At 55.6% G+C, this 68,839-nt stretch overlaps 2 protein-coding genes across 2 annotated transcripts; both read right to left on the reverse strand.

Moving 5' to 3' along the window:
* Positions 1–12,789: 12,789 nt before the first annotated feature.
* LOC143170231 (SUN domain-containing protein 5-like) lies at positions 12,790–19,682 on the reverse strand. Its single transcript, XM_076358329.1, has 11 exons — positions 19,554–19,682; positions 18,717–18,784; positions 18,045–18,106; positions 17,803–17,843; positions 17,455–17,548; positions 16,779–16,863; positions 16,098–16,210; positions 15,329–15,496; positions 14,879–14,968; positions 13,968–14,075; positions 12,790–12,846 (listed from the first exon to the last, which is right to left on the reverse strand). Exons 2-11 carry the CDS (start codon positions 18,775–18,777, stop codon positions 12,790–12,792), a joined length of 879 nt encoding a protein of 292 aa, XP_076214444.1. The 5' UTR covers positions 18,778–18,784; positions 19,554–19,682.
* An 8,662-nt stretch (positions 19,683–28,344) lies between these two features.
* Positions 28,345–50,793, reverse strand: LOC143170210 (maestro heat-like repeat-containing protein family member 2B). The gene is made up of 33 exons (XM_076358304.1): positions 50,769–50,793; positions 50,079–50,221; positions 49,634–49,756; positions 48,982–49,147; positions 48,481–48,579; positions 47,772–47,923; positions 47,237–47,380; positions 46,579–46,671; positions 46,152–46,221; positions 45,923–46,036; positions 45,365–45,438; positions 44,775–44,894; positions 43,678–43,785; positions 43,320–43,479; positions 42,891–42,931; positions 42,459–42,600; positions 41,722–41,774; positions 41,192–41,299; positions 40,824–40,943; positions 40,513–40,635; positions 39,522–39,683; positions 39,179–39,301; positions 38,798–38,865; positions 38,316–38,451; positions 38,115–38,210; positions 37,193–37,316; positions 36,115–36,224; positions 33,850–33,995; positions 33,454–33,601; positions 32,965–33,158; positions 32,207–32,344; positions 31,933–32,044; positions 28,345–28,464 (listed from the first exon to the last, which is right to left on the reverse strand). The coding sequence occupies exons 1-33, from the start codon at positions 50,791–50,793 to the stop codon at positions 28,345–28,347; spliced, it is 3,855 nt and encodes a 1,284-aa protein (XP_076214419.1).
* Between the last annotated feature and the right edge of the window lie 18,046 nt (positions 50,794–68,839).

Consider the following 68,839-nt stretch of genomic DNA (forward strand, 5'->3'; position numbering starts at 1 on the left):
CTATATAAAGTCCCAGGAAGGCCACCGAGTGCGATTGCAAGCAAAGCTAGCGCATTGCTCAGAAAGGTTAATAAAACGTAAAACACTCCTTACAGGCTCAGCAACGTTGGCCCACTAGTAGAGAAGACTGCAGTAGTTTTCTTGTAAGGTACACTAGGACTAAATCACATCCGTGAGACTCTGGGGACGGATTGTACCTGCAAAGCCGTCTTCAGTCTGTATAGGAAGAAGTTTGAGCTTGAACTTGAGAGAACAGGATAGTGTTCCCATGAAATCTTATGTTGCCTAGAGGGATGTTGAGTATAAAAGTTGTTCTTGGGTGGGAGCAAGCGTGAGTATGTGCTTACGTACCCACATAGATGGCGGCGAGAAGCAAAAAGCACCTCACAGAGTGAGTTTTACGAGGAGAAGTAGTTGAGGTGAGGTAGCTGGAAGCCTAGACAGGCTTTTGAACACACAAAGCCTGCAGGATTGTCATGCAGTTATCCCAGTCCCGTCTTCAATGTAGTCTTTGTAGTCTAGAAATAAGGGTGAAGCAAATGTCCTCCACGCAGTATTCCCCTTATTTTGCTCATCCCCCTTACTCCTTTGGGACCAGCCACCAGAGTTTTTCCTTCTAGCCTAAAGTTTACAGGGGCATTTAGCTGCCGTCAGTCTGGCCTGCTCTCAAAAGACAGCGCTGTAAAAGCTTTGTGCCATTGCACAGCATAGGCATAGAGAAGCTAATATTTGAATATTGGCATGCACAGGTTTTGCTGAGTGTAGTTTCCTGGGGATTTCACTTTTGGTATGTAAGTGCTGAGGCATTTGAGATTGGATTATTCTGGCCGGCAGCTTTACTACAGGCTCCTCCTCCTAGATGTTCTTTCATCAGAGTGCACCAAGGGCCCAGCTAGCCTTCATCTCTTTCTTCCTGCCTGCGCAACTGGACAGAATTTAGCCATGTCTGCTGCATATTCTGCAGCTTATTAATTTGAATTGACAATAATTAAATTAAAGAAATGGTAACCGTTAATTAATGTTTCTGTTGTAGTTGCTGTAGTGTAAAGGGTTAAGAAGAAGTTACTCTCCTGATGCTCTTGTTGAAGAGAAAAGTAAGTTAGTTGAATGAGAGGCCTCTTCCGTCCTAAGGTGTGTCAATTTGTGAATCAGATCAGGCCCTCTGGCATCATCTCCTGTGATTCTGGGTGCCCCGGAGTAATGAACACCCAGGCGTTTCCGCCTCCCAGTCTTGGAAGACTGCCTTATTGCCACACCTCGTAATGACAGGCAAGAACGAGGTCGTCCTCTTCCTCTGTCAGAAGCTGGTATGTGTGATAGCAACTTACTCCTGTTACTGCCAGGACGAGAAAGTAGCCAAGAGCCTCTTCAGGCAGGAAGCACCCAAACAAACAAAGGCTCGTTGTTGCTTTGCTTCTCGAAAGCTCAGCTAGTTTTGCCTGCGTGCTTGAGGAGCGTTTGATTCACGAGTATGTATTTCTGGAACTTGGAAGTCCACCCACATGCTCAGCCAGCACTGGGCCCCGATGAGAACTGCAAGCTCAGAGGCCTGGCGCGATGAGTTGTCCTGCAATCTGTGTGTCGGGCTGTAGCGTAAATCTTAGTTAATGACCAGCTGTGGGAGTCCTTGAAGCCAAACTCAAACGACCAATTTCATCCCTTAAAGGAACCGATTGTGTCAGGTTTCATCTAGGCAAGTCTTGGGCTCCATCGCCAGTCCTCAGGATGTCAGTTTCTGCTAGCAAACGGACTGAAAGTATTCATTTTACCTGTTTCTTCCTGAGATCAGAGGCATGTAAGGAGACTGCTGTCTAGCGTCATCCGTTCTTGCACGCATGAGCTCCTTGGTGTCAGAACTGCCCCCCCAGGAAGGAGCGTCCGTAACTGTAACTGTTCTGTAACGTCTGTAACTGTGGCGGTTGTCATGTCAATTATGTTTTTTCCTCCCATTTTGAACTGTGAGGTAAATGTACTGATGCTACTCCTACGAATCCTAGTCCTTTTCAACTTTAAAAATAATTTTTAGAAGAATTACTTTTTGGTTAGGAAAGCTGATGAGGTTTTCTTCCTCGGGTTGGAAGAGCCTGGCACGTTGTTTCTTGTGGGAGGATGTCGGGACTGAAGGCAAATGCAGTCAAGGAAACACAACACTATTAATACACGTGACTGATGGGAGAGTGTCACCTGGCTGAGTGTTTCTTGTAATGCGTTACTAGTGTTTTTTCACAAAGTTCACACCGACAGGTTGTATTTGCTCCCTTATACATCTGTTCAGTGTGGTGTGACTTTTGAAGCTTTACAGGAAGACGTTGTCAGGACTCCTGCTCCTTTGAAATGTCAGTGCTTTGTTCTTAAGTCTTATCGTTGTTCTCAGGTTTGAGTAAATGGGAGAGAGTATTAAAGATGAGATTGAAACATGAGAATGTCCATCTTGTGCCTTACACATTTGCACTGTGTATCGAGAACTCAACTCATTTCAGCAAAACGTATCTTGTGGTAAGTCACTATGGTTACGTTTGGATGATTTCTGGAAACATCTGTGATCTGTATCTTGCTTTTCACTTTCCCTTCATCTACTGTATCTTTGAATTAGAGGGAGCAAAACTGCGTGCAGTATGGCTGTACGGTGGATTTGAAATAGAGCAGAACAATGCGTTCTCTTTTGTCCTGTATTGCTTTTCTACAGTGTCCTGAATCTCTCTTTGCCTTTTCAGCCATTGCTGATTCTTCAGCTAGTATTTTTATGAAGCAATGCCCAGTGGCTCCCAACCTTCATTCTTTCATGTCAGTAGCTAGGCTGGAGCCAGCACATGCATATGGAATGCATGTTTTTCTTCCTTGTGCTCGACTACGTTTGTTGACATTGAACTTCACGCTCTTTGTTTCTGTTTTCCTAAAGAAAGAATGCATTTGTTTTTCTAAATACTGATTGTAACACTGGTAGTAATGGTAGTAACGTCTTTCGTATAATTGGCAAATGTTCTCACCTCACTAGTGTCTCATTTTCCAGGTTTTCTGTGAATTCCCTGAACAGCCTCAGGCCCCAGCTGAGACCCCTGTGGGACTCTACATTTAACCTCCTCTGTTGTGAAAACTGAGTGTTTGTTCTTACTATTTCCTGTTCCGATTATTGGTCCCTGAGAAAAGTTGCTGTTTTTTCTTACGACTGCTTAGTCTGGTCTCCTTTATAAAAGGGACCACGATTCATTTCTTAGTCTCACCCATTTGCTTGCGTGTAGCGTCCCCTATCAAACATACCATGTTTGGATGTAAAAACTTCTAAACGTGGAGAATTCACTCACTGTCCTGTACGCCTTGCTCCAGTATTTAATTGCCCTCCCCAGATAGTTGTACAGCGTTGCTATTCTAAAATTATGCACAGCATAACGTCCTGTTACTTTCAGGCACTGATGTTTCGAGTTTCTGTTGGCAGGGATTTTTCTCCAGGAAAATACGTATTGATCCCATGCGTCAGAGGTTAGCTGGCCAATATTCTCTGCTGGAGGCTATGCTCCAGATGTCCTTGCATCTTCCACCTGGTGCCCAAAACACAGAGTGATGCTCACAGTTCTTCGGTTCCTTCTCTTCTGAAGACTCCTTCGTCTCCTTCAAGAAAAGCAATTGTCCCCGTCCCATCGACATGTGGTATTCATAGCCAGGAATTCTAGTTCTGAAAGAGCTGTATTTGCTGTTTTTCAATTTCAGCATAGCATATGCAAGTCCAGCATTGTTTCTAAGTAGTTTATCTTGTTCTCAGAAGGTGAGGTGCAATGCAAAAGTGTACTTTTAAGTTGGTTAAAGAAAGTCCAGTCTAAATATTCACCAAATTTTATAATACCTCTGTTACAGGTAAAGACGTAAACAAGGGCAGTTACGAGCTTGTAAGTTGTGTGTGTGTTTCTGTTTTGTTGTTTTGGATTTCTTTTTGTAAATTTATATTCAAAATAGTCTGGAGAAGCAGAATGTATCTATATAGGCAATGCTACAGTTCTCCTGTTTCTAGGTGTCAGTCAGGCAATGTAAAGTGGCACTGAATTCTCACCTAGAACCCTCCAAATTGCGAGAAATCTTCCTGTCAATCCCAGTGGACTTTGAATGAGGTCCTGCCTCAGGACCCGACAGCCCTGCCGGCTTCAGTTAGATGTATTTTCTGCAAGTCTGAGCTGAGCTGTCCAATGGTTTCTTCACTGTGAGAGTCTGTATGAGGTCGATATTTCTGAATAATTAAGTAGTTTCCTAGGTACTGTATATGTCATAAACAACAAAGTTAAGCTTATTTGGAAAGTTTTTGTTTAATGAGAGCTCAGGGTGGGTTTGTTTTCAGTATGGGTAAGTGTCTGAAGAGGGAGTGAATTAGTGAAGATGTCACGTCCAAATTCCCCAAAAGAATTTCTTCTATGTCTGCTAGCATTACATTCCTGCTAATTACATTCCTAGGCCCTCCTCTGAAGATGGAGCAAATAGGATGTCCTGGAAAGCAGTACTTTTTGTTTAAAACTGTTGAGCATAATTCTCTGGATGGCCTCTCAGTGCCTCTCTTCTGTTTGAAGAAGGAAGCTACTCTCTTACTCCTGAATCATTTTTTGGTTTTCGTTGTATAAACGTGAACAATTTTGCGAAATAGGAATGTAATTGACTCTGAATTTTGTTCTAAAACAGAAAGGTCAAAATCAAATTTAGTCAATACCGAGTTTGCAATGTCCTGAAGGTCAAGAGAAGAAATGAAATGTCAGAAAGTACTGCAGTGGAAGAGACAGGGAAGGGGAGAAGAGTGGAAGTCGGAGCAGCGACCTCATGCCCACGGTCGGGTATGGACAGGTCAGTTGACTACAACGTAGTCTTCCAGGGCCCCTATCAATATTTTTAATGTCTCTTGTACCTTCCTGATATTTCATTCCTGTGTAATCCTTTGCCCCATTTGTCTTCTTCCTTCTCTTCCTTAGGTGACAGAATCTAAGCAGCATTGCCCATATTTGGAGAAAAGTTGTCATAAGCTTTCAGGTTCCCATGCCATTAACTAGAGGTCTTCCTGTTTAACTCCTTTGTGTTCACATTATCTGTGGAATCGCAGCGGGATGAGAACTCGGCAACTAGACAAAGCAGTGCACAGGCTTGCACACCTGAGCCAGGGATGACAAGGGAAGAACTGGGAACAGTTTTCTAGCTGACTCCCAGCCTGTTCCTCTGCGTTGGCTGATGAATGCTGCCTCTCGGCTTGAGGCTGACGGCAAAACCCATTTGAGCTTGCTGTTTTCAAAGTGCTTTAAAATCTCACGGAATTGCACGTGGTGTGCGCGCACATGAGTATTACCACACATCTTTCCCATCGGTTTGTTTGGTAACTAAACTTCTCATGGTGATTCCAAAGTAGATCTCTGTGTCTGGATTTCACAGAATCATTGAGGTTGGACGGGGCTGTGGCCGGTGCACCTGCCCTGACAAAGACTGGGGGCATTAAGACCATCATATACACCTCGGGTGAGGAGTAGGAAGGTTAAGGCCCTCAGCCAATTCAAATTGTCCACAGATCAGATTCGACTAGGGTATAAATGGAGCCCCGCCGGAGGGCAAGTTGAGCCGGTCCTCCTCGGAGCAGCAGGTCTGCAGTCAGGGACTCTCCCCTTGGGTCGGGACGCCACCCAAGGAAACTCCTCGAGGTTGAGAGCCCTCATCTTATAGCTGAGTGATTGTGCACATTTTGGATCCGCATTTCTAAAGCCGGCTGTGCAGTATTAATCCCTCCTACGCCATCCTGAACCTGTGGTTTACTGATGTTGTCGGAGTGTTGACGCCTCATTTCTAGTTAGTTTTCTGCTAAACAATTTTGGTTAAAATACAGTTTAGTTTTGAATCTATCACCTGCCTAATTTGATTTCGTGAGCCTCCGCGACATTAAATTGGCGTAGTTGGCAGGATGGTGTCAATAGAGGAATTACTATGGAGGCACGGATGTAGCCCTTCTCCCCCAGGTATAAAAAGGGTGAAGGAGAAGTGGTTCGACGCAGCAGCGGTCGCAGTGAGTAGAACAATGCCACAGGATTAATCGAAATGGTAAAGGTAAAGGGACCATGTGTGCCATTCTGGGTGCCTGACTAATTCAAAGCGCAAGATCACTACAATTATTCCGGAATACTAGAAAAGAGCAATTTAAAGAAGCAGTTAGAAATCGATTGTTTAAAAGGAGAACTGGAAAGAGAAAGAGAGCGGATGTTTCTGTTAGAACAAAAAATTGAGATCATGCTAGCACAAGCGAGCTTGTCCAAATCCGAAAACTAATTGCGGGAGCAGATCCCGAGGATTGGGATGGGGACATGTGGGGAGACCCTGATGAAAATAGTTCTGAGGAAACGGAGGAGTTGGAGGGAAAAGAAGTGCGGCCTCTTATGAAAACAGAGAAGCATACAGGTCCGCAGGGCGGGAACCCCCGAACCACTGTCCCTACCACCCCCCGGACGGGACGTGAGCTCAGTGAATTACAAGCCAGGTTCTCGTGTAGACGGGAGAAACGGAAACCGAGTATTTGTGGTGTGTCTCTTTAACGGGGGGGGATGTGATACTGTTGAGCGAGGACGAGGCTAGGGGATTCTGGGGACCCGGAGTGTTTGTGAGTGACGGGCCGGCAGGCGACCAGTCGATCACGTCCCGAGTGGCTTATTGGGCTGGGGGTGTGGACTCCAAAGAGCGAGGGGAGCCTGTTACCTACCAGTCCTTTTACCATCCGAGTAAAAGGACTGTCGGAGTTAGCGGGAGGAGTACAAAAGGCTGCTTGTATCCAGGCAATGTATGAGAGGGGGCAGCAAGGGGTGCCGACGGCTGCACCGGTGCACCCCAGCCACGTTAGACCTCTCATTAGAGGGCTACCAGACGCCCTAAAAATACACATTCAGTCCCTCAGAGAAAGGATCCAGAGGGCCATAGAACACAATTGGCAAAACCCTCAGAACGCGCCCGCGCACGTGCTGACTTGGGCGGAGACGTTACACGACATATAGTCCCTCACGGGCATGAGAGGGGGTGGACTGATCCAGGCAGTGGCGTGGACGGGCGGGAATAGGAGGGTTCGACAAGCCAGCCGAAACCCCCACCCTGGACGGCCTCCCCACGGGGAGCCCGCACCTTCCCGAGATAGACCGGCTCGAGCCCACGATCTGGGAAGGAACGACCTTTGGCGAAAAGCGTTGGTGCTGGGAGTACCCCGGGCGATGCTGCACGGGCAGCCCACCAACCACAGCCAGAAACTGGTGGAATTGCTTGAGGGGAAAACCAAAGATCAAAGGAAAACCACCCTCCCTCACAATAGCACAGACACAATTAACCCTTTTGCGTCCCTGCAAGGGGAACTGAACAAGTTAAAAAACTAGAAGCCGCGGTTTGGGGTTCGGGCCGCCCACTCCGCATGGTGAATTCCTGCCAATGGTCTGCTGACGAGGAACCTTATATACGTACCCCCGTGGGTCTGAAGCGAACAAGTTTAGAGTTCTTAATTGATACAGGGGCCCAAATTAGTGTTCTAAATAAGCAACAAGCCGATGAGTTAGGAATTAAACCATCGAGAAAGACGATAAACAGAATAGGGGTGGCGGGTGCAGCAGAAAAATGTCCCATAGCTCGGACTCAACTTTGGCTACCTGGAGAAAAGCGAATGATGGCCGTGGAGGTGGCTCCAAGCCCTTATGAGGGAAATATATTGGGATTTGATGTATTAGTGGGCAAGCGGTGGTATTTACCTAATGGCAAGGTGTGGAGTTCTGGAGGTAGAGGAGCAGAGGCCGTCCATGTTAGGACCCTGCAGCTTGCTCCCACACGACCGCAATCTAAAGTAACCTATGTTTCTCAATATCCGCTACCAACCGCAGCTAAACGGGGCATGTCAGAGGTAATTAGCGACCTCGAGAAGAGACAGATCATAAGTCGCACACGCTCCCCCTATAATTCTCCAGACTGGCCAGTTCGTAAAGCCAGATGGGCGGTGGTGCCTAACGATTGACTGGCGAAGGTGAAACAATAATACCCCGCTGCTAACGGCTGCCGTCCCAAGTCTAACCTCCATAGTAACAGCAATACAGGCAGCTGCCCACCCGTGGATGGCCACCCTGGATGTCAAGGGTATGTTTTTCATGATCCCACTAGGAGAAGAGGATAAGCCTCAGTTTGCCTTTACTTGGGAAGGGACGCGATACACCTTTAATCGACTCCCACAAGGATACAAACACTCCCCCGCTATTGCCCACAATGCCTTGGCCAAACTCCCCGACACAGTGAAGGTGCTGTCAGGCGTCCACATATGTCAGTACGTAGACGACATCCTAGTTGGTGGAGATAATAAAGAACAGGTAGAGCAACTGGCCGAAGCCATGTAGAACGAGTTGACATTCCACCTTCCAAATGTCGAGTTCCCGGACACGAAATTAAATTCCTAGGAGCTTGGTGGATAGCTGGAGCAGTTGCGATGCCCCATGCCACTCTACCGGCTATTGAGAAAGGGCAAACTCCAGGCAATAAGACAGAATTACAGCCACTGTTGGGTACAGTGGGCTATTGGAGAGAACATACACCGGGGTTTTTCGGTGAATGCTCGCCCTTTATATGACTTGCTCCGAAAGAATAAGGAATGGGATTGGACTCCACGACATACAGAGGCCCTTAATGTCCTGAAGGATGAACTTAAGACCTGTCGGAGGCTAGGCCCACTACACTCACAAGACCCGTTGAGGGCAGAATGGGGGTCTGCAGAACATGCCTCCTATTGCGGTATATTCCAAAAGGGACCGAGGGGGCCGGCTAGACCTTTATTATTCTCTTCTACCTCATTCAAGGAAGCTGAACAACGGTACTCAGAGTGGGAGAAGGGACTCTTCTCACTTACCAGGGCAGTTAAGGAGGCGGAGAGGTTACGTACTTCGCAAGACATTATAGTACGAGGCCCTTTTCCTCTGCTAAATTCTATCCTCAAGGGATCACACGATACGGAAGTGGTATGCCTATCTGGAGGGAGTTAGTCAGTTACTGTCATTAAGAGAGGGCCCGGTCAAAGCCTCCTAGCTCCAACAAGCTGTGAATCTGGATCCGGTTTTGCTGGGCCAACCCTATAAACCTTCCGCGATCAAAGAGGCACCCGAACTGACCACAGGCTCAGGTATACAGGGAGTGTGGTTCACAGATGCACCTGCCCACTGAGTGGGATCCAGGTGGCAATATAGAGCAGGGGCATTGGAAATTGGTACCGGGAAAGCGATTACAGAGGAGCGGGAAGGTAGCGCACAGGTAGGGGAGTTGCGCGCCCTCCTGCTGGCAGCAGAGAATGGTGCTGCCAAAATTTACACTGATTCCTACGCAACCTATAAGGGTGCCACAGAGTGGATATGCCAATGGGAATCCAATCAGTGGGAAGCAGGCCGTACAGAAGCCTGGAGAGCTGGAGACCGGCAGCGATTGTTAGAAATAGGCGGATCACGACCCCTAAAGGTGGGATGGGTAAAAGGCCATGCAAGAAATGGGACCACCGCTGCAAAATGGAGTCAACAGGTAGATCACCTAGCCCAAATTAAGGTAGTAGATAGCAAAAAGGAAGATTGGGGACGGTTGGCTGAGTGGCTGCACATTAAGCGAGGCCACTCGGGGAAAGCAGACCTCTATTACGAGTGTGGGTCCCAGGGATGGCCAGTGTCCATGAGAATATGTGAAGCAGTCCTTACAGCTTGCCCACAGCGTTGGATAAGGCCAACCACCCAAATCAAGCTCCAGCCCAGCATAGCAAACAAGGCAAGGCTCTTTGGAGCACCTAGCAAATGGATTATATTGGTCCTTTGCGGCCATCCCATGGGAAGAAATACATCTTGGTAGGAGTAGAGGTGGTGTCAGGACTGACCATGGCTACAGCTGTTAGCACCGCCACCGGAGATCGGACGGTCCAAGCGTTAAGAAAGTGGTTTAGTATTTTACACACCCCCGTGTGTATCATCAAAGTGATAATGGGTCACATTTTACGGCCACAGTGGTGCAAGACTGGGCTCGCGGGGAAGGCGTCAAATGGGTGTTCCATACACCATATTATCCTCAGGCTAACGGTATAGTCGAACGAACCAATGGTTTGATTAAAAGACATGCCGATGTCTGATGCCACAACTGGGACATATGATTACCACGGGCGGTCTTTATTGTTAACAGCCGCTGGGGAAGTTATGGAAACCCCAGAATTCGAGCATTTTGCACTATGAGACTGTTAACGGGTGACGACCCCTATACTGGGCGATACAAAAGGACCAGTTCCCACCACGGACGGACGTGGACCAACCTGTAATGGTGAAGCTACCCTCCATTGGCATTGTACCCCTGACCCTGGCAAAAACCAGAGGCTTATATGCCTGGGAACTCTGGACGGGAGCAGAAAACCCCACCATATTAGTGCTCGGTGGATAATCCCTGACTTCTAACCCTGAAGCCCGGTTTCAGGCCCGAGGCCCAGCTCTGTGTTTTCTTACAGGACGATGGAAAAGCAGTCTGCTTTGGTGCTCGTACTGGCAATGGTGACAGTGACCAATGGAAACAACCAGGACCTGGACAGCAATATGGTAGCAAAACGATAGTGGGATTTGCCCGAATGATGAATTTAACCTCTGTAACGGTTTGCCTGCCCACACCCAAGTCAGCAGAAGACCCTTTACCAATTTTTGTGCAGGACATGAACATATCGCTAGCCCTCGAGCTCACGTGGGAGCAATAATATATAATTAATAATAATTATAGTAGGAGCTTTAGGGAGATCGAGGGAAGAGGCTGTACTTATATTGTCTACAGTTGGTAGCCGGGCACAGTAAATGCTAGTTTGGTATGGAATGCCAGATGTGATTATGTTCTTCAACCTACCCATGAGGCCACGGGCTGGAGCTGGAATGGCACTACACTATGCCCCGAAATTCCATGGGGAGCTACCAAATATAGTGTCTGCTGGAGCACCGATGACCTCTCCCTACAATATACAAAACCACTGAATGCCTCATGGTGCATCAAACACCCTGAAAAGGATAATAACGAATGTCCCAGCGTGTGTAATCGAAATTCATGGGACTGCCCCCTCAACTGCACGTGGGCTAGACACACTTATGCGCCCAGCTGGTACCGGGAAAAGGTATTCCTGGTAGGGAAATCTCCGCTCTGGAACTGTCAGGCAGAGATCAGGTGCAAAGACATAGATGAAATGCCACCGTTACGGCTATATCCTCCTGCTCAGGAAGCTTTAATACAGGGCTGCCTATGTAGCACTACCAGTTACTTGTGGCCCTCTGCCCTAGACTGTAGTAAGAAAGATTACTGTCGTCCCCTTACTACCGTGCCAGGTTCATGCCAAACATCCTTTGTCCCTGCACCTCCTAACTTAGCGTGGGCATGTTCTGACGGCCACACATATTCCCGATTCTACGCAACCATCCCAGGACTAGCCTGCACATTAGCCGTGTTCTCTCTGTGTCCCATTTATTGGGAAGGATCCATGCCACGTAAGTGGTGGGATGACAGCCCAAGGGGCTTGCGGGGGGAATGGCGGGAAGCCTCAACACAAACAGGATGGTGGCTGGAATCAGGTTTTGGGATGGGAATTGCTCCGGTACGGAACCGGCAGGCTATTCTGGAACTGGGCCTGCAGCTGTCAGCCTTGGCCAACGCCACGTCTGATAGTTTGGGGCTATTAGATAATCAACCACAACATACCAGTAGAACGCCTATTCAAAACCGAGCCGTATTAGATCTGATGCTGTTAAAGAAGAAAGGTGTCTGTGGAATCCTGAGCCTATCGGAAAATGAGTGCTATGTCCACATCCTGAACATGTCGGTACCCTTTCAAGACCAGATCAACAAAATGAAAAAAAGTAGCAAAGGACTCAGAGGCAAGTGTTGCTGCACTAGGGACTAATTGGTTGGGGAAAGTTTTTGGTATGTTTGGGTTTTCTTTGTCAGGATGGCTAGCCAGTCCTCTCCAATCTCTGATAATGCTTGTAGTTGTGATTGTTGTGATTTGTATTGTTATAAAAGGTGTTAAGCGCGCAATAACGAAAACTGTATTAGCCATGGAGTATACTCCCTCAAAATCTATTCGTATAATTGATGTTCCAGTACGACCTTAAACAACTGAGAAATGATGATTCACAGTGAGCACTGAACTCACCAAGACTGCGCTCCCTTTTAACTTTGGAGGCAAGAGGTGACTGTACCACCACTCCAGGGAAACCAGTCGAAACGTGACTGTGGTCACGGGTTGGATTGTGTGGCAGGTGCACCCGCCCTGACAAAGACTGGGGGCATTAAGACCACTGCGTCCTTACTTTTCACGCCCTTACGTTCACGCCTTTAAGGTGATGAGTGCTGACCATCACGTACACACCTTGGGCCAGTAATTACCGTCACGTATACACCTCGGGCGAGGAGAAAGCAAGTTAAGGCCCTCAGCCAATTCGAATTGACCACAGATCAGATTCGGCTAGGGTATAAATGGAGCCCCACCGGAGGGCAAGTTGAGCCGGTCCTCCTCGGAGCAGCGGGTCTGCAGTCAGGGACTCTCCCCTTGGGTCGGGACGCCACCCAAGGAAACTCCTCGAGGTTGAGAGCCCTCATCTTATAGCTGAGTGATTGTGCACATTTTGGATCCGCATTTCTAAAGCCGGCTGTGCAGTATTAATCCCTCCTACGCCATCCTGAACCTGTGGTTTACTGATGTTGTCGGAGTGTTGACGCCTCATTTCTAGTTAGTTTTCTGCTAAACAATTTTGGTTAAAATAAAGTTTATTTTTCAATCTATCACCCGCCTAATTGGATGACATGAGCCTCCGCGACAGTCTGGCTGCCCGGGATGTCCTTAATGGAGAAGATGCTATACCCCGGTTATGAGGTCCATGACAGCAACAGCGGGAGGGAAAACCACAGTGTTGCAACATGCAGCACCCGGGGGACCAAAGAGCCTAGCCTTAGTGTTAGATGGTGGAGGAACACCCCAAGGGCTGCAGAACTGGCCAGCCTTCCTGGGAACCCCAGAGACGCTGGTCCGTCAAAAGGAAAGATGGGTCAGGGTCGTCCAAATGCCAAGGGGAGGTCAGAATAACAAGGGGTGAAAATTCCCCGTCGACACTAATCAGTGTGACACAAAAGGACCTCCCAACAGAGAGTAGCAAGATCTAGGACGGGGACATTCCTGGGGTGAGGCATGGGGTTTCCGACAGGCCAGTCAGACAGGCTCCCCACACCCGTTTTACAGAAACTACGGGTTAACCGACAAACCGACAGCCTGGGTGCTGGGAAGGTGCCAGGCCAAATTGTTCCATCTGCTCCTCCGGCCCCGCTATCGGGAAAGTAAGGGAGGAGCTCCCCACCCCCGGCCCTGGGAGCCCCAAAGAGTTGTCCCAAGGCTTGTTGCTCGCCCCGCAACCCGCGCCTGCAGGCTGCCCAGTTGCCGTGGCAGCGGGGTAGCAGTGGGGCGGGGCCAGAGAAGGGCGCTGCAGTGGCTGGCGGGAGGCCCTGCCTGTCACCGCCTGGCGGGCGCCATTGGCTGAGAAGCCAGGAAGAAGGTGGGCGGGCTCCTGGGAAAGCTCCTGCGGCACCTGCTGTGGCGGCGGGTGGCAGTCTCCCTGTTGTAAACTGAAGCCGGGCCCTTCTGCGTGCCCTAGGCTGGTGCCACTTGCGGAGCCTCCCGGGGCGGCGGGAGAAGGAGCGGTGCCAGGCTGGGCCTCTCCTCTCTAGATTAAATCTTAGGAACGCTTACTATCTCCCTCATTTTTAAGAAAAAATTAAGTAGAAGTTCTAACATTTTCCACATGCGCCCGGCCTCCCCTCAATGGATCTTCTTGCGCACCCCACTTTGGAGACCAATCCTCTACACCGATCCGAATTGCCACATCTTTCCCCACACACACGCTTTTTCTTCTTTATTATGTTTGTCCCTCTTCTTTTCCTCTGGTTTCAGTCCAGGCTTTCTGGTTTGCCATCTTCCCATGAACCTGCACTCGATAAATGCAGGTGTACGCTGGGTTTCCCCAGTTGCTCTTCACAAGAAGTTTGACGTATGAAAAGGCTCTGGGAAGCGGCGCGTTCTGTGAAGGAAAGAGGGAAAAGGAAACGGGGGGTGTTATGAGCGACAATGCAATCAATGTTTCTCCCCCTGCCAGTCCTGCTCCTGCTGAGGAACAAGCTCCTGAAAGTGGGTGGGAGCGGCTGTGGAAATCTGAGGCTCGCTGCTGGTAGTGGGTCTGCTGGGGAGGCTGGGGACACGGGAAGGGGGAAGGCACCTGGCATCCTCTGCATGCCGGCCCGGCTGGGGCTCAGTCTCCCTGCCCTCTGCCCCTTCCCTCTGTTGCTTGCTCTGTGCTGACAGAGAGGCCGGGGAGGTGCTCCTATGCATGGGGCAGCTGGTGTGCAACCCCACCGAGCTCCCGCTGTCTGCTCTGCCTGCTTTCCTCCTGGCAGGCGTGAGAGCACCAGGAGAGAAGGGGCATGCGATGTTGGGAGGAGAGGACGCTGGCCAGCCTGCCAGCAGGCCACAGGATGGAGCGACGGTGCTGCCCAATGGCTTTCGCCGCCAGGCGTCCCTGTTTCTCCACGGCACAAAGACGTTGCTTGGGTGGAGTGGCTGCGTGTGCAGCTGGCTCTGCTGAAGGCAGTGGGTCCAGCCGGGGAATCTCTTGGGACTTGTGCTCCCACGGGCCTGACCCTGCCCTCGCTATCCTTTTGCTACCACCACCGTGTGCTACTCAGCCCTCCCAAGCCCGCCAGGTCTCTCTCGGCGGTGGTCTGGGCCCCTCTGCCCAGGGAGAAAGCATTCACGCTCTTCCTGCCATGGACTTGCAGGCAAACCTCTTTGGCTCCCTGGCATCTTGCCCCCGCGCGTGGACCGTACCTTCAGAGGGAAGGTCTGAATGAGCTCTTTCGCCACGTTGTACGTGAATGTCCCAAGGAGAGTCTCCTCTTCTCCGTCCGCGTCTACTCCCTCAGGGGCAAAGCACAAGGAGAGCAGCTCAGACTCGTCCCGACAAAGAGGCAACGTACGCGCTGCATCAGCCCTGTTATCTACCCACCCTCTCCTGGGGCTCTAGCAGCAGTCTAGCACTGGTTACGGTGGAGCTGAGTCTCTGCCTTGAGTTTTGGTCAAGAACCCTGAGGTGCTTGGCCAGAACAAGCCTTAAGAGGGATGAAACCTCTAGAGCCCTTCAAGTACCCTGCTAGCGCACCGCAGTGCTCAGGAGAGAGCAGGGCACAAACCTCAGAGGATGCACAAAAGCGAGCAAGACCCTGTCACGGCTTTCCCCCCGGGCCAGATCCCCGCCAGAAGTGCCCAGCAGAGACTTACAAAGACAGCGACGTCTCTGGGGGCGCTGATGACGGTCCCAGATGGAGAGACTTCTTTGGCAATGTGCTGCACAGTGACGGCAGTGAGATGGACTTGTGCTGGCAACCTGATGACCACCTGGCCCTGATGCCCTTGTAAAGGCCAGCAGTTTCCTGGGGAAACATCCGGCTGCAACCAGAACGCGAGAGCAATGAAGTGTGAGGGAGTGTTGGGGCCAACACAACTGCCCATGCAGCTTGAAGCGTAGGCGCCGGTGTGTCTGTGGTGCCTCGAAAATGAGGCGCATGTGAGGAAATGGACAGAAGCAGGAGGCCTTCTTCCCTGCCTGACAAAGGGGGCTCTCAGTATTACGGAGCAGAGGAGAATAGCGGTTATGAAACCATCCTAGTCAGGGGCCTAGCAGAAACACGTCTCTGCCCAGTGGCTCTGCAGGGCACACCCCCGGCTCCCGCCTCCCACCCCCAAAAAGGTGCTGTTAGGGATGAGCACGGAAACGGGGTCACCAGGGAGAAAGTCTTTCACCCAGCTGTGGCAGAGGACTGTAGGCAAGATGCAGCGGCTCGGCTCGGCTCAGCTCCGTTCCCCTCCTGAGGGGAACCACTGATTTCTAGCAAGCCCAGCCCTGTGTTAGAGCTTTGGTTTCAGGAACCTGATCAACACTGCGGGCTTGAGCAGTACCACTGGACTGAGGGGAGAGCCCCTGAGGTCGGCCCCTAACTTCACAGGAAGGAAGGAAGGAAACCGGCACCGATGATTTCTGCTACGATACCTGCAAAATAGTATCAGGAGGGTTGGCAGTGCGAAAGAACCATAAAACCCTGCAGCCCCAATTCTCTTTGCAGCTGTAGGTCTCGGAAGTTCTCTGCACGTCGATGGTGGCACCTGTAAGGAAGGGAGAGCACGTGACTGCAAGAGGCCACAGACTAGGAGGACTTGATGCTCAGACACTATTTCTGATGTTGCGGGCCAGCTCCACGTCTGTCAGTCCTGTCCTCATCACCACGCTGGTGGGGGTGCCCAGCTGTTCAGGGGAATGATGGCAGCCACGTGCCTGGTGGCTGCTTCTCTCACAGTGCCACGAAGAGAAGGTCTGAGGGTTCTCGGAGACAGCAGGCACCCACGTGAATGACAGCAGACTGAAGCTGAGGGCTTGCTGCATGGGCAGCAAAGGACAGCCCAGCCATTCCCTTTTTAAATGCAGTGGAGAGGAAGAGAGCCCCTCCATCAGCACAGGAACACGTGCGGGGGCAGTGCCAGAGGCAGCCCTGCGAAGGCCAAGGGCAGGACTGGGAGGGAGTCTGAGAGCGCCACTCTGCCACAGCCTTGCTCTTGGACCCCATGAAGCGTTTAAGCTCCCCCACTTTGGAGAGCAGCGCCTGGAGCGCAGGCTCCTTTGGGGAGTGCTACAGACAAGCGCAGGCCAAGGAGACTGGGCTGCTTGTGTCCATACCAGAGCTTTTCAGGGCCCAGTCAGACATCTGGACGTAGACTTCCGAAGCCATCTCGGACGCCGCCTGGTTCACTTTCTGAACTTCCTGGGCATGCCATAAACAAACACAGAAAAGGATCACATCAGCGGGCAGTTCGGCATGGCTACTAGCGTCCGCAGAGGCAAAGGGTCAGTGTCAGAAATGCAAGGCAAGCCCAGTCTCAAGTCCACAGAGCTGCAAGACTCTCTGCTGCTGACGTGAGCCGTGAGGACTGAGGAACCGTATCTGTGTCCACGGCCACGACCATGTCCCCGAGGTGGGTTGACGAGGGTCCCCACACCCTCCTCCCCACCTTCCACGCTCTCCAGGTCAGCTGGGAGATGGGCTCAGGCCCTGCCAGCGATGGCTGGCGCCGTGAGCGTGCCTGGGTCTCACCACTGCCTCAGGGGCCTGGCCAGAGCAGCCAGAGGTGTCGGCATGCCAAGGGAAGGCTGTCGGGAGTCCTCCGCTGCCTGAAGCAGCTCGGTTAAACTGGGGCTGGAGGAGGGCCTGTGCAGCGCAGAAGCTGAGCCAGCAAGCCCCTGGGGCAAAGGCTGGGTTGCGGCGGTCAGCAGTCCGGCCCCACCAACAACCCCAAGGAGTGCTTTCTCGGGGGTTCTGCCCAGCCAAGCCTCCTTCCCCAAAATGCAGGATCACCTTCACACTGCTGAGCTCCGCCCTCAGTTGAGCCACCTCCTCCAGCAGAAGCTGCATCTTTTGGGTTTGCTCCGCCAACAAAGCGCTCGAGTGCCTGCAGGAACAGGAAAGCAGATCTTGTCAGAGAGCGGCCCATCCCCTCTGGGGAGCACCTGAGCTCAGCAAGGAGGAGAGACACATGTGCTTTCCCTGCTTTGCGAGTGCTTCCCTTCCGCACCAGGTTGAGCAAAAGGCAAAGGCAGGAGGGAAGTACGGGAGCCCTGGCTGTTAGGAAAACGAGTGCAGGTAGCACGAGGTCGGCTGAGGCTTCTGCACCGAACCAATTCCAGCTCAGGAAACATCTCTTACCGCAGGGTCTTGAGGTCTGCTGCAGACACCCTTGTCAGCTCCTGAAAGGGAAAAACGCTCCGTTAGAGCATCCGCTACCAGAGCCGCCGGGGCTTCCCAGGAGAGGGTTCCCTAGGAAGAGACGGCAAAAGCTGCTGCTTCTTTGGGTCACCCTGCGTGGAAGCAGAAGAGCCCGTGATTTATCCAGCCACTGTCAGCCACGCTCCGTTGCCGGAGGTGCCTGTCCCACAAGAGTCACCGACCTCTCTCAGTCCCTTTGCCGGCATTGTCCACGCTGGCAGCGAGGTCCCGCAGTAAACACCAGCTGCAATTCACATCACCAAGAGACAGTTATTTTACTGGGGTTGCTAGCGATCCCTGCAGTCGCGTTGTCTCCTCCCTGTTGCCTTGGGGGTGGGGCAGCAGGTTAGCTGAGGAGGTGGGGAACGTGGGGGCGCAGAGAGAGGACGCGCCTCCGACCGGGAGCCATCAGCCCCGGCTTGAGGGGACTGCGCAGCCGTGATCTTCAGGTGTGCTCGCTGCCCCAGAGCTATTCCCCATTTCCCCTCACTGCTTCAGTGAGCACCGAGACCAGGCTGCATGGGCTAGGAGAGGTACCTCTCCATCGGTCCCCCTGCACGGCCCCTCCCCCCTGGGAATCCCCAGTTCAGGCTTGGAAATACCTACGCCCTTCGCTCGCAGACTTGCAGACTACGCAAGCCATTTGGTCCAGTGGCCAGAGCAGCAGCATGGCTGGGAGACTACCAGTCTTACTGCTAGTCCGAAAGCCAGTCCCACTCAAGGACATACTCGGGAAGCACTTGGGCCACGGGAGTTTCCGCACATACTGGCCCAAAAGGAAAGCTGGCCAGCTGAAAGCTGGCATCCAGCACAGCCAGGCTGTCGCCCTCAGATGTTTGCTCACGAAAACTCACCAAGAGCCACTGGGAGCAACAAGAAGACGACTTTCAAGAACCTCTTCTTCTGGAGGGCCATCTTTTGCCTGAAAAAGAGGGAGTCCTGTGGCTGTCAACGAACCAAGTCGTGGGCAAACCCTTTCACGGGTGGATTTCCCTTTTCAGGCCAGAAAGCCACCGTTTTGGAAGCCTGCTGCTGACAGAGAGCTGACAGAGCAGCACACAGGAGGAACACGATTTCTGTCCACGCCATTCAACACTGCCGGCAGATCTTCCCCAAAGGAAGGGCTCCAGGAGCACCTTCCAAAAGGGAATGAAAACTATCCAGGGAAGTCAAGAGGTCGAGCAAATGAAGACTGCTTTTCAGCAGTCTTTCTGGTGTGGACCTTGCTCTCTCTTTGGCTGAGAAAGCAGGCCTGTTCTCACTTGCCATCACACAGATCTCTCTTGGGGGTGTTTTTCCGCACAGCTGGGAAGCGCAGGAGCCTTGTCTGGCTTTCCTCCCAGAGCCCTCCCAGACCTGCACCTCCAGACTCTCCCTTGCCAGAGCCGGGGGAAACCCTTCCCCTGCGGAGGCTTGGCTCTGCACCCGAGCGTCTGGCTACGTGGCAGTTTGTCCTACCGCAGCCAAAGTCTGGGGCTCCGGCAAATGCGTGGGAGTGAGACTTCCGAGGGGCTTTGCTCTTGGCTCTCCCTGAGAATGGCCACAGCACGAGCAGCGCCCGAGCTTTGGTGCCCGAGTGGGAGCCCCCTGCTGCTGGCTGGGGAACACCCTCTGCTCTCCCCTTTGCTTGCACCGGCCCTCACACATCCCCTTTCTCCCCCCTGTCCACAGCAGAAACAAGTAGTACGTACACGGCGAAGATGCACGTGCTCAGCAGATGTCTCCACAGAGAGACAAGGGCACCTGCCAGATGGCAAGTAAGGCTGAAGACTGTCCCTGGGCAAAGAAACGAGAGAAAAGTTAGGCCCGTCTCTTGAGGTCTCTTCTCCAGGATGCCCAGCCACACATGTTTCAGCTCCCTGTGGGGAGGCGGGCACCGAGTCCTACACACTCTCCCTCCCTGGGCCAAAGAGCAGGGCAGCCTGCACTTCTCCTGCCACTTGTGACATTTGGCCAGAGCTCTGGCACAGCGCAGCTCTCCAAGTTCACCCCAGAGGACTTCACAGCAAGCAGCAGTGCTGAACTTACTTGCAATTTCTGTGGCCTCGTCACGCCACTTGGCAGGCCCTTGAGTGGCTGAGCCGGCGGTTGACATCGAAGACAGTTCCACCAGCTCCACCTCCATGCAGAGGTTCCTGTGGGAGGAAAAAGACAAATGCCGGTTGCCCACTGTCCCCACGCTGCAGGAGCCGAGGTGGGCAGAGGTAGCCTGAGCGGAGGCCCTTGCCAGAGGATGGGCCGTTCCAGCAGCAGCGAGAGAGGGCAGCACAGCTGGGCTGCTTCCAGGGGTTCCCCCCGCCTTTCCCCATCCTTTGCTTTACAGGCCCACAGTGGGAGAAGAGGAAGCGAGCTGGCAGCAGCGGTCCCCTGCCTCGGGAAGCCCACCCGGCAGCACAGCCCAATTCTCACCCTGTCCCTCCCTGCTCCCTGGCCCCTGGCGCCATCCTGCCCCTCGGCAGGCACCTCTCAGTGGCCGTTCGGGGAGGGGGCACAGGCTGCTGTCCCCCACCGCAGCCCCCCACCTCTTCCCTGGGCGCTGATGGTCTCCCGACCCCTCTTCTCCCCGCTCAGCTGCCCCCCTCAGCCAGGCAGGACTGTGCCTCAACGTCCCAAGGGGGCCAGTCCCAGGTCCCAGGGGCTTGGACTCCCCGCGCAGCAAAATCTCCCCGTGCAGCAGGGCTGGGCTCCGACCCCTGCAGCACGAGGCTACCGCCTCCCCAAAAGGCCCTGCTGCACACTGGCTTTTGGCCGGGAGAGCGAGCCAGGCTTTCAGCCGAGACCCATCCCCACAGAAGGGGGGCTTCGCAAGCCACGGGGCTCTTCTTCAGCAAACCTCTGTTGGCTTCCCCATGCTGCTGCGCACCCCACTGACCGTGTTACACCACGTCCGTGCTACCACCCCAACATGACGCCCTGGGCAGGAGCAGCCCGTTTCGTACCTACTCGTCTGGCAGCGGCTCGGCCCCGCTGCCTCCCCTGCTGGCTGTTGGTTAGCCTTGTTCCCCAAGGAGCCTTTGGAGGCCCCTTGGCATCTTCTCTGGGGGCCCTTTCTCCTCGCCATCTCTGGGCAAAGACAGGCTCCCCGCTCAGCTCTTCCCCCTCAGCCGCAGCAGTGTGGCCTGCCCAGGCAAAAACAGCTCCGGCAGCAGCCCCACGCCGCCCCCCCCAGCAGGAGCGCGCCTGCCCAGGGCAACAGCCACACAGCAGCTGTGGGCTCCTTCCCCACGCGCCACAGGGCTGTGCAGGCAGCCAGCTCTGACCTCACAGCGGCGGCTCTGACATCACATTGGGGCTCCCCAGGGCTGAGTAGGGCGGGGAGACCCTGTGGGCTCCCCTGGGGCAAGACGGCTGCCGCCCTTCCAGGCGGCGGAACCCCATGCCTGTGGGCTCCCGAACCCTGCCACGCTCCCGTGCCGGGCAGCTGCCTGGCCTGGCCTGGCCTGCCGGGCAGGGTTCCAGCTCTCCTGGGCATACCCGGGAAACAAGAAAGGGTGCTGGAAAGGGGGCTTTGCTCCCGCCCCATGGGACAGCTGCTTCCGTCAGTGTTTCTCCTCTTGCAACTGTTTCGTACGCCAGGAAGAAAAACCCAGTAGCCCAGACGTGCTGTCAGGGGCCCAGGGGTACGTCTGGTTAACAAAGACCATTTTTTTCTCACCCGTGCTGATTCTGCCTTGACTTCCCTAGTTTGAATGGAAGTGTACCCCTTCCTTGTCTTACAGTGGCCTGCAGGGTCCAGGAAGGTCCCTGCACAGGGGCATAGGCTGCGCTGCGGGCACTGGGCAGCACGGCCCATAGCAGGGTCCCAGCATGGCAGGATGGGGACACAGGGCATATGGAGCACAGCCCCACATGTCCCACCTCACTGGCCAGTGGGTGCCCCACGCTGGCGCAGGGCCAAGCTGTGCTGGGGCGGTGCGGGGCTCTGCAGCTTCCCAGCCATGCCACCCGCTTTTGCAGGGGAGCACAAGATGCCCGTTTCCTCATGGGCAGCCCAGGCCTGCCCGGACCCCTGGCCCCCCCCCCAGTGCAGTGGGCCGTCCAGGCAGCAGAGCTGCCGGTGCCATTGATGGGCAGCCGGGGCCTTGGCATCAAAGGGCGCCTGGGGGGCTTGCGGCAGGCTGGGCGGCTCTTGCACTCGTGGGACAGGGTGGTCTTTGGGTGTGATCCTGTGGGTAGGAACGGGCTTCCCTTGTCCAACGCTGGAAGGGGGGTTCCTCTGGGAGCGGGCAGAGACGGCAGTATCCTGCCTGGGGCTGGGCCCCTCAGGCTCCACACCGACATGGAGGGGCTCTGTCTCCCAAGGTGACCTGTGGGCAACTGCCAAGGGCCACAGTGCCCCCTCCTCCTCCACAAGATGCACAAGACACCACAACAGCTCCTCTGGGCTGACCTAGAGACCCCAGTGGCTTCTCTGGGATGACCCAGCAACCCTGCTAACCTCGCATGAGAACTTCAATAGCATCCTGGGATGCCCACTCACCAGCCCCATCTCCCTAGCAACCCCTTGGGATCCTCCAAAAACCCCCAGGGAATGCTCCTGCTAGCCTGACCCCCTCCCAGTACTACATGCTGTTAGACAGCTGCCAGGAACACAGGGTTCTAACCCCTCCCATCCCTGGAATGCTCCGGACGGGCTTTCCGAGTGGACAGCAAGACTGGCTGCCCGGGATGTCCTTAATGGAGAAGGCGCTATACCCCCGGTTATGAGGTCCATGCCAGCAACAGCGGGAGGGAAAACCACACTGTTGCAACATGCAGCACCCGGGGGACCAAAGAGCCTAGCCTTAGTGTTAGATGGTGAAGCCCATGACAGGAACACCCCAAGGGCTGCAGAACTGGACAGCCTTTCTAGGAACCCCCTATTGCCTCCTCTGGCCTCCTGTTACCTTCTCCTCCTCCTCCTCCTCCTCCTCCTCTTGTCTCCTGTTGCCTCCTCCTGCTGTTGCCTCCTTTTACCTCCTTTTGTCTCCTCCTCCTCTTGCCTCTTGTTGCCTGCTGTTGCCTCCCTTTCTTCCTCTTCTTCCTCCTCTTTCTCGTCCTCTGTCTCCTCTTCCACTGCCTCCACCTTCTCCTCCTCCTCCCGTTTCTTCCAGCTGACTCCTTTTGCCTCTTTCTCCTGTTGCCTCCTGATGCTTCCTGTTGCCTTTTTCTCTTCCTCTTCTTCCTCCTCCTCTGCCTCCCCCTCTTATGCCTCCTATTCCTCCTCCTCCTCGTCTTCCTCCTGGGGCCTTCTCCTCTTTCTCTTCCTCCTCCTCCTCTTGTTTCATAGAATCATAGAATCACAGAGTGGTTTGGGTTGGAAGGGACCTTTAAAGGTCATCTAGTCCAACCGCCCTGCAATGAGCAGGGACATCTTCAGCTAGATCAGGTTGCTCAAAGCCCCGTTGAACCTGACCTTGAATGTCTCCAGGGATGGGGCATCTACAGCCTCTCTGGGAAACCTGTGCCAGTGTTTCACCACCCTCGTGGCAAAAAATTTCTTCCTTATATCTAGTCTGAATCTACCCTCTTTTAGTTTAAAGCCATTCCCCCTTGTCCTGTCGCTACAGGCCCTGTTAAAAAGTCTGTCCCCATCTTTCTTATAAGCCCCCTTTAAGTACTGAAAGGCCGCAACAAGGTCTCCCTGGAGCCGTCTCTTCTCCAGGCTGATCAACCCCAACTCTCTCAGTCTGTCCTCACAGCAGAGGTGTTCCATCCCTCTGATCATTTTTGTGGCCTCCTCTGGACCCGCTCCAGCAGGTCACTGTCTTTCTTGTGCTGAGGACTCCAGAGCTGGATGCTGTACTCCAGGTGGGGTCTCACCAGAGCGGAGTAGAGGGGCAGAATTATTTCCCTCCACCTGCTGGCCACGCTTATTTTTTTATGCAGCCCAGGATACGGTTGGCTTTCTGGGCTGCGAGTGCACGTTGTCGGCTCATGTCCAGCTTTTCATCCACCAGTACCCCCAAGTCCTTCTCGGCAGGGCTGCTCTCCATCCCTTCATCCCCCAGCCTGTATTGATACTGGCGGTTTGCCCCGACCCAGGTGCAGGACCTTCCACTTAGTCTTGTTGAACCTCATGAGGTTCACGAGGACCCACTTCTCAAGCTTGTCCAGGTCCCTCTGAATGGCATCCCATCCCTCAGGTGTGTCAACTGCGCCACTCAGCTTGGTGTCATCTGCAAATTTGCTGAAGGTGCACTCGATCCCGCTGTCTATGTCATTGACGAAGACATTAAACAGTACTGGTCCCAATATGGGCTCCTGAGGGACGCCACTCGTCCCACTGATCTCCATCCGGACATCGAGCCGTTGACCACTACCCTCTGGATGCGACCATCCAGCCAATTCCTTATCCACCGAATAGTCCATCCATCAAATCCATATCTCTCCGATTTAGAGAGAAGGATGTTGTGGGGGACCATGTGAAAAGCCTTACGGAAGTCCACATAGATGACATCAGTAGCTCTTCCCTCGTCCACGGATGTAGTCAGTCCATCATAGAAGGCCACTAGGTTGGTCAGGCAAGACTTGCCCTTGGTGAAGCCTCCTGATGCCTCCTGTTGCCTCCAACTCCTCCTCCTCCTCCTGTTTCCTCCTGTGTTTTCTGTTTTGGCTTCCAGACCAAAGTTCCCAACACTGAGAAGGATCAGGAGGACGTGGTCATCTTGTTGACGGGGGAGTTTTACAAGCAGCGGAGATCTGCCTGAAGGTCAAAACCAGTGGCTGGAGATGAGGAAAGGACAATGCAGAGAGACCAGAAGAGGGGAGAGGAGCACAGTGTGCTGGGCGAGCATCTCTGTATCCTCATTGACGGGAGATGCCAGAGTGGACCCAGAACGTGGTTCCCTGAGACCATGTAGCAGCCTACAGCAGAGTGGCCAGGAGAGGACTGCTGGGGAAGAGCTTGAGAAGCCAGGGGATGTGCCATACGGCAGTCAGTCCAATGGCAGGAGGCAGGTTATCCAGTCCTTTGTGTTGGGCCCAAAATCTGAAGCCTGAGGTGTAACATCCTGTACTGGATCGTGGTAGTTAGCATTGATCATCCAGCTGATCAAAACCAGACCCTTTCTCCAGCTGTTGGCAGCAGTGGGAAAACAGAGGTTCAGAAGACACTGCTTTTTGAATCCTAACCCAGACCAGAAGGCCTGTCATGGTACCTGTGTCACCTTTAACTGCAGTTTTCACGTCTTTGAGAGAAGAGGCGTTTGGCTGCCAGTTTATAGTACTAACTGTTTTGCAGATTAAACATAATTTGCAAGCATGGAAGCGAACTGGACATGGACAAGCAAATGCTTCAGGCAACTGCAAAGTAGAGATGGGGGCAGTCTGTAATAGTTCCGTCAGGATCAAAAGCTAAAGGATGTTTCTATTCGAAGAGGCATGTCTGTTGGGAGCTCTGGTCTCCAAAATGCCAAACCCCTGTGTCTTAAACATTGGTCATCCCTGAGGGTTTTTTTTCTGCTACTTCCTAACACAGTTTCTCTGGGTTTTTGTTTCTTCGGGTTTTAATCTCCGGTAGGGGTACAAGCTCAGTTCCACCAAACCACTTGGAAACCTGCCACTGGCCCACCTTCTGCTGGGGGCCAAGCCAAAGGGATGAAGCCTCGTGCTCCTACCAAGCCCAAAGCAAAGTTAAAGCACTGAGAAGTTCCCCCAGTCAGCCCTCAGCCAGAGTGCAGTTATTTAAGCTGCGATGAGGTGGAAGAGACTGGAAATCAATTCATCGACAGGAGACAATGGAAGAAGGTGCAGTGTATGTGGCACCTGGGATCAACTGATACCCTCAGTTTCATACCTGGATAAGTACTGTATTTGCACATTGACTAAGCCCCGGGCCAGAGCAGAAATTCTTCTTACTAAACCTGGGTGCCTGTCGCAGATGGCGTGAGAGTGCACTTCACTGGTAAGCGAGAGAAGCAACAATACACTTTATTGATAGAAAACAGTGAGTTAAAGTGTGAGTTAATGAAGTTCAATGGTAAACGTGACAGTGATTTAACAAGATTCGATGGCAAGGTACACTTGATTATTTACTGCATAGAGGACAGGGTCAGACAAAACTGCCAGGGAGACCCTCCCGTTGAGTCGTGAGGTTCAGAAAGGACCCCCTTGCTTTCTAAACTCCTTCTCAGAGAGGAGTCTGGGTGCGGCTGGATGCAAACGTAGTCCCAGACTCGGTCAACGGTTTATGTCTAAAGGATTATATATGCGCAACCGATCCTTTATATCACTTAGCTAAGATTTCAAAGTTTAGCGTGCTATGAGTCACTTACCAAGGATCTGTTGCGGCAAGGAACCTCTCAACCTCGAGGAGTAACCTTGAGAGGCGTCCTTACTCAAGGGGAGATCCCGCCGTGCAGGAGAGCTCAACGGGCCCTGGGCTGTCCACTATTTATGGAGTAAGATGATTGACTTACAGTCGTATTTGCATATCAGCAAGTCGTTTGGGTCACTGCTCCAGGCAGCCCTTGGCCACTGTGTTGCCACCCATTCCCGAAGTCCAGCATAAGCTGGATGCAGCCACAACGACCCCCACTGGTGGTCGTTGCTTACGCGGGGGGGTGGGTGGGGTGGGGGGAGCACGCCGCCACAAAGGGTTGTAAAGCTGCTGCCTTAGCCGCACCGTCAGCAAGATTGTTTCCTTCAGTCAGGTCAGAAGTATCTCGCTGGTGGGCTTTATGGTGTAATACTGCTACTTGTTTTGTTTTTTCTAGAGCATGTAGAAGATCCAAAACTTTGTTCTCGATGTGCTGTTTTGTGTCGCGCTGATGGTTAGAAACTCTCTTTCTTTCCAGGCGGCTTATGGACATCTTTCAATTCTTGGGGTATCGCTTGGAAGTCCTCAGCCATCGTTATCTGAGCAATGACTTCTGGCAGTTCCAACGCTATGCCCCTGTTTTCAAACATAACTCCTGCCTGCAATTTTTCCAGTAAATCCCTCCCCAATAAATTAATTGGACTGCCTTCCATTATCACAAACTGAGGGTATAATGCATGTGGGCCAACTTCTACTAATAAAGGGATTGTTATCCCCAGTGTCACCGGGTGCCCCTCGGTTCCCTGCACTTGTACTTTCTCCTGACTTAATTCACCTCAGTATTGATTTAGCATAGGGTCGGTTGCACCCGTGTCTATCAGAAATTCTAAAGTGTGATTACTGACTTTTATCACGACTTGAGCACGATCTCCTACCAGTGGTTCGCACGCCGCAAGGGTTACAGGCTCTCCCACCTCCGGTCATTGTTGAGAGTCGTGCTGAGGGAATTCTGCCAGCTCCTCAACCTTTTCGCTGCTTGGCGGCTTCCAAACAGGGGGATTCCCACCCAAATCCTCTGGTCATTCGTGGCCAAAATGGACAATCTCTCTTCCAGTGGCCTGGTTTCTTACAGCGTGCGCAACGACTTGGGTCCAGTTGTCCTCTTCTCATTGCTTCTGCTGTTCCCACACCCCTTCTCCTATTCCTTCATCTTCCTCTCGTCAGCGGGATTCCTCCCATCGCTACTGCCAACATACTCACTTCCTCTCACTTTCTTCTTTCCGTTTCTTTCTTTGGTCTTTATGAGCTACCGTCATATACATACGCTGCCGGAGACAATATCTTTTGTGGATTTTTTTTCCCCCTGCCATCCTGGAGCGTGCTTCACAAAGTATTTATGAATGTCTGGGGCTGCCTGTTGGACAAATGCACTCACTGCCAATTCGTCATTAAAGTCACCTTCCGTCCTTCCTCCGTATCGCAACAATGCTTGCCGCAAGCGACTCCCGAAGTCGCTCGGGTGTTCCTCTGATCTTTGCCTCACTTCCCGAACTCTTTCCCAGTTGACACCGGTTTGTCCTGCAGCCTTTATTGCCAGGACCAGATTATGGCAAGCTGTTTCACAGGCAGCTCGGTCATTTGCATTCTTATAATCCCAATTAGGGTCCACGCTTGGCCAAGGCTGTCTGTTTCCATCACGACTTGCTAATTCTCTCTCTTTTTCCCAAATCCGATCTCTATCTCCCAACCAAAATATTTGCTGCAACGGCACTTGAACATCCCTCCAAGAGGGGTGATGTCCCTCTATTATTGTAGAGAAGAGTTGGGCAACCTTTTCTGGGTCCTCACGTACCCAGGGCATCTGTTGCGCCCCTTGAGTCAAATCTCCTGGAGCCCATGGCTGATAAACATAGGCATGTAATATTGGAGGGGGTGGTTTCTGTCCTGCTGCCACAGGCATTCCTGCAGCCGGACTAGCCACTAGCTAGCTCATAGGAGCTTGCAAAGCAGGAGCGTGATTTTCAGGAGGAAGCGGCGGGTACAGCATAAGGGTCTGAGGAGTAGCAGGAGCAGGTGCAGGGTGAAGCAGAGCGAGGGTAGGGTTTAGACTTTGAGTCTCCCGGCATTGGGTGCGTTATCATCTGTCTTACCTTAGCCAAATCCCCGTATCCGCCTGGTTGTTTAAAAGCCCAGTTATCCCAGACAAAGCAGTAGTTCATTTGCTAAGAGCAGTAGTTCATTTGCTAAGGTTTCTGATCCTCCAAGCGTTGATGCAGGAAAGTCAGCTTGCTCATATCAGACGAACCTTCCAGGGGCCACTGCTCGAACGGCATCTCCTCCCGAGTTTCAGCTGGCCCCTCATCCTGGCAGAGAACTATGGCTCGAGCTTTCGAGCTTTAGTGAGTCCTGAAGTACCATCAGTTTTCTTCCAGTTTTGCAGAATTTCTGCCAGCGGCGAACCCCGTTTTTCCTTACCTATTGAACCCCCCATGACTTACGCTGCCCCCGGTTTCAGTACCTTCCCGGTGAACACGGACCCCGCAAGGACAATGGGGTGAACTCACCCAGCGCCAGCTGTGTTGTATGTGGTAGCTACACTCACCAGGTCGGAAACCCACAGAGTCCCACCTGGGTCGCCAAATCGTTAGCAAAAAGGACTTGCTCACATTTTCTTCTTTTCCCCTAGCTTGTGCACAGGTACCGGAAAGAAGGCAGCAGAAGTACACACTAGCTTTTATTGCCGGCATTAAGGTGCCTCTCGGCTGGGAGCCCAAAGGGACCCCATGTTACACTTCATTCCTTATATACAGTTTTAAGACTACTCAGATATTCATTTTTACAGTTTACATAACCTATTGGCTTTGGCCATGACACCGCTTGTTACCATGCGCTTTTGAGTATTTCTTCACGCGACCCCCCGTGCAAGCGTGCTTAATGCATACTTATTAGCAGAGTTTGCACTATTTTGTTGCAACTTTGCCACTTTCAGCCGGTTTGGTCTGGTTTCTTCTACGAGCAGACCCTCTTGCACAGGGCAGGTCACTGTCGGTCAAGTTCTCTTGCGCAGGTCTTGGAAGCCATCTTCACGTTGGAGCTTTTTCTTATGTAACAGCCTCCATGGTCTGTCCAGCTCCCTTAGGAAAAGGCTCCTTGGCTGGCACCTCCCCCTGGGGAGAGGAACTGTCCCTCAAGTCCAAGTGCTGCCTAGGGCTGCCTCTGCCTTCTACTGAGGCTCCCGGAGTGACCCTTGGAGGAGTTGTACATGTCTGTGGTGGGGACATCTGTCCATGAGAGCTCCTCAGCAGAGGGTCCCCTTCCATCCCATGGTGATCTGGGAAGCCGAGTCACCAGAGGCAGGGCTTGCTTTGGTCTTGCTTGCAGAGCTTGAGCTTGGACACCTCTCCAACCTCGATTGTTCCAGTATCATCCCTCTCGCCGCGCCTGCCCTCTTGATGCAGCTAAGGATGTCATTCTCTAGCCTGAGGAGCCAAAAAGGGCCGACCCCAACTCTCCTCCCTCCTCTGCCAGGCCCAGCCTTGGAAACCAGCTGGTAGCATCAAGGAGCTGTATCAAAGGGTGGGAAGTTTAGGCAAAGGAGCGTGGGGAGGCATGGCCCTAGTTCTGGCTGGGCTCTGAGACAGCATTCCCAGAAAAAGTCATGGACATCCCTCCCCACAGCCTTCCCTCCCTCCCTCCCTGACTAAGTCAGGCAGCCCCAGCTCCAGCTGTGCTCCTCTGGCCCCAGCTGTGCTCTGCCCCTGGCCTTTCACCTTGGGGTGCAAGGCGTGGGGAAGCCCCCGTGCGTCCCAGAGCCTTCCTTCAGCCCTTGGATGAGCAAACTTCCCCTCTCACCCCTCCTTCCTTGCTGGAAAGCCCTCACCCGTCTCTGCTCCTTGGGGCTCAGGGTGGCGGGGTCAGACCGTGGTGGGAAGGCAGGGAAATCTGTTGGCCATTGGGGGGGCACCACAACTGAAGTGGGGTTTGTCCTGGCCTCTGGAGGGATTTTTGATTGAAGTTTTGAGAGCAGCAACAGGGACAGCCACACGTGAGCGAGCCGCCCGGGGTGCCTGTTCTGCTCCCAGAGCAGGCAACGTCCCACAGCCCAATCTCTGGGTCCCAGCACCCCAAGAGCCTGGGCCCCCCCAGCCCTCCATGCACAGGGAGTGCCTGGGGACCCCTCACCTCCCACAGAGGTGGTGTGGCACAATGGGTCAGTGCAGCCTGGCCGTGCCCTGGGAGACCACGGCCACAGGATTGGGGCCATGCTGGCCTGGGGCCCCTGGGGTCACGGGGCCCCTGGGAGCTCCCGGCCAGCATCACAGGCTTCCCTCCAGCCCCCCACCCGGCCCAGAGCTTGTTCCTCTCCCAGGAGCGGGGCGGGAGGGGGCTGCTTGGGGGAAGCGAGGTGTCAAGAGTTATGCTTGTGTTTGCTCAGAGGAGACTATGCTCTGTAAACAGCCTGTCTTCAGCAGCTGTTGTGGTTGCTGTTGCTGTTGTTACCGCTGTCAGGAGAGCTAATAAAGCAGGCTAGCAGGCAGAGCTCGGCCCCTTCGAGCTATTGCCTCCTGGAGCCTTCCCAGTCCACAGTTTCATCGCTTCTCCTGGCCTGGCCTGACATGAGAAACCTCCCCCAAAGACATTTCTCTCCAGGGACTCCACTCTGCAGGGACCTCTCTCCCCATGTCTCTGGCTTCTTGGTCCTTTGCTTTCTTTCAGGAGATGCCGCTGAACAAACGTGCCTGGTCCGTGCGAGCAGCAAGTCGGGGGGAAATAGGAGTTACTGGCAGGGCTGAGAAGCTCTGTGGGGTTGGGAGGAGGCTGAGACCATTTGAGGGGAGTGCAAAGCCCGATGTGCAAGGAGCCAGGACTCACACGTGCCTGGGACCGACCCCCTGCAGCGGTGGGGCAAGACGGGTCCCTCTGAGCCCACGTCATACAAATGCCTGCCGCTGGAGCACCTCCAGCTCAGCCGCTTGCCCCGTGCCTGGCACACTCAGCTCCCAGGACTGCCGGAGCCCTCAGCACTGCAGGTGCCCGGGGCAACCCCCGGCCCCGGCCCCTTGGCCCTTGCTGGTGCCCCTTCCACAGCAGGACCCCCTCTCAGCGTGGTGTTCAACCCAGGAAGGGGCTCGACTCCCTCTTACAGCTCCATCCTCACCTCTGTCAAGGAACATGACTGTGCAAGGCGGGAGCACGGGTTGTGTTTGAGCAAACTTTGCGGAGTCTTCAGTTTGGATCACACATATGGTGTGGGACCCCCGGGACAGGGGACCAGAGGCTCGCAAGGGCTCGCAGCGGGGCCGGTGTGCACAACAGCCTGAGGGTCGAAACCACATCTCTGCTGGTGGGCTCCCTGTGTGGAGAGACCTGTGTGGAGACCCCTGCTCTGGGGTCTGTCCCGGCGTGACTCTGTTATCCCCAGCCCGGGAAGATCTGAGAGGGGCCACGCAGCTGGCAGCCCCCAGCCTCTGTGTAACCCACACGTCCCACCAACCACGAGGATGCCATCAGGGAAAAAAAAGATATGCTTCCCCCTAGGCATTTTGTGATGAGCTTTATTTAATTAACTCCTTGGTGCTGGCTGCGGCCAGGTATTGCAGAGGGACTCTTCCAGTGCCTGCCTCACGCATGGCTCCTTGCCGTACTGCCGTCCCGAGAGAGCTGGAATGACACAGGCAGTGCCATGGGGACCTGGTCCCAGCCGGGCGTTCCCCTGACCGCCCCACTGCAGGGACCCTTTCCTCAGGGATCTTCCCACAAAAAAAAGACATCCCAAGCAGCAGTATCTCAGTAAAACTCCTCTGAACCCTTCCTCCCCCCCGCCACCTTACCTCAGCAAAGAAAGCTCTAGCTGTCACCTGCAGGTTAACTGAGCGGGAACCCAGCCATGGCAAGAGGCTCTGCACCAGACAGGGTGATGCGAGCCCAGCCTGGAGCAGGACGCTGCACAAGGGAGCACAAGCAAGGGACACAGAGTTACCCAGGACGGCCACAGGCCAGGTCTCCAAAATTCACTTGCACTGATGCAGGCACTATTCTTCAGCTGAGGACGTCCCCCCAGGCATGCCAGAAGGGTCCCAGCAGCCATTTCCCTGGGGCTCTTACCTGGTCAGGAGACACACCCCCTCAGGGTGAGCCAGGGGGTCTTCCAGGCGAGCCCACACTGCCCGATTCATGAGCAGCCGCATCCATTTGTCTGCCATGCATCTGCCTAGCACCAACTCTAAAGCCAAAAGGAAAAGCCTGGCAAAAGAAACAAAACACAAAACAAATAAAAACACAGTCAAACAAAACAAAGCCAATCAAAAAACCAGCACCACCACAAAACCAAAGAAATCTCAAATCACAACAGATCAGGGGAAGATTTATCTTTAGCAGAGCTAACTACCCCTGAAATGATGCTCCATAGCCTTCAAGACTGCAGCTAACGGCACTGGCATTTTCTTTGTGCCCCAAACCCACTGAAGCAGAAGAAAACCCACGTCCCTAGACTGACTCCATGCTCGATAACCAAGGCAACACCTAATACCTCTTCCCACCAGCATTTTGCGAAGAATGACACCAGCGCCCGTGAGAGCCATGCTCCCCACAGCGCGGGTCTGTTGAAGGAGTGCAATGCTATCGTGCATGCAAGGGTATGCAGGAGGCAAGATGACAGCCGTCCGCAGTACGAGCCGCGTAAGACCTTCTTGCCTGGGAGCTGGAATTTCTCCATGAAGGAGCAGAAGTAAAACCAACCACGACGACCGGTTTGCACATCTAGGAAGCGGGGCAGGCAAAGTGCTCCCACAGCCCCACGAACGCACATGTCTTGGAAAGGGGAACTGAAGCCAACCCCTCCGCCGGCCCCTTCAGCTCCTTACCTGCAGGGCTTCTCCTCAAGGACCCGGCCCTCGAGGAACAGCCTTCTCCAGCTGCTCACGGGGGAAAGCAGCCTCTCCTCGCCCAGCGTTTCACTGACCCACCTCAGGAGGCTGGGAAGGAGGTGGGGAAGCAGTTGCTTGAGCTCCTCTGTGCTCCTCAGAGCAAGCACCACCTCGGAGATGGCACGGGTGATCTACAGAGAAACATGACCAAGAACCACCTGTTCAGGCAGGGCCTCTTCCCACCAGCCGGGTTCCCCGGCCTGCCTGGGGCGGGGGGGTTACTCGCCACAATTGTCACTTCTGTGACAGCCCTGTGGCTCAGGAGCACAAAACTGTCCCGGCTCCCCACACTCCTTGAGGCCGGCCCAGCACAGCACCCTGGCAGTCTCCACGGGCATCCGCAAAGGGCACCTGACTCCCTCGTGCCAGAGTATGAGTTAGAAAGCAGATGCAAAGCTGCAGAAATGTGTCTGCCATTGAACATACCGTCAGAGTCTCCAGAGCAGTCTGACGGTTGGGCCGCTTACAACCCAGGCGGTCGTTTCCTGCTCTGTTCAGTTTCTCCACTAAGCACCTCAGGACCTGAATCCCAAAGATGCTCCTCCCCAGGCTCCTCCACAGCTCCACCGTGTCACTGCAAGGGAACAGACATTCACCCATGAGCCCGTATCCTTGCAGTCCTGCAGCGCCCTCAGACCTTCTCCTTGTCTGCAATGGGGCTTACAACCCCCCACTCACAGCAGAGACACAAGCACGCAGTCTTGCAACACTCAAGACAGTTCAGGCAGAAAAAGGACCTGCTGCTTAACCGGACCCCCCTGGTGCAAGCAAGCTGCAGGGTCTCTCTTTGACTACAGTGGGGGAAGTGGATAGTGCACGTACCTGTCCATGGGCAGACCTTTCTGGAGGAGACTGCTGATCACAGGCTCCCGGTGAAAGCGGGTGAGGAGAAACACCGCATGGAGAGAGAAGGGCCTGTGGGTGCTCTGCTGCATGGAGCTGTAAAGGGTGTTCAGGATTTTTGGCACCTGAATGGAAGAAGAGGAGAAAGAAGGGCTCGGTGCATCCTTTACCCCCTCCTGCGGGGCCCAGACACAGTCATTCAGCACACGAGCAATGCCTGCTCCCTTGACACAGAGTCCAGATCTAGCTCGAAACCTCACCCCCTGCCTGACCCTGGCTCACGTCCGGAGCTGAGCGTGCTCTTGGCAGTTGCACGTCTGTGTGCACACACACGCACACATGCACGCACTCACACGCAAAGCCTCAGTCACTGCATGTGCCTGGGCCCAACCGTATGAGCAGCTGTGTGCCCTGTGTGCACACAGAGGACACGGACACATTGCACACCCAACACCTGAATAACTCTCCCCATGTGTCTGTAGCAATGCAAGAGCAAAACCACACGCGCTCTTCAAAACCCTGAAGAGGCCTTGCAAGGCCTGTGTAAGAGCACGTGACTCCTTCCCGGGGAAGCCAGTTCTCCAGGGACACTTTTCCTTGCCTCTACCCTCCTTTCCCAAAGCGCCAGCCCCTTCCCCGCACAAAGGACCTTCCCCCAAAGGAAGGGGTGTTTGTTTGAGCCTTTCACAGCTAGAAGCTGTGGCCATGACAAGGACAAATAGGCAGCCAGGTCCCTCATCCTGTGGAAGATCCCAGCTTCTCCCACAGCTGCCTGCCTCTGGCCCGTGGGGCAGACACAACCTGCTCTGCGCCTGGGGAAGCAGCAAGGGGTGACCCCGCAGCCCACGGCTGCGGTGCTCCCGCTGCTTGGAGCGGCCACGGGCTCTGCAGGGACGGCACAGGGACGCCCTGCCCTGGCTGTAAACAGCAGCCACCTAACAGCTGGGTGAGCTTTAGCTCAGCTGGGCACGATCCTGTGAGCTGCAACCCGTGGTTGCCGTCACTGTGAACAACCTCTGTCAGCGGCAGACAGCCACACTGGGGAGTTAGCCTGGGCTGAGTGAGCTGCGCCAGCCCTAGAGCCCTAGAGCCCAAGTGGGGCGCAGCAGAGCGCGAGTGGAGGAGAACAGAGGCCTTGAAAGGGCAGGCACAGCATGAGGCCAGAGGCTCCCAGGCTACAAATGGACAGCAACTGGTCGCTAAGGGAAGAGCACCTCGCGGGCTGGGTAACACCACAGTCGGGGAAAGCAGTAAGAGCAATGAACAAGTATCCAACCTGTGGAAAACCTAGCGTGCCCAGCAAAGCTCCGAGTAGAGGGAATTGGGGACCAGTGAAGAAAGAAATGGGTCCCAGGGCAGGGAGGACTGACAGCGACCCCAGAGGAAGGGGAGGAACGGCAAGGTTGGTGCCTCCCAGTGATAACTGCCTCACTCGTGGGAAGGACCTGGACCAACGGGACACTTTGGACAAGAAGTGCCCATATCCTTGTCACCAGCTGGAGCAGACGCCAGCAGCAGTTGCTAATGCACGACTCAGACCCATCAGTAGCCCCTCAGCTCAGCACACGGGCACCTGTGTGTAGTGCAACAGCCAACAGGAGAAAAGACAAAGTCAAATGGAAAAAAAGTTCTCCTTCACCTCCTGGAGTATTTCCTTTCTGCATTCCACCAGGAAGACGAACACCCACTTCCACACTGCCTTCACACACGTGGGTCTGACACGCAGGAAGCTGTCCAGGAGAGCAGTCAGAAAGTCCGTGGCCTGTGCTGGAGGGATGCATTTGCAAACAGCCTGGAGAGAAGTCGGGAACAGGAGAGACTGCGTCACAGCTCTGCTCCAGCCATTCAGAAAGGAAAGGAAACTTGACAGGACTGTTAGTTTGGCAGTCATGGAGGGGGCAATCACTTGATCCTCCCGCTGTGCATACAGTGCTGTTTACACCTGGTGCAGGTAACTGATTTGGAAGTGTCTCCCCGCCATGTTGTTTGCTTATATACCAAATCTGTATTCTGACAAGAGCGCTCTCTCTCTCTCTCTCTCACACACACACACACACACACACACAGAGTATCTGCTCCAGCATGCCTAAAGGACAGTCTTGTCTCAAAGCCTCCTGCTACTTGCTAACAACAGCCGTCCTGGACAGCTCGCTCTGGAGACAGCAAGAGACTCTGGAGGGGAGCAGGGAGACGTGCAGGAGTCCGGGAGCTGGGCCCCCACGCCATTGTTTTGGGGCCAGTTACCTTTGCTATTGTGGCACAGCTGTCTGCCAGAGTCTTGGTGTCTGGGCTGTTCGGCTCCTCACACAGGCACCTGATCTCATCTGCCTGAGGCACCACCTTCATGGTCTTGGCTGGAACAAACACCAGGAGAAAAGAGGAGTCACGTCTGCAGAAACCCAGAAACCCAGCCTTTGGCCCCAGATACTGAGAGGGGCCAGGAGAACCCAAGTGGCGGCAGTGAAGGCCACAGGGAAACCCAGGGCCCTCCTGAACTCAGTGCAGCAGGATTTCCTGAGCCTGATAAACGGCTGACAAATCCCGGGCTGGAAAGACCCCTCTTCCTCCTTGAACTGTTTGCTGGGGCTTCAGGGTTTCAGCAGCCACTGGCCTCTGCTCCCAGCAGCTGTGTCCCCTATTCCCGCACAGGCCACCATCATCTCTGGGAGGCGGGAAACCTCCCTGTGACTTCCTCAGCACAGGCAGACCCTGCTGCCTGAAGAGGAAAGGGTTCAAACACAACCCTTTGCAGCACGCTCCGGGCCTGCAGCTCAGATCCCTCCTCCCTGCCCAGTTTGCTCTGGGCAGCAAATTGGTTTCCTCTCTTGTGCTCGGCAGGAGACTTCTTCCCTGGCAGGGATGAGTTTGGAGACACTGCCTGGGTAGCTGCCTGTCTCCCCAGGCTCAGGGCAGGGAGCAAGGGGGGAGGCACCCTCTGAAACGTCAGGGACCTCATCCGAGCAAGCTGTCTGACCACCCTCTGTCTTCCCTGGAACGTGGAGGGGGACAGACATGGAGGGGGACAGTCCCCAGCGCTAGTGACAACATCCTGCTCTCAGACAGCAGTGGGGATGGCCCTGACCACCCAACATCACACGTGCCCCAAGGAGGTGGGACTCAGCAACCCTTTCCCAGGGATCCTTCCTGAGATGGCCGGGGAGGCAGAGAGTTAACAGGGTGGGGGCACAAAACCAGCGGAGCACATTGCCTCCCCCTTCCCTCCTGGGGATGGGGCCTGGCCCTGCAGGATCCCGGTGGTGCCAAGCCAGGAAGGGAGGGAGGATCAGGCTGAGCAAGGCTGGGAAGCGCCCGCTCTCCTCACCTTGCATTTGGAGAAGGTAGCCAAGGCAGACCCATGCCCTCTGGCAGGATGCGGCCAGGCAGCCGCTGGTCAGAGTCCCCAGCAGGCCCACCAGAGAGCCAAACTGCTTGCAAGGATGTCCTCGCTGCAGGGGAGAGCGGCAGGAAAAGGGTCGCAGGCAGCCCCAGCACCCACTGGCCCCTACCGCCCGTCCTGCTCCCTGAGCAGCGACCGGGCAGAGGGGCAGGCAGGAGGGCTGCCCCATAATCCCAGGAGCCCTGAAACCCAGCACCTGGCCAGGCAGGGCTCCCTTCCGGGGCCATGAATGGTGGGCAGGGGGCACCGGGGCACACGGGGGGTCCCTACTCACCATGAGCTCAAACCGCTCCTTGCAAGCTCCCAGCACGTGGGCGCAAACCCGCAGGGCTCTCTCCCGCTCCCATTCTTGGGCTGAGGTGAGCCAGCCCTTCAGGACCTGAGGCAGGGTGCATCTCTCTCGCAACAGGCATCTTTCTCTCCCTGAGATCCCTCTCCCTCTCCCTCCTTCTCTGGCCCCTTCCCGGCACAGCCCCCAGCCCCACCGAGCACTGGCACTGCTGCCTCCACCGCCTTGCTCTCTCCAGCTGCCTCTGCCCTGAGCCAGGTGTTGCTTCCCTGCCAGCGTCTCCCCACTCCAGCCTTCCCCCAGGCTGCTCTCGCCCAGCTCAGGGCTGGCTCTTGGCTTTCCCTCTGGCAGGACCCACTTCTCTGCCTGTCCTGAGGCCACAGTGGCCGGGCGCTCCTGTCCCCCAGCTCAGGCCCTGGCCCCAGCCAGACACACAGCCTCAGAGCGAGGAGCCAAAGCCCCACTTTCCCATAGGAAAGGTATCCACCTCCTATCACCCTCTAAGGCCTTGATTCCCTGCCCCTGTGACGCTTTCCCTGTTGCCCCATGGCTACTCACGTGGACCACATCGTCAAAACAGGCAGAGGTGGCCTCTGCCTCCAGAAGGCTTTCTATGAGATGGCCCAGATCTTCCACGCCTCTCCTGTGCAGAAGCTGAAAGGAGGAAAGGAGAGCTGAGGTTCTGCATCACGGGGGCTGCCAGGGCGCACTGACGTGGGATCCTGACCCAGAGGTGGGCAGGCACTGGCCGGTGGGTACCTGCACGTTCACAGCTGCCCTCACTGTCTTCCTTCCCTTGTTCATCCGCTCCTTGGAAGGGTAGGACAAGACACTCTGGCAGCACACTGACAGCAGGTTGCGACTTTCCTCCCTGCTCAGAGGTGGCCTCAGCTTGCTGGCCAGAGGAAAAAGGAAGAGAAAACAGAAAGGGGATTTACTAGCCCTCTCCAGAGTGGCTCAAACCATAGCTGGGTTCCTCCTAATCGAGGGCCCCAAATCCAACATCCCCAGCCCATGCCAGCGAGCACTGCCTTCAGCTCCAGCAATTCCTGCCTCCTCCCAGGCAGCAGGCAACCCCCACACCCAGGTTAAGGAACCCCTGAGGCTCCCTTCCATCGGGAGACACCCGAAATGGGGAACACCCTCCCACTCCACAGCCCCAGCAGCTCCCGGCTCCACGCTCAAGGTCACTGGGGCTGGGACACACTGGGAGCCCCCGGAGCCCGGGGAACAGACCTCACCTCAACTCCTCCAGGGCCTGAAACACTCCATACACCAGGGAGTCCCAGGGCTCCCCCTTTATCCAGTCCTGCAAGTCCCAGAGAGACAAGCGCACAGTTGGCAGTGGGCAGGGGCACGGGACAGCCCTCCCGCCTCCCCCGGGGACAGGCTCCACTGACAGGCCCTGCCCCGTCACCCCCATGGATCCCCAAAGGCACCGCAGGAGGGACCCTGCTCCCCAGCCATAGCCACCCAGCACCAGCGCCCAAGGGCCCCACCAGCTCGGGACACAGCTCCAGGAGCTCGCATGAAGCCGAGAGACCATTGTGCCTCTGGGGAAAGCAGCCTCATGGCACAGCCCAAAACTCCCCCGTGTGACTGCCCCGGCTACAGGCACTCACCAGCAGGGTCCGCGTCGCCTCCTGCTTCAAGGAGAGCTCAAAGCTGCCGCAGTCGCCCACAGCCCGGATGGCGCTGCTGACCTCAGTGATGCTCTGCACCAAGGCAAGCTTGAGCTGCAAGTCCTGAGGCCAAAGAGAGCAAAGCACCCCTTGAACTCTTTGAAGGGCTGAGGCAGGGAAGAGGAGCATGGAACCCGTGGGGGTTTGGGGTCTGGACGTTGAGGACAAACCCTTCCTTGGGGGATCTTTAGAAAGAGACCGTCCATCTCGGTATGCCCCAGCCCTGAGGGGCTGGAGCGAGGGCACCCAGGCATCCCTGCCCCTGCATGCCCCACGCTCCTACCCTCTGTTTGGCTCTGGAGAGCCGCAGGATGTTGCCCATGATTTCTTTATCCACGCAGGTGAGCAGCTGCTCCTTGGGGGCACGCAGCGCAATGCCGCTGTAGGTGCGCATGAGAGCAGCGCAAGTGGCCTGGGCTCTCCCCGTGTTCTGCCGCCGCTGTATCTGTGTCGACAGAGATGCCCCAAGACATCAGCTCCAGGACTCCCGCAGGCTCCTGCGGCAGGCCGCTGCCCTGCACCCTCACCAGCTCCTCGTTCACCTGGGCACCTCCCAGCAGCTCCCCAAGCTACTCCTCAAGCTGCGAGCTCTGGGGCCGGGAGCTGTTCCCATCCCACAGCGTGGGTTCTCGCATGGACTGAGGAGGAGGGTGCAGCCAGCATCACACACACTGCTGGTGGTTTTACCACTGATTTGAGGGGTTGGGGAGCTGTCTGGAAGCTTTCTGTGGAAAGGTATCTGAAATAGCCTGTCACGGTCCTGCTTAGAGACGCGCAGCCTACGCGTGCCAGTGGGCAGATCAGCCCAGTCTGCCCACCGCCCAGGCCAGGCTGCACCGCTCTCTCTGCAGGGCCCTGCCCTGCCCTGAAAGGCTTCCCCGTGGCCCCCAGGTGGGGGGCAGAGCCAGCGAGACCTCACCAGGCTCCTGCTCCCAGCCCTCAGCTTTGGGGAAGGGGCAGAGTGTCGCACCATGCCCACCCCCTTCTTGCCAGCTCCTGCTGAAGTTAAGTCACGGGCAACGTGGCTGCATGCAAGCAACTGCTGCAGCTGCCCCAGCCGGCCGGCTCTGATCCACGAGGTGTCAAACTCCGTCCTTTCCAATGACACCTCAGGGGCCCCAATGCCAGGACATCCCCTCTGAAACACAGGTCTCAGGGAGCTCTTACAAGAGGGCTTATCTAAACACAGCTGCCACGGTTTGGCTGCTGCAGGTGTAGAAGTGGAAATAAGGCCAAAAAAGGAAAGCCAAACAGCAAAACCCTGGATCCTTTACCTTCCAGCCCATGGAAGTCTGATAAAACCAGTCTCTAGTGAAAGCGGCGGTGAACATCGTCACTGTGTCCAAGACCAGGTGGAAGTGGCTCTTGGCAGCGTGGGACACAACAAAAATCATTCCCTGCAACCACAGAGAAACAGGGAGTCGGCTCCAGCCCAGGCACTCAGCTGCGGCCAGTGACAACGGCCAGGCAGGACGTTGCAGCAAGGGGGGAATGGCAGCAACGGGGAAATCAAGGAGGTCTGGAGCAGCCCTCCCTCTCCCCCAGGAACAGGCAGGGGATGCTCAGGACATGAGCATCACCTCACCTGGGCCTCAGACAGCTCCACAGGGTTTGTCTCCTGAAGGAACCTCAGCACCTGCTCTTGGACGTGTCTGAGGTCCTGACAAGCTGCCAGTGCTGTCCCAAGAGCCTTGTACAGGAAAAGCTGAAAGAGAAGAGGCCGAGCCCGAGATGCGGTCACGGCTCGACCTGTCAGGAGAGGGCTGGCCCCAGGTGGACCCGACCGCCCCTGGGAGCAGGCGAGGCCAGCCGTGGTGCCAGGCTGTAGCCAGCCACTGGAGCAGCCCAGGAGGAAGTGCCTTTGGGGGTGAAGGAAGGGGAAGCAGTGAAAACCGCCTGCATGGGCAGAGCACCGGCACCAGCCCCAGCCCCAGCACGGGGCAGGAGACACACCTTCTCCCAGGAACCAGGGGCAGAGCTGCCCAGCTGCTGGCTCAGCTCCTGGCTCAGGCCCACGGTCCAAGCCTTGTCCTTGATGGGCTCCAGTGACGCTTGTAGGAACTGTGGGGAACAGGAGAGGAAGCCGAGTGTTCCCCTGCCCTTGGCCAGGACCCTTTCCACACTCACATGTCCCGGGACACTGCTGGGGGAGAGCTGCCGGGAACGGCAGTCTCTTCCCCTGCCCCACCCAACCCTCTTTTCTCCAGCCTCCCTCTTCTCCTAACACCTCAGGCGAGACCCCCTGGCACGCCAGATGTGGAGGAGGAGGCAGTGCTAAGGCGTGTGCCACAGCGTTAGAGGGCATTAGCCATCAGCCGTGGCACATGTGCAGAGAGCAGCTCCTCTGAGCAGGCAGGCACCTACTGTGGGGGGAGGTGCAGGGTGCTCAGGAGGTGCCCCCACCTCCTGGTGCCTACACAGGCAGCCCCAAGCTTCCTCCCACAATTTTGTTTGCTCCCTCTTCTCCCCCAAGCATGCGATACCTTAAGCAGACGGTGCTCCCACTCTGCAGAGTCCAGGGAGATCTCGGTTTTTCCTAGAAAGCAAGAGGAAGCAAAAGCCCTTGCTGCTATTTAAGCTCACACCAAAGAAGAGCCCAGTGGTCTCCTCTGCGGTCAGACCTCCCAAAAGTCCCAGGCCATCAGGCTAGAAAGGCCCTAGAAGCACCTGCGCCAAAGCCCTTGTGAGGCCAAAGACACAGGAGGGAGCCCAGGGGCGTTTGTCAGAGCCACTGCATTCAAGTTGGGGAAGGACGCACTGACCGCAGCTGATCCCCACTGCTTGACTGCAGCTCCCAGAACAACGCCGACCACTGAGTGCCAGCATGCACCGGCAACACACATTTTCTCCTGAATGACCCACCACTTTCTGCCCATTTGCAGCCCTCCTCCCAGGCTATTGCCAAGGACAGATGCTGCAAACCTGGCCTGGCCTGGGGACTCGGCCCTCCAAAGCCAGGGGCTGCACCTCCTCCAGGAGCACCAGTCCTGTCCCTGCCCCAGACACCATCCCAGCCAGGACATGGGGGTGCCACCAAGACCTGCCCTCCTAGGGGACATCAACGGCTGCCCCCAGCCTCAGTGCTGGCTCCCTGGGAGGGGAAAGGCAGCAGAGCAAGTGCTGGGGAGCTGGGGACAATTCCCCTCCGTCACACTGGAAAGCTGCATTGCCCTGCCCCTTCTCTGTCCCCATAGCCTCTCCCTCCCCTCCCGCGCTTTACCTTCCAAGTACTGCAGCAGGAGGGGGATCTCGGTCGCCCACGCCGCCCCCAAGGCTCTGTGGATCCTGCCGTGGAGGGCCTGCAGCAGCTGCAATGCAGTGACTGCACGTTCGCCGCTCTTGTGAGGAGCTGCCGCCACCACCTAGGCGAGAGCAGGAGAGAAGGGTCACTCCTGCCGCCAGAGCTGCAGCTTCTCCCGGGAGGGAGCTTGGGAGCTCGGCGCCACTCCGGCCAGCAGCGGGCATCCAATGGCTTCACCCAGGGTGCTGCTGGCCCCGAGAAAGGAGTGGGATCCCCGACGGGCCCAGGAAGGTTCAGGCGCACTGCCTTCTCCTTGCGGGCTCCTGGCACTGGCCTCAAAAGCACCTCTGCCCCAGGCTCTCCCACCACCCCTGGCCAGAAAAGCTCTCTCCTCAGAGCCCCGTTACTCACCAGCAGTCGAGCCAGCAGGGCCTGGGGAGTCGGCAGCTGGGCTGCGGGGAAGAAGAAAGGCTGGGTGACCGACGAGCCCCTGCCATGCCCTGCCCCTCGCACCTCCCTTGCCCCCGCAGAGGGCTGAGGGCTGAGAGCAGCTGCGCTGCCACAGCGCTGGCCTCGGGGGGGACTCCCAAGGGCTGCCCAGCATGAGATGAAGTCAGCTCCAGCATGGCCAGGAACGAGCCCCGGCTCACCAGGAGCACGCTGCGAGCAGGAGAGCCAGGCCTCTGCGCCAGGCGAGAGGCAATGCAGGGAAGAGTCCCTCGTGCCCAGCAGCAGAGCCTTTGGTTCTCCCGGGCTCCTGCTCAGGGCTGGCAGGGCACGTGTAAACACAGACTGGCCCGGCACCCAGCCAAACCCAGCAGCACTCACTGGGGCTCCTACCTTGCTCCTGGGAGTCCACGGCATCAGGCTCCTCCTCTTCTTCTTCGCATCCTGCTCTCTCCCGTCTCTCAGCCAGGGCTTGGAGACAGCGGGAGAGCGGGATCAGCATGCCGCTGTACTGGGCTGGCACCACATACTGCAGCAGCCTCGGCCACAGGAGCTGCAGAGAAGAACCAGGCAATTCGCCACACTGGCACTTCCACTCAGCTCGAAGACAAAAAGGATGGTCTGCGTTTCCCTGAGCCTTGTGTGCTGATTCAGCGCACGTGAGGGGAGAGGTTCAGGGCATGAGGAAGCGCAACGAAAAATGCCCTGAAGGCAAGAAGTGACCACAGCAGCAGGGCAGAGGGCAACTTACTTTGGCCATCCCTCTCAGAGAGACATCCAGCGAGCCCAGAATGTCCACGCACAGGGCTTGAAGAGCTCCTTCCTCCGGGGTTTCCCAGGCAAAAAGGCCTCCTGCCACCTGTAAGACAGAGTTGGCAAAACCCCCGTTACTCTCAGCTCCCAACCGACGAGGCTCAGGCACGGTCCCACCAGTGCTGCTGCGCCAACCTGCCGGGAGCAGAGGACAAGGACAGCCGGACCCAGCTCGGGGACCAGTTCCCGGACCCTGGGAAGGACTGGCAAGCCTGGGAGCAGAGAGAGACGCTGCTTGTCTGCACAGTCCCCCAGGGCCCAAATGCTGCTGTTGTGCCACCAAAACAGGTGAGGAACGTGCCCTTCAGCAGGGCGTGCTCGGCGCCAGCCCTGGCAGCGGCACGCCCAGCCCAACGGATGTGGAGGAGAACGCAGAAGCCCTTTCCTTCGCCCTGCTCCCAAAGCAGAGCCTCCCCGAGCCCCGGAGCAAAGCGACGCACACAGATCCCCTGGCTGGAAGGAAGCTCCAGCCAGAGGGAAGATCCTCGGCAAGTCAGCAGGAGGCTCGGCCATCCCCAGCCTTCATCTCCTGGGCGCCCAGCTGGAAACACTCACCAAAGGGACCGCCAAATGGCCTGTCCCCTTGCCAGAAGGGACACGGGTCCCCAGACTGCTATCGGATGGGCAGGGCGTGCTTTGGAGGGCCAGAGCATGAGAACACCACAGAAAGCTCCTCTAGCCAGGCCCACCTGTTTGCATTGGCTGGAGGATGTCCTGTCCCTACAAGGCCCCTCCCTTTGCAAGACGGCTTTGCTGCAGGTGCCTGTGGACACAGCTCAGCCCGTCGGGCATGCAGGCAGCCCCGCAGTCCTGGGTGGCACGCCCAGGTGCAAACCCACGTCATCCACTGACATCTCCACCAACATCAGCACAGACACCCACGAGGAGGAATGGCCGTTTGGAGGCCGCTCCGATGGCAGTGCCGGTGCTGATGGCCCTGCAGCATGGAGCTCTCCATGGTCAAGGATGCCTGCAGGAGCTCTCAGCACAGTCCAGGCACCCGCCGAAGCCCCGGGTGTCCCACTCTGCCCTTACCAGTCTGCCTGAGGTCCGGCTGAACTCGTTGAAGATGTGCCCCACCACATCCCATGCCCAGCAGCTCTGGGAGCCGGAGCTGAGCAGCTCCCTGATGAACTCCAGAACTGCCCTCCGCACCTGCCAGGGGGAGAGTGTGGTTACGACCCTCCTGTTCAAAACCCAAAGGGAAGCTGCCTTCGCTTGGGGGCAGCCTTTGTAGCTCGCGGAGGGATGACAAGGGCACGGCAGAAGCTTTTGCTCCTGGGTTCAGGAATGGGCTTTAGCACCAGGCTGGACGTGCATCTGCCCTGCAGAGCACAATGACCTCCCCACTCTGCTCTGCCAGCTCTCCCCGGTGAGGAGCCATCACCCACCACCTGGGCAACGTGCCGGCGCTTCCCCAGGCACCCCAGCCCTGCCCACGCCAGCAGCAGCGGCACCTCTTGCCATCAGCTCTCTGGGGAGCACGAGGAAGTGGGGAAAGGGAATGGTCATCTAGGTCAGACCCCAAACCGCTGCTTCCTGCTATGGCCTTGCCAGGCTCTGCCCCGAGGGAAAGGGTTTCTCTGCCTGCCCTGGCAGCACCGCCCCTTCCCAAACCAGCTCACCAGGGCACTGGGGTCGTTGCACACCGACCGCACGGCCTCCACCACCTGGGGCAGCTTCTCTCTTGTTGCAGGTGCTGGAAGAGATACAGAGAGTGTGCATTGAGGCAGAGCCCCGATGGCAGAAGGGATCCCTTGAAGCTTCCAAGCTTTTCATACACCAGTGGGACAGAAAAGCGGGGCCTGACTGACTTCACAGGAGGCAGCGGCACACCCAGAGCAACTCTGTTTCTAGAGGCACAGCAATTTTATAGGGACTGAAAGCTATGGTAACAGAGAGCATGAGAGAAATGGCATGGGTACAAGCAGCTCCTGCGCGTGCCAGCCCGCCCGCTCGCCCATCAGCCCACCCGTGTTACTGAGCTTGGAGCATCGTCCTTGGTGTGCCACCATTTCTAACTGCCGGGGGAGAGCTCGAGCCCTGTCACAGGGCGTCAGCTCAGCTGGGGGACCTGCTCTTTGCAGCTCCTTTTGGGTGCAGGTGTACCACTTTCAGCCCGTTTCTGCTCTCAGCCCAGTAGCCCCAACCCCTGCCTCGTGTCTCTGGCCCATGGCACTGACCGTCAGAGTGGGCCAGCGCTCCCAGCAGGCCCAGGGCTGCCACACGGCCGGCCTCGCTCCCACCACTCAGCTGGGAGTGCAGAAACATGACTGTCTCCTCAGGGCACATGTGGGCTGCAGGGAAGAAATCGCGTTCTGCATTAGCAGGCAGCTGCCGCCGACCGCCGAGGTCTCTCTGGGAGAGAGCTGCCATGGCACGGCGGGGCATCGCCCAGTCTCCTCTCCTTACCCTGCAGAATGATGCAGCGGGACAGCACTGCCTTATGGGCCGGGCCAGGCTCTTTGGTCACCTCAGAGAGCTGTGGGAACAAGGTCCGTTTTAAAGAAACTAGCGTCAGCGTTGAGGGGGACTGAAAAGAGACGGTGCTCTCTGCCCTCCTCTCCCAGAGTCCTCCTGTGACTTGGCTGAGAGGGAAATCGCTGTGGGAACCGGGCTGCCCCTTGGACCCGTTCCAAACCGCCAGGATCAGGCCTCCTGCAGCCTTAAGGCACCTACGTGGCACCCACGTGGCACCCAGCTCACAAATCCTGGCGGAGGGATGCCCTGCCCTGCCCTGTCCTGCCTTTCCCTTCCCTGCCAGCTGGCAGGTCTTTCCCCTCCACGGCAATCAGGTGTGCAGGCCCCAGGCCGGTGGCAGGGCGCAGGCTCCCCTTACCTGGCGGTGCACAGCCGTGCTGATGGCAACAGCCATGCCCTGTGGGATTGGGGTCTGAACTCCCTCCAGCGTCTCCAGGACATAGATGAGGCTCTACAAGAGAACGGGGGAGGAAGAGGAGGCTAAAGCCACCAAAAGTCACTTGGGAAGGGAGAAACGCAGCACATGTGGGATAAGGGGAGTCCCTAACACCACCTCCCAGGGAAAAGCCCAAACCCTCCTGCATGGGGCTTCTTGTTTGCCCTCCCCTCAGAGCAGCATCGGGAGGGTCTCTTTCCTCTGAAGAGAGCCCGGTGTTGACAACTCAGTTTCCCACCACTTCCCACTTGTCAGACCTCGCCCCTCACTGGATGGGACGGGACGTGGCCCTGGGCATTAGGGCAAAGCTCTTCCCGCACACAGAGCTCCAGGGAGGTGCCAATGCCTCCCTTCCTGAGAAGATGAGCCTCGGGGACTCTTGGCTCCCTCCTGCCCGCCCCCCCCGGCATTGCTCTTTTCTTGCCCAAAGAGCCCAGGAAGCCTCAGGCCTCCTCTGCTCTCCCTGTTCCTTCTCTAAGGGCTGCCCAGCTCCCCCTGGCACCCCACAGCTCCCCAGTGCCTTGTGCCACTCGCTCAGGCCCACCCCAGCAGCCATGCCGGGCCCGACGCGACTTCTCACCTTGGTGACCCGAGAGGTGTCTCGGACCTCCTGATATTGGTGCAGGAGCCAGAGGAGCTGCTCCCAGGCATGCTCTCGGTGCTGCTCCTCATGCAGAAGGACCCCCATCATGGCAGCCACCGCCCCGAGGACAGCCTGCTTGTCCTGGACAGGGAAGGGAGAGGCTCTGCTTGGAGGGCTGAAGGTCTGCCTAGCGCTCAGCATCCCCTGGACACCAGTCTGCCCTTCCCACTGGGAGGGGTTTCCCTTTCCCTTCTGCCCTGCAGGAGAAGGGCTCGCTCCAGAGGAGAGAGAGCATTTCCCCATGCTGGTACCCCAGCCCTCCCTGCAGAAAGGCCCCAGGACTTGGCTGCTTCCCTCCAGGGAGCCTCCAGCCCCAGGCAATGTGCTGGCAGGCTCCCGGCTTGGGGTGCTTTCTCACCCAGATCGCTTCCCTTCCCTGCCCGCCTCTGCTCGCACCCCACCGGGCACAGACGGACCCACTGACGTGGACATCCCTGCTGCGGCCCCAGGCGTGGAAAGCAGCACTTCTCACCTCTTCCTCCTCGCAGCCCAGCCAATTTACCACCGCGTAACGGAAGACCGGGTAAATGTCTTCACAGAGCTGCGCTTTCCCGTTGCGAGGGAAGGGACATTGCTCCCGGTTGCAGAAGTAGGTATTGACCCCTTTTGACCATTGCTCCAGAACTGCACCAGGAGAAAGGACAAGGGAGCACCTGAGAGTCTGCAGCAAGGAAGGTTCCTTGCACCCTCGCCCAAGCCTGCTTTAAGGGCAGTCCCAGGCTCGGCAGGGCTCAGCCTAGGACCAGAGCTGGATCCAAGGACAAGCCGTGCTCTTGAGGTATCTGGATTCAATCACCCCACTGTTTCTCTCCTTCTCCCCGTCGCACCTTTTCCTCCTCAATGCCCTGTTCCCCTCCAGCATTTTCCACTGCAGCCGCTGCCCTTCCCTTCCCACATACTCGCCCTTTCAGTGCAGGGGCTTTAAACCCCAGAGGAAAGCAGGGGAACAGAAGCCATGGGAAGGGACCCTGGAGTTCCTCCACGCAGCACTGCCACGTCCTGCACACAGGAACCTCCCAGGCTTCCCCCGCTCCTTCTGCACACTCACAGCACTTTGGGATCACCAAGGCCTGACCTCGCTGCGGGCTGACACCCACCACGTTCCCTCTGAGATCACACGGAGGCATCAAAGGCCACCCCAGCCCCTGCCCCTGGGCCCTGGCCAGGGAGCTGACACTCACCACTGCAGATGGCGCGCAGGATCCGGCCACTCCCCACCCGGCTCAGCATGGTGCGCAGGGCGAGCAGTGTCATTCCCACAAAGGGGATGCACCACAGAGCTGCAGAGAAGACAGGGACAGAGGGACCGAGAGGGTCAGTGAGAGACACGGGAGGCTGGGGTCGATTGCTGGCAAGGCTGGGGCTGCTGGGCTACGCGGGACAAGCCAGAGGGTGTGTGGAGGGCTGCCTTCCCCAAGGAGGACACAGGAAAGCCCTTTGGGGAAATGGGGAGGACAGCGGGGGGCAAGAGACCCCACGGGTTTGCCTCCAATGTGCTCCTACCCTCCAGGAACCGGGACTGGGCTGGTAAGGCAGAGCTGCCAGCCGGCCCTGGCACGGAGCAAGGAGGCACGGCAACTTCATAGCCCCCAGTTCAACACAAAACATTTAGGAAGGGGGAGGATCCCTTCTCCCCGTTATCACAGACCCCTCCCCAAACCAGGATGCCGAGAGTGCCATACCGTAGCTGCAGGCCATTTTGCCCAAGGTGAGGAGCACAGTCTCATCAGGGACCTTCCCCATGACCTTCAGGTGGCTCTGGAGCTCGGACATGACAAAGTGGAAGTGGGAGCGGGCCAGAGCCACCAGGACATCGCTAGCGGCCGTCTTCACATCATCTGTCACACCCTGAAAAAGCGCCACAGGTTAAACACTCCCAAGAAAAAGGCTGAGGCACTCGGACAGGCTGAATGACCCTGTCTCCCCTGCAAGACGCCTCAGGGCAGCTGTGCTCGGGCCGGGTGTCTGCCGCCTCAGCGCAGCCCTGTGCTACTGCCTCCTCTCCCTCTCTGCGGAGATGCCAGGAGACCCCCCCGGGGCCTCTCCGTGGAACTCGTGGGTTCCCATGGCGCTCCCTCAAGGCAGGAGAAATAACCTTGAGCTTGAACTCAGCTCTCGCTCATTTAGAAACAACCCCGAGTCCACCTCTCTGCACAGCTTTCTGTGTCCCCTCTTCAAATTCTCTGTAATGCCCCCATTAGTCCCCAGAGCTTCTCCCTTAGGACCACCGCTGGGTCTGAATGACCGAGGAACATCTCTGCGCTGCTCTGTATTTCCCCAAAAAACAGGGGCATAGGCAGGCCGCTTTGGTGCCTTGAAAGAGAACAAGCTCACCTGGGCTGCTCGCATGTCACTGGACACCTCTGCTATCAGGCGGTTCACGACACCACTCGTCAAACAGCCGTCGTCTCCCTGCAAGATGCTCTCCAGCTCTCGGTATGTCTCCACTCGGTCACCCTGGGGACAGACCACAAAGGGGAGTGACGAGACTTGCTTTGCCCTCGTTCCCAGGGAGACCGGCTGCCCCCCGGATCATCTGTGTGCCTTGGGCATGAGGCACGAGCTGCAGGCATCGGTCAGGACAGCCACGGGGAACGGCAAGATCTTCCGTGGCACCTCTGACACTAGCAGAGAGCCAGACAGGGAGATCGGCTCCACCAGGGTAAAAGGCCTTGCAGGAGCCTAGAAAATCATTCCTGAGGATGGGGGATGGCGGAGGTCAGAGGGAGAGTGCCAGGCGAGGAAGGGGAAAGGGAGCCCTCACCCCCCACCGCCTCACCTCATGGTCTTGCAGCTGCTTTAGCAGAGAAGTCCCGACAGCCGCAAAGGTAGTGACGGCTGCAGGGACAGCCGTCCCCTTTGCCCTGCCTTCATCCTCAGGATGCGCAGGTCTGGACTGGGAACGCACGCATCGGCAGAGAGCTGGAAGAAAAGGAAGAAACGCTTTTGCTGGCTGCAGGGCTTCGAACCAGGGAGGGGTGAGGATCTTCCCAGCCTCCCCCAGCACGAACAGCCCGTGCTGGGCTGTACTGGCAAGAGGGCAGTCAGTGGGATGAGGGGAGGGACTCTGCCCGACGCTGTGGCACTGGGAAGACCACACCGGGGGGACTGGGCCCATTCCGGGCTCCCCAGTGCCAGAACAGCAGCGACGCACCGGAGTGAGTCCAGCGCGGGGGCCCCGAGCTGGGCAGGGGATGGAATGGGGCCCTGCAAGGAGAGGCCGGGAGGGCTGGGGCTGAGCAGCCAACAAGAGCCATCCGGGCCAGGTTGTCTCTGAGCAGTCTCCAGCTGCCCCACGGAGGGCAGGGAGAGGATGGAGCCAGAGCCCTCTCAGAGGTGCCTGGCAGCAGGATAAGAGGTGACGGGGACGCAGTCCCCAGCACCCAGCTGGGACAGGGACACAGCCCCCAGCTGGGACGGGCACTGCCTCCGGCAGGCATCAGCCCCCAACCTCCCACCAGCCCCTCACCTCTGAGCGCTCTCATCTTCCTCATGGCAGCAGGATCCCCCGGATAGACACACTGCTCCCTCCGGGTGCTCCTCCCGCAAACGCCATGAGAAACTGGGGCAGCACCAGCCCCAGGGGGAAAATATAGAGCCCAGCCACTGTGACCCCCCTGCGGGGCACGGCGCCTCACAGAGGGCTGCTGTGACATGGGGACACATGCTGGGGACACACCCTGGGGCGCAGACCGGACACGGCAGCACCCTGGGGACACCCACAGCCCAGAAATGCAGGATTTCCCCATTCTCCATCACTTGAACTCGCTCATGGTCCTCAAACAGTTGTAGCAATGACTTTCTCCCGACAGCCCTTCCCAGCCCCATCCCTCATCCATGTCCCACTCCAGGGACCCGAGGGCAATGTGGTGTCAAGAGGACTGACCTGGCCTTTTCCCTCTGCATTGTCTCTCCCTGGTTTTCTCCAAAGAGGAGGCTCCTGCTTGTGTCTCTGTGTGCCCTCCCCTACGTCTCCTCCAAGAACATTGGCTCCCATTCTCCAGCCAGGACCGAACTGGGCAGAAACTGGAGACCTCCAACCCATCAGACCCAACTGCGTCACGACAAGAGGTGACGCAGGAAGGAGAGAGACGCAGGCCGGAGCTGCAGGAAAACCCAGCCAGCTCTCTTGACTGCACAGGTGGGACATGCTACATACACTGGCCACCAGAGCAATTTATGTCACCACTTACAGCTGCACGGCGTCACTCAGCCACCTGGAAAGCCCCGCCAGCACCCGGGGCCTGACAGGATCAGGCCACAAGCCTCTAGTAAACACGCATGGCAAAGTTACTCCCCGTTTTCCTCTTTTCAGCCAAGAACATCAGCATTGATGAGGGGGGTGTCCAGAGCAGCCTAGCCAGGCCCTCGGGGCACAGCTGCTCCTGGCCCACCCCGGCCTGCGGGCCTGGCTCCGGCCTTCTCAGAAGAAGGCCCCGGCCTTCGCCCTGAAGCCTCACAGCAGGAACCGGCGGCGGGTGCCAAGCCCAGCCCTGCTGCAGCCCGGCCCGGTCCGGCGCCCTCCTGCTCTCTCCCTCAGTGCCAGCACGGGGCCTAGCCACTGGCTGCCGGGGCCTGGGGCTGCGGCCGGCAGCCCCTGCCGAGGTGTCGGAGCCCCCAGGTGCAAGAGCGGGCCCCGGCCCTCGGCCTGCAGAGAAGTGGCCTGTGGAGAGGGTCCGGGTCGGGCCTGCTGGGGCCGGCGCCCTCCCCTGCCCCAGCCCTGCTTTCAGGGGCACAGCGTGATGTCGTGTGGTTATGTGGGGGTGGGCCAGGAGCAGTGAGGGGCTTCTGCAAGTATGTTCACAAGTGCTCGGTTACTGTGTTGCTCATCTTCCGTACTGCCCCTTCTGCCCAAGCCTGTGAGAGGGTCCCAGGTGCAGCGGATCAGCCTGGGGCTGCGTCAGGTGGGGCCGAGACCTTGGGTGTCCCAAACAGGTATCCCCCCTCGGGGCAAGGCGTTTTGGTGCCAGGACTCTGCAAAGGGAGTACAGACTCTGGTTTGGAAAGGGGAGAGCCAGCCATGAGAGGGATCCCTTTCTCTTCAGCCAGGTCCCACACAAAAAGCCAATTCGGGGTGCCCAGCAAGCCCCCCTCGGGTGTCAGGGAGCTCCAGCCCAACGCCAGTCTCCAAAACCTGCTTCTGTCTCATGAGGGGTGTCAGAGAAATCCCCTCTTTCCCCCAGGGCTGCCCTCAGTGGAGGGATGGGCCCTGCAGCCGGGGGAAGCACCTTCCCTTTTTGGAGGCAGTTACCAGGGGAGCTGCCTCTGCTGCTCTTGCTGCCACCTGTTGGTCTCGGTGACGTGCTTGAGTATGTCCCGCCGTGCTTGATGCGGCTCCAGCCTTTCTAGGACCCAGACCGCTCATGGAGAAAGGTGGCTGCAACAGCAGGGAAAAGTCATCCCTCGACCTCTGCCGGAGACCCCTTCTGCCTCCCCTCTCGTCCAGCCTCTGCACCCACACGGTCCCCCGTCCACCCACACTTTCACCCTGTGGTGAGTCTTCGGCCTTGGCTGTGGGGTAACCCAGGTCATGCGCGTGTTAGGAGACATTAGGTACAGTTGCTTACTGTCTTATTGCATGAACAACGAATGTAGATGAACAGCAGAAAAGCCTTTGGAGACAAGCACTTCTTCAGATCTCTTATAAAGCTGTAAACTTCAAAAGCTACATACATATTGGGAAGAGTTGAAGACACCATTTAAAGGGAATATGTGAAGGAGAAAAAACGGTCTGTAAAGACTTACGCCTCCTATGCTTTCTGCTGGCTGATGTATGGTGTGCACCCCTACATCGCTGCATCAGTGACGACACCGTGACTCTGTGGTGCAACTGGGGAAGACCAGTCCCTGGTGACCGCAGACACTTTTCATATGCAGGATTATTACTGTGTCTGTACATGGTCTGGTTGTGTGAGGAGGGAAAGAAATGCCAGTTCAGTGTGGTACGGCAAGGGAGGGAGGGGAAAGGAAAGAGGATCAGGGCAGGTTGCTCACGTGGGGATGAGGCAGTGGTTTGTTTGGGGGCTTAAAGATCTCTTCTGAGATGGAGATGGGGCTGTGTGTGTTTGGGATTGAGCTGAGGGATTCCTGTGAGTAAGGGGTCAACTGGTAACAAGGTGAAGTATCGGCATTCAGTCTGGTGCTTTCCTGCATAAACAACCTTTTCTACTGTCTTTTGAAGGTACACAACGCAGACAAGACTCCATCTGATGCCTGAAGGCTTTTATACACAAGGAGGTAAGAGGCTTGTCCGGTGTCCGGAGACGACCTCACACAGCCACAGCTCCGGCCGCATGGTGTCTGCCCGGATATCTCAGGACAGTTGCTGGAACGGGGAGGGAAACTGCTGGTGGAAGATTCCTGCTCTTTAGTAAATCCTTGTTATCGCCACATGGCTTGTTTTGCTTTTTCCCCCTACTGTACATTTCCCGGTACCGTCACCATCATATACTTTTTCCGGGACTTACAAAATACTTTCCATCTATTTGTCCAGGTCTGTGAGACTTCAGCTGCTCCGCCCTCTTCTGTGGCTTGCTCTGCTCCTCTCTGATTATGCCTCTTAACTTATCTAGGAGGGCTTGCTGCACTTCAGCATTTTTTCCTTTTTGTCTTGCTCTGCATCTGAGGGGGGGGGGTGGTATTTTTATTAATTTACACTCCTGTGCAGTGGACACCTGGTTTGCCTTCCCTGTGAACGAGCTGGGGCACTTCCTTGTCCCTGTGTGTGCTCTTCCTGGCTCTCCTTGGGTAAACAGAGAGTCTCTCTTTCCTCCCAAGTCCACAGGTTCCTTTTGTGGCTCCTGGGGTCTTAATTTTTGTCGAAAGCCTTTCTCTTGCTGGCAGCGTGTGGTTTGAGATGCATCACTCCCTTTCTTGTCGCTCCTCTGTCCCATGAGAAACAAGGGTAACACAGATGTTTGGGCAAGGTTTTGGAGCAAGTGTTTTCTCATGGTTATTCCTCAGAGCATTCTCAGTCATGAGGCATTCCCATTGCACTCTTCTTTAGAGCTGGCCTGGTCTCAGACATTGATTCCAACTTCCTTTTCTCCTTAGTTTGGAAGCAAAACACCGCTGGGTACAAAAGAGGGGATGCTGCTCCTGGCAAGAGCTGTTGAAACCAAAGTCCTTCGCATGATGATAGATGCTGCGAAGGGTCTGTGTACCCTCCATGTTCTGCCTCAACCCAAAGGCACGTACATGGTGGTAGAAGTCCTGCCTTTTGCTGCTCTTGAGTTTCCGACTGTTAGTGGCCTCTCAGTGGAGTCTCTCTTCTGACTCTCACTCTTCATTTTACAATGGGTCTGCAAATGTGCGCTCCTGTCCTGGTTTGTGGGGCAGCTGCTGATCATCTCTCATGGCATGTTCTGGAGGCTTTTCACTAAAAGAGCAGAAACGGATGGCCTGGAGAGCGACTGGAGCCCCTGTTGGACGGCCTGGAGAGTGGAACCTCAGCGGTGCTGAGGGTACTTAATTCCTCAGGTTTTTGTGGACACGGCACTTGGAATCTAGTGCAGGAGCTGGAGAGCTTGTAGCAGGATGAATTTGGTGTGGATGAAATGCCTTTGGCTTTACTGCTTTTTACAGCGGCAGCTTTGTGTGTTGTCCTCTGGCCTCCTAGTAAGTCCTGAACCACTGACTTCCAGTCCACGCTCAGAAGTTTTCTCTTTTGTTTGTGTGGTTGGGGTTTTCTTTTCAGGTGGCTTGTGTGCAGCTGATCAATGCCATGATCTGTCCTGCTGGTGAGCTTGACTTGGGAGTTCAGATTTGTACTGAGCTGATGCGTTCAGGGCTTCAGCACATCCTCAAGATAAGGAGCAGCCGTTTTTCCTGTTTCCCCATGGAGTGTGATGGCGCCACAACAGTAGCACAGCTGTTTTCAGCATGAAAAACACAGAAATTCTCTGTTTCTAGCAGACACAAAGCAAAGCTGGTCTTCTCAGATCGGCTGCCCTGACACAAGGCAGCTGGCAGCCAGCAGTGGGGCCCGGCACAGTGCAGCGCCCACAGAAATGCCTGGCTCCTTGAGCCTCGGCCCCGGGGCTGCAGCACGGGGCTGGCACCGGCTGGGGCTTTGCTGGGAAAAACCAAGCTGGGGTGACCCTGACACCTCACACACGTACCCAGCCCTGGGATCTGACAACCTGTCCATTTGCCCATGGCCGCCATGGGGTTCAGAAGCAGCACCGCCGGCCCTGACACGGTCCTGAGCCATCTCTCGACGGCTGCCGGACACAGACCAGTCCTGGGACTCAACAGGCCTAAAAAGAAGAAAAATTGCCCAGAATTAAGCCGTTTTCAAGTTTTTGCAGGCAGCACATTTTTTGAGCTGCCTGGTGGTGCCGCTCCTGGGGAGCGCTCAAGAAACAGGGCGGCTGCTTGTACCTGGAGACAACAGAGTCACGCCGGGACAGACCCCAGAGCAGGGGTCTCCCCATGGGGTCCTGGGGCCTTGCCGTGCCCTCCCACTGCCCATGGGGGGCTGCCCTTGCCACCCCCCCGACCCCCACGGCATGACCACCTCCAGCACCAGCTAGGGCTGGTGCAGGGAGCAGCCCAGGACAGCCCTGACCGTACCACCACAGCAGGCTTTGGCCCCCGGTGTCCCACCATGCTGGGACCCCCACGGCACTTGCCCAGGGACACAGTGCGGGGGTAGCAGGGGAAAAGGGGGACACTGGGGGGAGTAGGGGGCACTGGGGGATGGGTGGGGGGAACCGAGGGGGACACAGGAGTTTACAGGGGTGTGGGCAGGGGGTGGAAGGGGGGCACTGGGGGACGAGTGGGGAACGTTGTGGGGGGGTCTCTAAAGCAGAGCGCAAAAGACTCCGGGCAATGCCTGGGAGGTATCTCGGGTGGATCCAGGACGTGACAGTTTCCTCCAAAAGGGAAAAATCATCTCGGGTATCTTCCTTGGAGGAGTCTGGGGCTGCTACCCGGGATCTCAGGTCCCCAAAGCAGAGGTCAAAAGACTCCGGGAGATGCCCGGGAGGAGTCTTGGCTGAATTCTGGTGGAGAGAGTTTCCTCAAAGTGAGAAAAATCATCTCTGTATCTTCCTTGGAGGAGTCTGGGGCTGCTCTCAGGAATCTAAGGTCACTAAAGCAGAGGTCAAAAGAGCCTCGGAGATGCCTGGGAGGAGTCTCAGGTGGATCCCGGAGGAGGGTGCTTCTATCAAGAGAGACAAATCATCTCGGGTATCTTCCTTGGAGGAGTCTGGGGCTGCCACTCGAGAGCTCAGGTCCCTAACTCAGAGGTCAGAAGACTCTGGGACATGCCTGGGAGGAGTCTCGGGTACATCTGGGAGGTGACAGCTTCCTCCAAAAGAGAAAAAAAGTCTCGGGCAGCTTCCGTGGAGGAGTCTGGGGCTGCTACCCAGGATCTCCGGTCCCTAAAGCAGAGGTAAATATGACTCTGGGAGATGCCTGGGACATGTCTCAGGTGGATTCCAGAGGAGAGAGTTTCCTCAAAAGAGAAAAAAAAGTCTCGGGCAGCTTCCTTGGAGGAGTCTGGGGCTGCTACCTGGGATCTTAGGTCCTTATAGGAGGACGTCAGAAGGCTCCGGGAGATACCTGGCAGGAGCCTCGGGTGGATCCTGGAGGAGAATGCTTCTACCAATAGAGAAAAATCATCATTGGCCCGGGGGTCCCTGTGTCTGTGGCAGCGACTGCCCTGATGATGGTGTCACCGACGCAAAGGGACTCAGCCAGTTCTCGTGATTCCGGTGTTCTCTAGAGGCGTATGGTGCCAGCCGGCACTGAGGCTGCGCCAGCCCTTGGCTGCACCCACGGCAGACTTTGCCTTGTGCTCAGTGCTGCTGGTCAGCCTGTGCCTGCCGCCGGGCTCGTTAGCCAGCCACGTCTGGGCTAGCCCCGCTCTCGAGACGATACATCCCACGCGTGAAGCGTTGCCTGGGATTGCCCTGAAAGTGGAACAACTCTGGAGCGTTTTCCTGCTGCTGCTGCTCCCGTCCGTGCGATGTACGCGGCGGTTTCCCTCGCAGGTCTCTGCTGGTCTCTGCCCACAGGACGTGACCCCTTGGGCTCCATTTGTGCAGCCCTGCCCCGCTTGCTGGGGATGGAAAGCAGCGCGATCCTGCTGCAGCTGCCACGGGGACAAACCCACGGGGGAGAAGGGGTGGGCTGGTGTGAGGGTGGGTGCCGTGGGAGGACAGCGGGGCTGGGTGGGCTCTGGGCAGCACCGCCCGGGGCTGTCCCTGGCAGGGGTCTTCCCGGCCTGGCCCCCAGGATGTTTGACGATGCCGGTGCCTGCTTTTCCAGGGAGGAGCTGACAGGACCTGGACAGGAGCGTGAGGAAGGGCAGCTGCCAGGCTTTGTGCTCCCTGGGGACACTCGGGGCTCCCACAGGGCCGGGCCGGGCCGGGCTTCTCCCCTCCCCCGTTTTCGTAAAGAAGTTTTCTTGATAACTCTTGTTAACTGCTGGTAAGTGCATCACAGAATGATGTAGGTGGGAAGGACCTTTGGAGGTCTCTAGACCAGCCTCCCGCTCCAAGCAGGTTCAGTTAGAAGAGATTGCTCAGGTCCTCCTCTACTTGAGAGTCTCCAGTATCTCCAGGGATGGAGATCCCACACTCTCTCTGGACCCTGTTCCAGTACGTGACCCATCTCATGGTAGTTTTTCTCCCTCGTGTACCTAGTTGGAGTTTCCTATGTTTTAACGCGTGCCCACTGCCTCTTGTCCTATCACCATGCACCTCTAAGAAGAACCCAGCCTTGTCCCCTCTGCGCCCTCCTATTAGGTAGTTGAAGGCAGCAGTTAGGATCCCCACAAGCCTTTGCTACTCCAGACTGAATAAACCCAGCTCCCCCCACCTCTCCTCATGCATCCTGTACTCCCAGCCCCTGGTCACCTTGGTGGCCTCCACTTGATTTGCTTCTGTGTGTCAGTGACGTTTTTTATGTATTTATTTGGGAGCCGCAAACTGGACACAGTACTGCAGATGGGGTCTCACCAGGGCGGAGCAGTTTTTGTGAGGCTCCACGTTAACTTTGTTTGACTCCCAACTCTGCTTACACTCTACTGGTTTTTTGGATGATAAAATGCAAATTGTTACTCCAGAAGCTTAAGACCTTCTCATTCCCTGTAGATTGACATGAACGCCATCTTTTTTTTTTTTTTTATGAGAACGATGTTTGGGACCTATAGATGTGTCCTGAGAGGCAGGAGGAGTCCAGGTGCTGCCTAGAAGCACCAAAGTGGTGCAAGCACTTGTCTGAGCCAGGTTCCCCAGGCTGGGCTGCCGTCAGAAGCCAGCGAGCACTGACTGCCTCATGGTTCGTCAAGGAGGAGCTCTGCATTTTAACGGAAAGGATGCCCTTTGCAGAGCAAAGGGAAATTCTGACTGTCCTGCCCCAAGGAGGCAGATCAGTGTCTGCTTTCGTTGTTTGTTTAGGTTTTTATTTAGTCAATTAGAAGCCTCTTCTTTTATACCAAAATCGGTCTTTGTGGTTGGCACAAGAGAACTAGTTGGGACATTGTTTTCCCTACAAATGTCACTGTTAGGCTTCCGTGGGGTGAAAAGTGGCTTTATTTTGATCATTGCTCAGCTAGGTCACTGATCATCGGAGCTTTTCAGCTGCGTCTGTTTTAGAAGTAAAACGTGGCTGCCCGACAGGCTCAGGACAGATATCTCACAGGGAGCTTCCTCTCAGAAAACCCAGGTGAGACGAACGCTGCTGCTGTTGCATTTCTGTGGCCCTCCAGGAATCACACTCTGTGTGTGTGGAGTGAAGGAATGAAAAAACCTCCGGGAATCTTTGCATGAAAGGTGCCTAAAACAAGAATCGGCAAACCCGGCATCATTGAAATTTGGGAGAGAAAGGGATGAGCTACCAGGGCCACTGTCAAGGGACTGTCATTAGGCACCAGAGTTAACATTGACTTGAGAGGCCCGGGCAGAGCCCAGACCACTTTGAAAGCAGTTGCAAGGCCTGCCACAAGGTAAAGGCCAATTCCTCTGATGCTTTGGGCTCACACCGGAACCCAAGGCGCTCCAAGCCCCAAAATGCAGCTGCCTCTGAAGTGCAGCAGCAGCCGGAGCCAGTGCAGAGCCGTGGGGAGCTGGAGCAGGGGGAGGTGGCAGCCCCGGGTGACCCAGAGCAGAGGTGCAGCAGGGAGCTCTGTGGGGCAGAAAGGGAAGGGAAGGAAAGGAGGTGCTTGTAGCGGCTGAGGATCGACCCCCAGCCTCCCTGGCGGCAGGTCAGACGTCTCCTGGAGCCTCCCCCACAGCTGCCACGCCACCTCTGCAGCACAGCCCCGGCCACCTCCAGCACCCGCCACCAGCACGTCCTGCCCCCCTGCCCACTCCCACGCCTGCGCCAGGGCTGGAAAGGGGTTGCCGAGCTGGGGCACACGGGGCACTTTGTGCCATGTCACGTCACGTCACGTCACGCCATGCCATGTCCACCCTTCCCACCTGCAGCTGGGGCCAGTCCCCAGCGTCCCCAGGGACCTGCCCAGAGTCCTGTTGTGCAAATGATGCAGCAAGGTGCTGCTGAGCGAGCGTCGCCAGGGCCTCTGAAACGGGGTCCCCCTTGGTCAGAAAGCTCATCAACAAGCTGTCCCGTCCCCGCCTGAGGTGTGCTGGCGGGGGTCCCCTCCACAGGCGTCCTCACGGAGGCATCTCTGCCTGGACCAGGAGACCCCCCCGCACCCCCCCGGGGCAGCTTTCACCAGAGACACCGCAGAGGCCATTCCCTGCCCCCGGTGCTCAGAGTTTGGCCACGTCCCGGCGCACACAGCCAGGAGTCGGTCGCGCTCGGAGCTACCCGATCAGCTCAAGGCACGAACATGCCAGTCGGGGCGTTTTCCCCCAAACCCACGGCAGGGCTGTGCCCGCTGGAAGGACGCGGGTACGCAGGGCTGCCAACGCGCCCTTGGGCAGCACAGTCCTGCCCGCCAGCCCCTCGCCACCACCAGCACCCCGAGGCGAGCCCGGCCTCGTCTGCAGCCGCCCCCCGCCCCGGCGGGGGTCCCCCGCCCCAGGCGGGCACCGGCCCCTCGCCCAGCGGCGGGGCGGGGCGCGGACCTCCGCGCCGCTGGTGGGGGGCGCGGCCCTCTGCCGGCTCCGCTCGGCTTCGTTCGGCTGGGCTCGGCTGCGCTCGGCTTTGTTCGGCTCGGCTGGGCTCAGCTGCGCTCGGCTCGGCTCGGCTGCGCTCGGCTCGGCTGCACTCGGCTTTGTTCGGCTCCGCTCCGCTCCGCTCCGTTCGGCTCCGCTCGGCTGCGCTCGGCTCGGCTCCGCTCCGCTCCGTTCGGCTCGGCTCGGCTCCGCTGCGGCCACAGCCCCGGCCCGGCCCCGCCTGAGGCGAGGGCGGGTGGCGGGCGCGGCGGAGCCGGTGGCCGTGGCGGGGGCTCCTCCCCTTCATTGGAGCGGTGGGCTGCCCGGTGGTCGCCAGCGCGGGGGCTGGCCGGGGGCCTCGCAGGCCGGCAGAAGGGCTGAGGCGGCGGCGGCGGCGGCGGCGGCATCTCCCCTCTCAGCAGGCTGGGGCGCTGAGCCGGCGTCCGCGGCGGGTCCCGGCCTTCCCCCGGCAGGCCCGGCGAGCCCCGGCCCCGCCCTCCCGCCCCCGGCGCTGCGGGAGCAGCAGGGGACTGCCTCCCGCCGGTGGCTGTCCGGCGGAGGCTGGGGGGCACCGGGGAGATGTGCGGGTGCGGAGAGAAACGCGTTTCCCCTGGCTGTACCCGCAGGGGCTGCAGGGACCCACAGCAGCCGGGGGTGTCCCTCCCAGCGTGGTGTCGGTCACGGGCTGCAACACAGGCCTGCCGGGGCTGTCTTGCCAGCCCGCGGGGCAAGAGGCCTGTAAAGCTTCAGGGACGGTGGCAGTGACATGTCCGGAGCAGTGCAGCTGAAGGCGGGTAGCCATCAGCTCGGAGTCTGTCCTCTAACCCTGCTCAAAAATACCCTGCTTGATTGGAACGGACACTGAATCAGCGGTTTTCTGACTTGTGGGAGATCCTGGTAGGAAACGTGTTCTCTCTGCAAATGTCCTCTAGAGGAAAAACTGCGTGTAATCTTTTCTTCTTGTCTGTCAGAATGAGATGTGGTGAAGGGTTTTAGTAATTTACCTTTGACTCTCCTCCTTCCCTAGGCTGGCATTCAGGGAGAAAGAACGATGTCATTGAAACCACTTACCTGTCCCTTGCCTGAAACAAGCTTTCTTCACGCAGGCAGGCTTGTGTACAAATGTAAAATCTGGTATGGCAACTTCAGCAGGTAAGCATGTTAAAGCTGAAAAGTCAGCCTGCAGTTTGATGACTGCAGGTAGCAGGGAGTTAATAGGAGACCCTAAATTCAGATCTTGGGAGCTCCTCGTTTCCTGCCTGCTTTCACTGGCCGTGAAAGTGGTCACTTAAAAGTTGCTACTGCACTTGCATACGCTGAGCATTGGCCTAAGAGAGTAATCTGAGCTGTAAAAAACACTCCTATTTCACTGCCATGTGCGGATTTTGTGCTTCAGTGGAAAAAGAGGCTGTTTTTGCTGACAGTATTTTGAAATTTTGTGTTTAACTGGGAAGCTCCAGAGCCTTTGTAGTTGTTTAACCCCTGCTGGCAGCTAAGCCCCACACGGCCGCTCACTCACTGCCCCGCAGTGGCATGAGGGAGAGAATCGGAAGAGTAAAAGTAAGAAAACCCGTGGGTTGAGATGAAGACGGTTTAACAAGTAAAGCAAAAGCCACGCAAGCAAGCGCAGCAAAAGAAGGAATTCATTCACTACTTCCCATGGGCAGGCAGGTGTTCAGCCATCTCCAGGACAGCAGGGCTCCATCACGCGTAACGGTTACTTGGGAAGACAAACGCCATCACTCCAAACATCCCCCCCTTCCTTCTTCTTCCCCCAGCTTTATATGCTGAGCATGACGTCGCATGGTATGGAATATCCCTTTGGCCAGTTTGGGTCAGCTGTCCTGGCTGTGCCCCCTCCCAGCTTCTTGTGCCCCTCCAGCCTTCTCAGTTGGTAGAGCATGGGAAGCTGAAAAGTCCTTGACTAGTGTAAACACTACCTAGCAACAACTAAAACATCAGTGTGTTATCAACATTGTTCTCACCCTAAATCCAAAACACAGCAGTGTACCAGCTACTAGGAAGGAAATTAACTCTATCCCTGCCGAAACCAGGACACCCCCCAGCCTGCTCGCTGGTGGGGTGGGGTGAGAAGCAGCAAAGGCCTTGACGCTGTGTAAGCACTGCTCAGCAGTAACTAAAACATCCCTGTGTTATCAGCACTCTTTTCAGCACAAATCCAAAACAGAGCCTCATGCTAGCTACTGTGGAGAAAATTGACTCTATCCCAGTCAAAACCAGTACAGCCTTGGAGCTCTGTACTCAACGTATGTGCTTATTTCTTGGGCTGTCTGCTGTTAGCGATGTGCCTTTCTCTGGCCTTGCAATCTGGCACTCGAGTGTGGGCGTAGGAAGAGTCTTTGGAAGCTCTTACTGGCTGCTGGCAGCAGATGTTTGTTGTGCTCTCGGGATTTTTTCTCTCAAGGTTCCCTTTCCACTGCCACTCCTGTTTCAGATGTGTTTGTGGCAAACCTGTCCTGTTGTTTTGAAACAGGACAGCGTGCCTCTCCTTGCAGGCGGAGGGGCTGAGCAGGACTTTTCGCATAACTGCTTGTCTCAGCTTCTGGAAGGCACTGTAGTGGCAAGGCTGAGAAATGAGAGTGAAGGGAGCGTATTTTAGTCTGTGGTACCACAGGCATGCAAGGAAGAGAAAGGAAAACAGCCTTTGGGTGTGCAGGGGACAATGAATAGGAGGGTTGTGGGAGGTAACAGTTGTGTGGTAAGCCTCAGATAGGAAGTCCTAGTTAGTAGCCAGCAAAGTAACGAAAGCACAGGGTGCTGAGTGGTCTGGTGAGATGGGGGAGATGCCAAACAAGAAAAGAGGGTGATCTTTCAGAGGTGAAAAAAAGACTTTCCCTGAGGGTATTGCCCTGGAGGAATCTGCTTGTGTCTGCTGGTCACATTAACACAGAGATGATGGGCAAGTGCTTTTGCGAGTGGGCAAAACCTTGACCAGCTCACTCAAGGAGCTCTGGAGCTTTTAATTTGAGAGGGGACTCAGAATCCTGGAGGCTGCGGGCTATAGTAATCACAGAAGTTTGAGCTACTCTGGCACAAGAAGATGGAGCTGCTCAGGTTTAAGGGTAGTATTCCAAACCAGGTGCTTATAGATTGTGTCCTGCTGAAGGAGTGTTCTGTAGAGCTCAAACTTGGTCTGAAAGTTGAGGATTTGTTGCTGTGTCAGCCTCTGATAAATAATTAATAATGATGGTATTCATAAATAGTAATTAAAAAAACCCCAAAGCAGTGGCTCAGCATAATCTGGCTCCCTGTGTACATCCTTCAAGGCTGTGATCGTCAGCAGACAGCAGTTCAAGGTTGATGCCCTCAAAGGCTTTTGGAAGGTCTTGTAAACTTGTTGAGGTTAAATCTCTTTTCAGATGGTGGCAACCATGCTGAAACTGAGATCCTTTTGAGTCAGCAAGTATCCCTGCTGATAAGAGAAACAGACCAGCATTGTGCCATCCCGACAACCCTGTTTTCATGCCAGTGAGGTTGCGGCAGGACTAAAATGCCATAGGCAATGACTCAAGCATCTGCCTGTAGAGTGGCTTTATGAGTGGGAGTGGATTTCCTTTTGCAACCAGACGTGCACAGCCATTGCCAGAGCCTGGGTTTACTCTGGAAGTGACTGCTGTTAGCTGCAGAAGAACTGAAGAGAATGCGCTATGAACATCATGCCAATTAGGCTGTCTCCAGACCTGAAGCTACATTAAATGTCGTGCAACGCTGGTCTCCTTTTTCCTTTGTAGCAGTAGGCCGGCTCTTTGAAATTCTGCTGCATGACTTTATTTTGGGATGAAGAGAAACGCAATTGTTTCTTTAGCTTTGCTTATTAGCATTTTGCTGGAATAGCGTCAGATCCAGGAGGATTAACCTTCCTCCTTGTTTTGTTCTCTGTGTTGATTTTGGAGAGGAAGATCAACATGGTCAAACATATAGCAAAAGCAACTCCTTTTACAGCGAAACTCGTGAAACTCTTCCCCATCGTGTCATGGTTTGTGGTGAATACAGGTTGCTTATTGAAAGCATCTGGATTCACTCCCAGTTCATAAGAGAGAGTAAAGGAGTAAGTCCCAAGTGCCTACATAGCCTTATGCCCAAAGCAATGCTGTCGGTTAGCCTGCAGATTTGGGAAGTGAAACTCCTTTTGCCCACAATAAGATGGTGACCGATCTGAGGACAGGTTCCCAAAAGAACATTGAAAGAGTTGCGAGAGCTGATCCCAGCTGATCGTAGAGCTGATTGCCTACCCGTGTGCGCAGGCTTTTGGTAGAGGAAGGCCGTCTTCACTGAAGGTCTCCTGAATCCCCAGAGAAAAACAAGTAACAATGAAGGTTCTTCCCTTAACGATTCAAAGATGACTCCGTTTTTGCATCTCTACACTCCAGGCTTAAAAGAAAATAATCAACCCCTCCTCCCCAAGCTCCCCCCAACCCAACCAATGAATCCCCCCGCAGTCAGGTAGCAGCTCCGACATCCTTGTCCTGAGGCCCTGGGTGGTGCCTTGCTTTCTTCCATTCTTTCCACCGTTGTTTCCTCGTCACCACGGCAACGTCCCTTCCTGAATCCTACTTTTGTTTCCCTGCTGATTCATGAAGATTTCATGACCACAGCAGAAGTCTTGGGTGGGTGGTATCTGTCCTTCTGCTGCGGGGCGCTGTGTAATTCCTTTCATTAACTTGTTCCGTGTCAAGCAAGGAGAGAGCCTTTCTGAAGAGGAAGGAAAGTTCTCATCTCTGAGCAAGATCTGGCTGGGGCCCCTGAATGTGGAGGACATGAGAATGGCTGCCTACCAGAGCACAGACCAGAGAATAGTTGCATGCCATAATTCCTTACGCTCCACTTCATTTACTTATTTCCAAGGGACATTTGTGTGATTTGTTTACTTTTTAATGGGTTCGCATTTTCTTTAAGACCTTCTCTCTCCCTGTGCGTTTTATTGTTGGCCGATACCTAGCAGCAAACAACTTTTGAGAAGATGGCTTACAAAAGATGTAGTTACTCTTTGGGAACGCAGTTTGATGCAGGCCGTACACAACTCCCAGCATCACAGGGCCTAGCTCCAATGCTGTGAAGGCCCGTTCCTCTGCAGGTTTGCACCGTGGAGGGGATTAAGGGAGACGTCCTGCCGGTTCCGTCTTTTAGTCCCTTGAGCAGAATGGCATCGCGATAGCCTGGAAGACAGAGGTGCTTGGTCACAAACAATGAGTTCTGTTGTTGCCATCTTCTTCCTGAGACAGAAGAAAGCCCCTTCCATTCCCGAGGAAATGAGACAAATCTATTGCCTGCTTAAGAATGCTCCTGTTTCTTAATTTAAAAAAAATCTTCAGAGTACAGTAATGGCATTATAAATATTATTGAAGAAAACGTGCTGATTTCAATTGATATGGAAAATTATGGTGTTACTAGAAAGGTCTTGAAAGGTGTTACGAGAACAAGTTTCCCGTTCGTAAAGCAGGCGTTTGTTGGGGCTGAATTACAGTTCCTTTGTAACTGAGTTGGGTCAATATTCAGAAAAAGAGGAATATGTTTATTTTTGAAACAGGTCAATCCTACATGTGTTTTGCTGGAAAAAAGGAGACTTCTTACATTTACAACTTCTTAAATTTAAAAGCACACCTCCACTCTCCATAGTAATGCTTCTATGTTAATTCAAGATTAAGATGCTCATTCCCTTCAATTTCTATGAGTCTGTTAGTGCGGTGCACTCTAAGGTGATGGGAGGGAGCGGGGCGAAGAAGGGGAGGAAGAACAGCAAAATATCGCGAACCTGCTCTTCCATGATTCATGCAAACTGTAAAGGAATTTTAAATTTTTCCCAAGCCTTGAAACTGTACTTGACAGTGGAATTGTGGCTGTATTGTTACTATTCTTCCTTCCTTCCTTTTTTTGGCCTCTCCAGGAAGCGATTCGAATAATCCCTGGAAATCTTGATGATTTACATCCATTTTCTACAGACCACTTCCCTATCTTTCTGTGTATCCTTTCTTTCCTACTCACAAAAGAAAAGATTCGATGACTTGTATCTGTTGGGCATTGCTTAATTCGACATTCATGTCTAGTAGTGTGCAGATCTTTCGCTGGAGTACAACTCCTTTGAGCTTTGCAGCTTTACGTTAGCTGAATGTCGTGGTTTAACCTCAGCCGGCAACTAAGCACCACGCAGCCGCTCGCTCACTCCCCCCTGGTGGGATGGGGGAGAGAATCGGAAGGGTAAAAGTGAGAAAACTCATGGGTTGAGATAAAGGCAGTTTAATAGGGAAAGCAAAAGCCACACATGCAAGCAAAGCAAAACAAGGAATTCATTCACTACTTCCCATGGGCAGGCAGGTGTTCAGCCATCTCCAGGAAAGCAGGGCTCCATCACGCGTAACGGTTACTTGGGAAGACAAACGCCATCACTCCAAACGTCCCCCCCTTCCTTCTTCTTCCCCCAGCTTTATATACTGAGCATGACGTCCCATGGTATGGAATATCCCTTTGGCCAGTTTGGGTCAGCTGTCCTGGCTGTGCCCCCTCCCAGCTTCTTGGGCACCTCCAGCCTGTTCAGTCAGTAGAGCATGGGAAGCTGAAAAGTCCTTGACTAGTGTAAACACTACCTAGCAACAACTAAAACATCGGTGAGTTATCAACATTGTTCTCACCCTAAATCCAAAACACAGCACTGTACCAGCTACTAGGAAGGAAATTAACTCTATCCCTGCTGAAACCAGGACAGTATCCACCCCTTATTCTATACCATCTACGTCATGCTCAAGTCCCATATTTTCCAGTGCAACCTCATTAACCACCCACCCCGCTTTCCATCCTTTGATATAACACACAGATATCATTCCCTTAGTCTATGGACCACCCTTGTGGAATGTCTGTAAAATGTCCAGAAATGTCCATGAAATATCCATTGAGTTCATTTAGTCCGTGACTTTGGGCTCCATCTGTGATGGTGGTCACTCAGGACAGGAGAGGTGGTGTGTTGCGTGGAGTTACTGGGTACCAAAGCCAGCTCAGGTCAGGTCACTGCTGCACTTGCACTGCTTCTTGTAAGGCTTGTCCTCCACTTGTTCGGGTGGTTCCTGCTCTAGTAATTCCTATAACACGCAACTCAAATCATGGGTTACAACAATTTAAAGGTATTTCCATTACAGTCTCCACCCCCGGTCCCTTTGGGCCAGGTTATAGGGTTTAACATTGCAATGAACTCCTCCCCTTGCTCCTAGCCTGGCTAGCAACAAGGGGTTTCTGCTATAGTAATTCCTATAACATGCAACTCAAATCATGGGTTACAACAATTTAAAGGTGTTTCCATTACAATCTCCACCCCTGGTCCCTTCAGATTAAACCATAGGGTTTAACATTGCAATAAACTCCTCCCCTTGCCCCTGCTCTGGCTTGGACTTATCCACAGACTGCAGTCCCTTAGGGTAGTACCTGCTCCAAGTGGAGCCTTATCTATGAGCCACAGTCTCTCCAGGGATACGCCTGCTGCGGCATAGACTTATCCACAGTCACTTTGAGATGCACCTGTTCCAGCACGGCCTTCTCCATGGGCCACAATGTCTTCAGAGATATACCTGCTCCAGCGTGGCCTTACTCGCAGCCACAGTCCCTTCAGAAGTAAACCTGCTGTAGCACAAACATAACCGCGGCCACACACGCTTCGAGATGTACCTGCTCTGGCATGGGCTTATCCACGGCCACAGACGCTTTGGGGTGTCCTGCTCCTGCATGGACTCATCCACAGGTCACAGCCCCTTCGACTCGAGTTCACACTGGAGTTCCAGCCTGTCCAGTACAGCAGCACAGAAACAGCAGCGATGCCCTGGCCATCTGCCAGCCCAGGCGCATCGCCATTGCGTTATCAAAATGTTCCCAGGCACAGCAGAATATGATGATAAGCAGTACAGCAGTACAGCAAGCAGTGAAAGCAAAAAACAGCCACTAACGAGCATTGGACTCTAATATACAGTAAGGCAAGCAAGCCCCATGGCAAGCACAGGAGCCTGCCAATTAATAGCTAAACAGCTATAACAGGTATAAACTCGATCTAGCACATTCCAATCAAACCTGTCATTATCTCGAACCCTTCGAGCCCCACGTTGGGCGCCAAAAAGGACTGTCGTGGTTTAACCTCAGCCGGCAACTAAGCACCACGCAGCCGCTCGCTCACTCCCCCCTGGTGGGATGGGGGAGAGAATCGGAAGGGTAAAAGTGAGAAAACTCATGGGTTGAGATAAAGGCAGTTTAATAGGGAAAGCAAAAGCCACACATGCAAGCAAAGCAAAACAAGGAATTCATTCACTACTTCCCATGGGCAGGCAGGTGTTCAGCCATCTCCAGGAAAGCAGGGCTCCATCACGCGTAACGGTTACTTGGGAAGACAAACGCCATCACTCCAAACGTCCCCCCCTTCCTTCTTCTTCCCCCAGCTTTATATACTGAGCATGACGTCCCATGGTATGGAATA

Source organism: Aptenodytes patagonicus, chromosome 22, assembly GCF_965638725.1.
Source record: "Aptenodytes patagonicus chromosome 22, bAptPat1.pri.cur, whole genome shotgun sequence".
NCBI classification, from domain to species: Eukaryota; Metazoa; Chordata; class Aves; order Sphenisciformes; family Spheniscidae; genus Aptenodytes; species Aptenodytes patagonicus.

What these genes read in the sequence shown, in the direction of transcription:
- LOC143170231 (XM_076358329.1), bottom strand. Translation starts at nt 18,777, where the DNA reads ATGGCCCTCCAGAAGAAGAGGTTCTTGAAAGTCGTCTTCTTGTTGCTC. An exon ending in CTGGGCCCTGAAAAGCTCTG is followed by an intron (nt 16,211 to 16,778) that starts GTATGGACACAA and finishes CCTTCCTTACAG; the next exon opens with GTGCCACCATCGACGTGCAG. An exon ending in CCAGAGACGTCGCTGTCTTT is followed by an intron (nt 14,969 to 15,328) that starts GTAAGTCTCTGC and finishes TTTGCCCCTGAG; the next exon opens with GGAGTAGACGCGGACGGAGA.
- LOC143170210 (XM_076358304.1), bottom strand. Translation starts at nt 50,793, where the DNA reads ATGAGGAAGATGAGAGCGCTCAGAG. An exon ending in GGGAGCACCGTCTGCTTAAG is followed by an intron (nt 41,300 to 41,721) that starts GTATCGCATGCT and finishes TGTTCCCCACAG; the next exon opens with TTCCTACAAGCGTCACTGGA. An exon ending in CTAGAGCTTTCTTTGCTGAG is followed by an intron (nt 28,465 to 31,932) that starts GTAAGGTGGCGG and finishes GTTCTCTGCCAG; the next exon opens with GATGAGGGGCCAGCTGAAAC.